Below are 72089 nucleotides of genomic sequence, written 5' to 3'. Positions count from 1 at the left end.
GATTCCACCATAAACACAATTCCTCTAGTAGATTTAACTCGCTATAGCCTCAGCTTTTCCTAGTTTAAGCTATTTAATAAAGCATTCTTGCTTGAAACTTCGTATGGGAGATCAAAAACGGATAAGTGTTTCAAAAGCGAATGCCAGTTTAAGAACATTGGGCAGCAGTAACGTCAGCTTGATGTAGAGTTAATACGGAACATGGATTGGTATGTGGATTCAAAGACGCTTAATGGGGCTTCAAAGTTAGCAGTCCACATAGAGTCCATTTGTTTGATGCCTTATAACGGATGTTCAATTATCTATTGGACTTTAAAGATAGATAATGTAGAATACAAATTAAATATTTTAGTACAAAGCAAGAAAAACTATATAGCTCAACTCTTGAAAGAAATATCAGTTAACTAAAGTACATTTGAGATAGAGAGTTCGAGCGAGCGTGAGATAACTCTATTTTAAGTGAGGAAAAGTTCGACCTTTCAATGCTCTCCAAAAACCAATCAGTTCTTAAGCGACTAATTACTATGACCTAACTAAAAATGCCATTAACATTAGGTGCGAAGAAAGCTTCAGTTACCGGTTAATTCGACCATGGTTAATATCGGAGAAATTATTCAAAATGACAGCAAAGGGTAAAGAAACCGTTAATACAACGAAAGTAATAGACGAGATATTCCAAGTAAAGTTGATACTGTTTGATACGATAAAGTGAATCCGTTCGTTAGAAAATCACGAAACTCATTTGCAGACGGAATTAGTGAAAAAGAAGGCGAATATGAAGGACCCTGACGACAACATTCGAAATGTAAACTTCGGGGATATAATTCTACAAATGCTCGAGAAAAACCCCGAAATGATGAGTGATAAACAAATTCGAGACGAATGCATCACTATCATTGGAGCGGTAATAAACAATAAAGTGCGCTTTAGATGTAAAAAGGTTTTACAAAATTTGCTTTCGCAGGGTTTCGACACTAGCGCTACCGCTGCAACATTTACCCTGTACATGATCGGTCTTTACCCGGAGATTCAAGAAAAGGTTTACGAGGAGTTGATTTCCGTGTGTGGAACGGACATAATTTGCCTTTTCCGAAACATTACTGTTATGTTAGGTTTGGTTTGGTTTGGTTAGGTTAGGTTAGTAATATTTTATAATTCATTTAACAATGTTACGCCTTTTCCAAAATATTGATGTTTTGCTTCATTGACTTCTCAAATAATTTGCCTTTTCCAAAAATTACTGTTATGTTATGTTATGTTAGGGTAGGTTTGGTTTGGTTAGGTTTGGTTAGGTTTGGTTAGGTTAGGTTAGGTTAGGTTAGGTTAGGTTAGACAATTTCCAACAATTAAAATTAACTACTAAAATTTATTGAAGAATGTTATTGGTGAACATAAATAATATTTGCTGCATTATCAAGAAGTTTAATTAGAAAATCAATTGAAAAAAAAGGAATGAAAGGAAAATTCATGATTGGAAAACCGCCCAAATTGCGGTATTCGGTCTAATGGGATTCGGTCGAACAAAACATTCGATCCAATGGGATTCGACCCAATGGTAGACAATCGGTGGAACCCCTTCATCCGGTAACATACGGATTTTATGTAATAACTTATTTCATTTTATTTAAATGGATAGTCACGCCTCCATTTGAAAATCGTAACCTATCAACGTAATAGCTGCCAAGGATGTTTTATTTGTTCCAGCTTAAGTTAGGTCGCAACCCTTACATGATGGTAATGGGCGGTCAGTAGGGAATCAAGAGTGAAATTCAAAATGGCCGTTATTTTTTTAAAAGTTTTTCGATTTTCATTACAGAAGCTTTTTTTAAATCCAAATTGTTTTTCGTCCAAATTCTTTTTGAGTACACTTTTTTAAATCGAACCCAATTATTTTAAAGAGCCTACGTTTTTTTAGATCTGAATACTCTTCTGAAAATCCCACTTATTTTATTAAATTGCAAATATTTTGGGGGTTGTGAGGTCAATAACGACATTTTAAAAATAAAAAAATTCACCGGTCCGCCGACCTCTTTACAGAACCTTTAAATCAAAATTGACTTGATACATCTGATTCTATATTGAGTAAGTACGGCTATGTAGTGGGAGAGTATAATATTTTCGGTCATTTAAATTTTTGGACAAAATACACGCGGACCAATTTCACAAGCTAAAAGCCTACAATAATGGCTACGGTGCATCATTTATTGGACAGGATAGCTTTATTGTTCAGTCTGTATTGATCTCCAGACAATAAAAATTATCAAAAGTGGATGAGAGGAAAAGTATGAAAATGGCCAAAAGTCGCGAGTTATCAGAGTTTCGCCGTAGTTGACCGTTTTATTGGCGTAGCTATACTGGGCCTGTTCACTCCCTTAAAATAGGCCTTGTGTTAATTCGCGGGTACACGGTTACCGTCGTCTGCTATTTTGTATGCTAGAACTTCCTCGATTTGTGTTTGTAGTCAGGACAGAGTAGCTGGTAATGTTTTAAAAGGTATTTGAAGGTATAATATGGATCTAAGTAAGGTTATCGAAGCAATAGAAGAGCGCATAAAACTAGATACGTTTAAAATAAATCTCGGTAATTTAGCTATAGCGCGAGCAGCTTGCATCGTGATTCGCGTGATCGAGTGGGTTATGGTTAAACCAAGGAGCATAAATACCTGAACTACTTTCAGTCGCGAGTTTGCAAGTCCATCAGTCACTAGTAAACTAAATAGTTATTAGCGAAACTTTGATGTCCGCGCTTTTTAACACGGTCTCTATGGCCATTGTCATACTTTCCCTCTCATCCACATTTGAAATTATTTAGGATCGATTAATGTTTGTATGTTTAGTAATAAATTTCAGCACGTGGCTCTACAAAAGTAAACGTGAATTAAGATCTACAGCTTCTTCGGAACCTTGTGCTTGGGTCATATCAGGGATAGATTTATTTTTTACTTTTTAGCGCCATCTATTGATGGCCTAAAATGTTATGCATTTATACCGAAGATTTACTACCCCCACTTTTACCCCTTTCACCCCCACTTTTTCTCCCTTTTCCCCCTCTTTTACCTCCATTTACCCCTTTTTTAGTGCCTTTCCCCCTATATTACCCCCTTTCCCCCCCCATTATAGCCTATGTTACGGCTGGCCGGGAGTTTTAACCCCGCCCTATCCCCGCCCATTTTCGCGTTAATTTATTCAAAATTCATAATTCATAAATAATGCTCTAAAACGCGAACAGATGGACCTAGGGTAGCTAAACTTTATATTATTTTAAATTTCCAAATCCCCGAGGGGACTCGATCGTACCAACGTTAACGCTACGGTTCGGAAAACCATGTATAAGGGAGTTGAGATGGATTGGAAATGATGATGCCTGCACCGTATCTCTCCCAATGTACCTCGCGCACGCCCCTACCCTTCGGCAGGCGATTGGTATGTGCTGCCGCTTAGCGCCATTTTATTGGTATGAGAGCTAGCTTCTATTTTTAAGATAGAGGGAGCGCCCTTTACAATTTCATCCAGTACTACCCTACCTAACCGCTGAGGATGCTGGGAGGACTACGGTGCCGTAGGTGGGGGTACACAGGCAACGCTATAGGTATGGGGGTTTCCACTCCATTCCTCTCTCCTTCAAGGGAAAACCGGCACGCTACGAGCCTACGACTGCGCCACCGTTTCTTATAAAATCCAAATGCTTTTATAACATAAGAGCTGGGAGAGACAAATCCATCTCTAGTCCAGACAAGATTCGCGCTAAGAGAGAAAAGTTAAATAATCGCCCACTGCCACTTTAATATGACATTCAGTCGGCCTCAAAGTCACGTCTGAAGCTTAGGGTTCTTTTCCTAAAACCTTATCAGTCTTGAATGTAGAGAGAAACGAATTAGCAGGCAAAGTTCACCATGAGTTAACCAATGATATCGTCTCTTGAAAACTCGTCTGCTTAAGCGAGCAGTCCACGTTCACAAGTGAGATTAATGATATCTTTTATATGATGTAGTTTAATTAAGTTTAAAATTAACCGATTGAGTGGTCGTACAGTGGGACTGTCTGAGAGACACAGGTGAAGAGGCAGTCTTTGAAGAAGGTCCATGCGTCTTCAATAGGGAGAGCAGCTAGAGGGGACCAGTCTTTGGTAGCGAGTAGTAGGTTAAGCTGTTTGTAGTCACCACGACTGTAGTCGTAGTCGTGATTAAATTTTATTGCTGGAGGAGCAACACTAGCTAAGGGGTACTCCGCACAGATTGTTACATGGTCACTGCCACCAACAGGGGGAAGTGACGTAAGGATCGGACACACATTGGCCATGGTTAAGAATAAGTCAAGTATATTGTGGGACAACGAATTGCATTGGCCAAAACGAGTGGGGAAAGTTACGTGTTGACGTAGAGCTGCAGAGTGAAGAAGACCTATGAATTCACTGTGGGGAGGGGAGGATCCTAACTTGGGAGTGACAACAGTCCAACAGATTCCTGGGAGATTGAAGTCCCCAGTGACGATAAGTTCACTGCGACGGTCAGAGATGAATTTCACATCCTGGAAGAGTTTTGTGGATTCGGTTTGTGTAGTATTCGGTGGGCGATAAACGCAACCGAGTGTCAACCATGAACAAGAGGTTCGACTCCATGAAATACCAACAGCTTCATAGGAGCATTGAGGCACATTCCTATTATAGAGGCCGTTTTCCATAGCGGGAAATGTTTAAGTAGGATAGTAGTAAAAATTGTAGTATTCCCCCTACGCGGAAAAGCAAAACCTATGATGGAGATAATAGTATGAATTGCTACATTGTGCCGACTAACAATAGGTGATTGTGCCCCTGTTTTTAGTTTTTAGCGCCATCTATTGATGGGCTAAAAACTAATCCATTTATACCGAAGATTTACTACCCCCACTTTTACCCCTTTCACCCCCACTTTTTCCCCCTTTCCCCCCATTTCCCCCTTTTTTTAGTGCCTTTCCCCCCTATATTACCACCTTTTTTCCCCCATTATATCCTATGTTACGGCTGGTTGGGCGTCTTAACCCCGCCTTTTCGCGTTAATTTATTCAAATTTATTCATAATTCATAAATAATGCTCTAAAACGCTAACAGATGGACCTAGGGTAGCTAACCTTCATGTTATTTTATTTCGCAAATTTCCAAATCCCCGAGGGGATTCGAACGTGCCAACGTTAACGCTACAGTTCGGAAACCCGGTACGCTAGCACTGAGCCACAGAATGCTTATATTCGCTAGCGAAAACTACGTAGACGCCACCTATCCACACTGCGTGGAAGTATATAGTGTTGATCAGAATAAATCAGTTGTCCCGAATTCGGCATTGCCGGCTCTCTGCGTTATTAATGCACTGAAACTATGGAATCTCAAATAGCTATGCCATCATCAAAGGGAGTGTGAAAAAGAAAATCAAGTGATTTTTCATCGATTCTGCTAATTATAAGACCAATCTGCCTAGTGAAATACATCCGTATGGTTTAAAATCGTGGATAATTTTAAATAAGTCCCTGCCTTCCTTTTTACAAAATTCTTGTGGCACGCTCCATGCCACGATTGTCACAAATTTTATCAAACCTCTCGATAAATTTCTTTCGATATGGAGCGTTCTTGGTTGGAGGAACTTATTTAAAATCTATATCTATTATTATATAAATCAAAGTCCTGACTGACAGACTAAACCGCTTGCCCTAGAAGGCTGAAAATTTTCAGTACATTACTCATACGTAGTAAGCTTGTACTAAGAAGGATTTTTCTAATCCGCCGCCATCTTAATAAATGGCGCCCAGAAATGTAAAAAATCTTCTCTATGCAACAAAGTCCGCGCTTTTCAAACGATTTCGCAAATATTTAGTACACTAGTTTTCTTTAACCTATAGACGGTCTGAATGGTCTTTTGGGTTTGATTTGTTGCCATCTTTCTAAATGGCGGCCAAAAACTTAAAAACCCTTCTTTATGGAATAATGTCCGCGTGAAAAGTAATAAAAAATGTCCCGACGGGCTGACGGGCAACGCCGAGTGCCTTCGATCCTAGGGTGCTACAAAAATATCAGTCGTCAGTAAAATCATAGAGAAAGAAAGATGTTACTGGAGTGGCCGATACAATGCCTACAACACGCGTATGTTGTACCGATGTGTAGCACAGAATCCACCAGAGGCGCTACATGTTACGGTTGGTGCGTACGACTATAGCGTCTTCTATGGCGAAAATAATTTAAAAATATTCAAAGAAACTTTGAAATATTTTAGTACAAATTTTAGTACACAGATGGCAGCACTATATTACGCACCAACCCAAACTTAGGCTGCTCATGGAGCGTCCAATCGGCCACTCCAGTAACATCTTTCTTTCTCTATGGTAAAATTACCAATTCTTTATATCATTTTGATGGACGTTCTTATTACACGTGAGCGACGCCGCGGGTAACAGATAGTTATCCATAAAATTTAAAACTAATTTTAATTTTAAAATCATTCTGTGATACATCTTGGATATTTCACTATGTAGTTTCGTCTTATAATTAGTAGAAGAATCGATTAAAAATCACTTGATTTTCCATTTGACCCTTTTTTTAAAATTATTATTTAATTAATTACTATGTAATTATTTTTTTTCATAATTGTGAATCTCACCATGTTTGAAATTCTAAAATACATAAGAGAAAGTCAGGAGCATTAAAAGAAGGGGAAAGAATCATAAGAATGTTCAGGCAGAACCAGAAAGGATCTCTAAAATTATATTTTTGGCTAACGAAAAAGACGACGTCATTTTAATTAATGTGTGAAATGATAACTCCGACTTTTGTCATTATTATTTTGAGTTCCAGTATTATTAAAAAAAAAAAAAAAAAAAAAAAGAACAGCGCAATTTCTTCCGCCTCTAGTGTTAATACAAGCGGCCATAGCCCATATGTTTTGGTTGGTTTGATCACCACTATACGCAGGAAAACCAAGCTGCAGGGGTAGCGATTGCGGCGCCCCCTATTCCCGTTTCGCTAGCGAATAAACCTATGCTTTCATGAGATATAAGCTGGGATAGAAATCCATCTCGAGTCTAGGCGCGTTTGCGGCGTTTCGCGCTAAGAGAGAGAAATTAAATAATCGCCCACTACCACGTTAATATGACGTTAAGTCGGCCTCAAAGTCACGTCTGAAGCTTAGAGTTCTTTTCCTAAAACCTTATCAGTCTTGAATGTAGAGAGAAACGAATTAGCAGGCAAAGTTCACCATGAGTTAACCAATGATATCGTCTCTTGAAAACTCGTCTGCTACTCTACTTAGTTAAGCGAGCAGTCCACGTTTACAAGTGAGATTAATGATAACTTTATAAATAATGATGTAGTTTAATTAAGTTTAAAATTAACCGATTGAGGAAGTTACAATAGTTCAATATATATTATTCTGTAATTTAATTAAGATTAAAATAAATATATATTCACGAGTGAGATTAATGATAATTATAGATAATGATGTTTCAAGTAAGTTAATTGAGGAATTCACTGTAGATTAATTAATATTATACTTTAATTTAATTAATATTATACTTTAATTTAATTAAAATTGAGGAAGTTACAATAGTTCAATATATATTATTCTGTAATTTAATTAAGATTAAAATAAATATAAATTCACGAGTGAGATTAATGATAATTATAAATAATGATGTTTCAAGTAAGTTAATTGAGGAATTTACTTTAATTTAATTAATATTATACTTTAATTTAATTAATATTATACTTTAATTTAATTAATATTATACTTTAATTTAATTAATATTATACTTTAATTTAATTAATATTATACTTTAATTTAATTAATATTATACTTTAATTTAATTAATATTATACTTTAATTTAATTAATATTATACTTTAATTTAATTAATATTATACTTTAATTTAATTAATATTATACTTTAATTTAATTAATATTATACTTTAATTTAATTAATATTATACTTTAATTTAATTAATATTATACTTTAATTTAATTAATATTATACTTTAATTTAATTAATATTATCATGATACTATAGTTTATGATAACTTTACAAATAATGATGTAGTTTAGTTAAGTTTAAAACTAACCGATTGAGGAAGTTACTATAGGGTTGGTACTGGTAATTAATTAATTATGGACACTTTTTGCAAATATTTGAATAACTTCCGTGGAGCTAACGTTAGACACCAGAAACTTTCAGGATATGAAATATGATTCTTTATACACAATTCGCTATGTTTTCAGCTTTTTAACTCTCTTAAATTTTGCACAATATCCTATTTCCCAATCCCCTCGGAGGACCCCAATTGTGAACAATCACTGGTAAATGTAAACACCCTGACCCTAAATACTGAAGGAGGTAGTGACTGAACACTGGACCCAAATGTGAACAACAATGATAATCAAATGGGAGGAATAAAAAAGGCCCTAGGAAAGGACAGGGTTGCCACAGTACCTGGAAATCCTGGAAAATCTGGAAAAGTCAGGGAATTTAAAAATGGGCCGAAAAGGTCAGGGAAAAGTCAGGGAATTTGATTTAGTGGGTAAAACTTCTGGGAATAAGTCTTTATTGAAAGAGTAATGAAAGTTTCTCCTCATGCTCTCTCAACAAAGAAAACTCTAGATTAATCCTTAAAAATGTCTAGAATTGTTTTAGTAAAGTAAATGCTCTTTTAGACTGTTATTTATAGTTAAAATGTTTCTTATTTGTATTGGTGCAACAAATACATGGGAAAATTTAATGTTGAGAGTTTATTTAATTATAACCACTTAAAACGTGCAGTAAACATTCACTTTTTCGGCCTAAAAGGTCAGGGAAAATCTGAGAAAAAGGTCAGGGAAAACCTGGAAAAGTCAGGGAATTTGGTTCTGAAAATTCCGTGGCAACCCTGAAGGAGCTACCATTACGTAGGGCCTAAATCCATGCACCTAGATTAAAGTTTACGCAGATGTGATAAGTGATAATAGGATAATATAGTTAAATCAATACCCGAGTCAAAATGTTCAATAATTTGTTGAGAAGTCCTATTTATTTCGATACCTCGCATAACAGCTGTCTCATTTTCTCGCTTTCCCGCCCAATAAGTAGTCGTAGCTACCGCCCTCTTACCGCTAAATTGATAAACTTACTAATGGCGCGAAATTTGAGTCTTTTTTGGGTCAATGATGTATTTTAAAGTTAATATTATAACTTTTACTTTTATTTTTTAGTAAAATAGCTTAAAAAGGATTCTAATTAACCTTGAAACAATTGAATTTTTACCTGGTTTTTTCCAACTCTAAAATCGAATTCCGAATCGAAACCACAGATATTAATATCAATTTTATAGTGAAAAACGTGATCTATCTAACGATTAAAGGTTTGTTATCGTGGGATTATTTTAACTCTTCCTAGAGCTTATTCCCCGATGGTATTGTATTAAGCAACACCTAAAATTGGCATCAACTTAAGTTGATTAGTCCGAGTTGGTGTGTATATAGGTTCGTATCTTTCATCCACGTATTCCTACAATGTTCATACCATTTTTATCGTAATCCTCAATATTCAATCTACAAATAGAGCCCTTTAAAAGGAATTTAAGCCGCCCAAAAATTAGCTACAAAATGTTAAAGAAAAAATAGAATCGTTCACATTTACCAGTACCGACCCTAGTTTAAAAAATATTATTCTGTAATTTAATTAAGATAAAGTTCTGTAGGTTAAGTTTAAAATGAACCTAATGAGTAAGTTACTGTAGTTTATTACTAGATTGATTTTATTCATAATAGGAATGTTATTTTACAAACAATGAAAAAAAAACCCGAAATGCTAAATTAGCTGGGGTCATCTTATAATGCATATAGTAATACTAATTCTTGTCACTAGAAGGCGGTAAAAACTAAATGACTGGGTCATCTTGTTGTTATGATCAGCCTCACAAATTGCCGCCTTTTCCAAAATATTGCTATTTTACTGTCTATGTACCGTGAAAAGAGGCGCATACTTAGCCTTTCGTGAATAAACTGGAAAAACGAATGGGGGAGCAATACATTGGCCTTTAAACTAGGCGCTTTAAGTGGCCTAATTGCGAGGCCAGTACAGAATGAACATGCAAAACGAAATGTTGGAGTAATACATTGGTCTTTTAACTAGGGTCCTAAGAGACCTAATTGCGAGTCAAGTACAGATATGTCCTTACGTTCAACTGAGATTAGCCCAGACAGTATCATGAGTTAATAATATGTTAGCTCATTATCAGTTACTCAGGCAATTCATTTTTATACTCCAGCGTTTTCTCCCGCGCCGCCGACTTCCCAATTATATGCGACGCTCTGCGGCCGCCACGTGAACGAAAATCTTATTTACTCTTCTTTCCGGTTTTTCCCCGGAAGCGCGTGTAGTGGAAGCTAGCCAATGATATCGGAGCTATTTAAGCAGCCGAATATTTCGCTTAGTAGCCTCGGTTAAGAAAACAGTTAAGAGATCAGTGGATTGGATTTAGCTCAGTTGTATAATTTTCTGGTTTTAGGACACAATAACAACTCTTATCTTTAGCATTCTTTATCAATATAGGCAAATTGCATTGAGTTCCTGCATTATTTGTCTCAGTACTGACACAAACGCCATAATTTAATGTTAAATTGTTAAAACATAAAAATTCACGACTAAAACACTCCCTTGGTGAAAATGCAGCCGACGACTCGAGGTCGAGGAGCCGTACGAGCGGGATTTTTTTTTTTTTCGACAAGAGGGAGCGCAACATTCGGATTTTTTTCCCGCGCGGGCGAAATGAGAAGAAATCGCTGGATACATTACGCCTATGGAGCAGGCTAGGAAATAAGACAGGTTTACAGGTCAAAAACCAGTTTATTAATAGCTTGGACCACATTTTTTATTCAAAACGTGAGGGTCACTGGTCCCAATGACTAGTTTATTAATTCCTACTTTTATTAAAAATTGATATGGGGACCTCTTTAATTATTTTCATTTTAACATAAATTTCGACTCCATGAGTGCAGTTGTGTATACAACCCTAAGCCGAGAGAGATTTTTTTAGAAGAGAGAACGACCACAAGTCCTGGGACCAGTAGAAAAATAAATAGGGGAAGGGTCACTGGTCCCGGGACCAGTTTCATATTTAAGACATCAGGGGTCACTGGTCCGGAGGACTAGTTTAGAAATAAACCTTATTTCCAAGCCTGCTATGGAGCCTGAGTAACTTATAGGGAGCTAACATATTATTAACTCATGACAGTATATAAAACCTAGGGTACGTTCAGTAACCCTCTTTGATGACAGCGCTTACTAAGCGATGTGAGATTTTCCCTACTGTACGCTTTTTCGTGTTTCCGGTTTTGACGTCATGATGCTCAGCGCTTGCACATCAAAAATCCATCTAATCGATATGGTTTTTTGATGGCGTGACGTAGCGCTTGATTGTTGAACACTTGACAGACGAAAAGTTGGCGCGAGATTTAAAAATTAGATTCCAATAATGCTATTTCTTCAAAGCTACTTCTACCATTCAAATAGACATAATTTTCTTAAACAATTTCATTATTTGCGAGCTCGTTAATAATTGAAAAGAGCCATTTGCGCTTCGTAACGTTTTGAGGGCTGTAAAACGTTTACCCAACTCCATTTTCGAAAACAGAGCTAAAGGCCCGTTCAGACGACACTCTTTTTCTCGCTACGCTCGCTGTGCTGAGCTCATCAGATTTTCTGGCTTCACCAGCCTCTAGAAAATGCACTGTTCACACGGCCAAAATTTTCTCATTCTTGATCTCGGGAAAGCAAGAATAAAAGTTGAAAAAATTCACCTTTTTTTCTCTCTTTGCTCGGCACAGCCAATAGAGTGCTTCCGAAATGACGTCATTCTTTGTTGTGTAGTCTGCTACTCTGTGGAAATGTGTTTTCTTCGGTTTCGCTGGTTCGAATCCCTTGAAATTTTAATGAGATATATATCGAAGGGTTATAAATTATCGTGCAAAGTTTTAAAACGAATAGTTCTTTTCTTAAAAAAAGGTTTTAATTTAATATGCATAAATAAAACTTTAATGAATTTTTTGGAAAACAACTAATCGTTTTAAAACTTTGCACGATAATTTAAAATCCTTCAATATACTTAATACTTATCAGTAAAATTTCAAGGGATTCGGACTAGTGAAACCGAAGAAAACACATTTCTACAGAGTAGCAGACTACACAACAAAGAATGACGTCATTTCGGAAGCACTCTATTGGCTGTGCCGAGCAAAGAGAGAAAAAAAGTTGAATTTTTTCAACTTTTTTTCTCGCTTTGCCGAGATCAAGAATGAGAAAATTTTGGCCATGTGAACAGTGCATTATCTAGAGGCTGGTGAAGCCAGAAAATCTGATGAGCTCAGCACAGCGAGCGTAGCGAGAAAAAGAGTGTCGTCTGAACGGGCCTTAACTTCAAAATGTCACTATTCCGTTCAACAACCTTCTATGTCACTGTGACGTGTCGAGCCCATCAACCAAACATCAAGAAAACAGCGATTTCCTTGAGATTTTCGTTACTGAACGTACTCAATATGTAGAAATATAGTGTGGTCACTGACCAGTTTTACTGGTCCAAAGACTGTTCCCAGCCTTTGTTCTCCTCTACAGGACCAGTAACTCCCACTTCTTGAATTTAAAAACTAGTCCAAGCAAATAATAAACTGGTTTTGGTCCAGAGGAAGTGTGCCGTTTCCCAGACTGCGTGATATGTCCTATAAGAAACTTTTCTTATTTCTCATTTCTGGCCCTGAGCCTTAGTCCCACAGACCAGCGCAGCGTGGGAAATAAGGCGGTGACACAGGGCAAATGACCAGTTTAAAAATTAAATCGGAGGGGGGGGGTCAGTGGTCCACAGGACCACTAAGAAAATTCTAGGGTAACCAGGGTTCAGACATTATCTCAACTATTTTAATCACCCACTTCTTTAATTTAGCAGATGACGCGCCCTGGTCAATGGTCATGCACCAGTTTATTTATTCCAGGCCAGTGGGGGGGGGGATCGCCGGCCCAATGTCCAGATGTAAAAAGATCCTTATTTCCCACCCTGCCACAGACAGACCACAGTTCAAACTTCAAAGTCGTCTGCTTGCTTTTATTAGAAACCCCAAGAAGAGCGGCGAAGTTTCGTACTCCGTTTTTTTTTTGTAATTCTGGGCGTTCTTCAACATTTTAAAAGTTCTCCAAGCAAGGTAATTTTTATAAATTTCGGTATTTTAAACCTGATTCTCAGTTATATACCTTGTAACATATAGCTTTAGACTATGGGTACGTTCAGTAACCCTCTTTGATGGCAGCGCTTACTAAGCGATGTGAGATTTTTCCTACTGTACGCTTTTTCGCGTTTCCGGTTTTGACGTCATGATGCTCAGCGCTTGCCAATCAAAAAAAACCATCTAATCGATATGGTTTTTTTGATGGCGTGACGTAGCGCTTGATTGTTGAACACTTGACAAACGAAAAGTTGGCGCGGGATTTAAAATTTAAATTCCAATATGCTATTCCTACAGTAATTGTATTAGTTTTCTTTACAAAACTACTTCTACCATTCAAATAGGCATAATTTTCTTCAACAATTTCATTATTTGGGAGCTCGTTTATAATTAAAAAGAGCCATTTGCGCTTCGTAACGTTTTGAGGACCAGTAAGACGTTTCCCCGACTCCATTTTCTAAAACAGCGCTAACTTCAAAATGTCACTTTTCCGTTCAACAGCCTTTTACGTCACTGTGACGTCTCGAGCCCATCAACCACACATCAAGAAAACAGCGATTTCCTTGAGATTTTCGTTACTGAACGTACCCTATGTCACAGGCGCAGTATCAAAGGTTGTGGTACTATGCCCTATGGCATATGCCTATAAGCCTTGGCAAAATTTAGTGTATTCAGTTATTGTGTTTTTCTCTGCTTTGAGTTTAATTCGGAGTTTCAGACGTTAAACGTGCACTTAAATACTGCAGAAGAAAACTCGCGTCGAATGTCAGAGTCTGAGGTGGGAAAATTGAAAATAGAGTTGAGGGAACTAAAGTCTATGTTGAACCAAAGGGAAAATGAAAAGCTAATTGCCAATAATAGAGAGATATAGAAATGAAACAAGAGATGGAAGAAGTTAAAAAATGCAATAAGCTATCTAATTTGCAAAAGAGTATTTCATCCATTCAATAACAACAGTTTCACAGGAAAATTGAAAATGAGAATGATATCCCCAAACCATAAGTTTATAATATATGTTCCATAAGTGTGACAATTAAACCGTTTCCCGTGTTAAATCTTTACTTACACAAGGACAAAATATTTTGAGGGACTCCAAGATATGAGCCCGTTATATGTCATTATAAGGTGTTCGGTTTTTCTTTCTTTGGGCCAATCAGAGACGAGTGCCCGAAAGTAGTTTGTAGGCGTTCCTTAATCTCTCTAGATGTAAACAAATGGCGGCCATATGAGATAGCGAGCTAACACTTCTTAAGCGGCAAACGCGTTCCAAAATTAATTTTCGTACGCGAATATTTGATATGAGAGAATCAAAATCAACCCAGTGTAATTTAGCCATGAGAATAGTTGTTAAAATGAAAGAGAAAGCGAGTCAAACTAACAAAGTTTTGACGGGAACACTATTTTCCGATTATGAAGTTGAGCAAAGGCTTAAGATATCGCCTCCGCCAGAACTTATTGAAGATAGTGTAAAAGAATTTAAGCATACTGAATGGCAGGTTGGATGAAATATTACTGTTATTATCAATCAAATTATCGAACCTTTCATGGTATTAATCTGAGCTAATCTTTGACTAAAAATATAACCTAACCAAACTCGGGAAAACTCCGAGCCCGAGTATGGTCCGAGGCAGGCTGGCAGCCAGGCTCCGATGTAACTGAATGCACATACCGTTACTACCGCGCATTGATACATTTCCGCTAGCAGGTTTATTTCAAAATTTGTGACGTCATGGAAACAAGATACTGTGAGACTGGGTCTCAGTAATAATTTTACCTGATTGTCACACTTAATTATGGAACATATATTATAAACCTATGGCCAAACTAAGAGTCGAGCTCCGTAAGAATGAAGAGGTATTGAAGATGCAAATAGCTTCCTTGCAGGCTGATGTGAAGAGCATTAATGACGACCAATTGTTCAATATGCGAAAGTTTCGCGGGCTTTAATTGCAACTGTCTGATTTAAAACAGGCACTGATCTCAGTGCAATCCCAAGATCTGGCAATGACATTCCGTCACAATTAATATATGATCTTCTAAATAAGAACTTGTTTTAATTTTACTTTATATTGATAAGAATTAAATGTACCCAAACATTTTTGAAATAAATTTGTTGTCCTTTGTTTTTTCTTTGGGGCGTCACGTTACATGATAGGCCCTGGTAAGATTCTGTTTATGTTAAGATATGTTTGCAGTCCATCTCTCGAACTAGCTATCAGTAAGTCTCATTGCGAAGTATAGTTAGTGTCATACTTATGGAACATATGAACTTATGATGTTAAATAATGACGAAGATCAGAGCCTAAAATAGGGTCGATAGGGCAGCTTGTTGTTGGACAATTAGGTCTCACAAGATGGTCCCATTATTGGAATTAAAGCTTTTTTTGACAATGGATACTCCAAATAAATAAATATTTACAACTTTCGGACTATAAATACCGTAATTTCCCCGTTTTTGCTAAAATGGGTTTAGGACGACACTAGGCCATTAAAGTCCCACGGTTTCCTTAAAAAGTGCTTAACCATGTAGTCATACGCCGAAAGTGCTAATTAATATTCTTTTTTTTTTTTTCAGGCTGCGATCTCGGCTGCAAGGTACACAAAAATAGTAGAAAATTGAGTCGATTACACGTATACAATGTTTGGTGAAGAATTATTGACGGCTGCTTGTAAGGGGAAAAAAGATGAGGTTGTCCGGTTGTTAAACCGTGGTGCCAATATTAACTGTGCTGATCGGTATCGCCGAACCGCTCTACACTGGGCTTGTTATGAAGGTCATGTCGATGTGGCATTACTGCTCATTGAAAGGGGTGCAGATAGAGATGCGGATGATAAACGGCGTACAACACCGTTAATGGTGGCGTCTTTTCGGGGTCTAGTCGATGTTGTCAAGTCTCTTTTGGATAAAGGTGCCAATATCGACGCCGTTGATGATAAAGAGGAAACGGCATTAAAACTGGCTTGCAGATTTGGACAATCCAATGTGGCATTGCTGCTTATTGAAAAAGGTGCCAATGTTAATGTGGCTTATGCAGATGGAACAACACCGCTAATGAGTGCTTCCAACAGTAATCTACTCGATGTGGTCAAGTCTCTTTTGAGTAAAGGCGCCAATATCGACGCCTTTGATAAAAAGGGTAAAACGGTATTGCGATTAGCTTGCTATTATGAAAGATCCGATGCTGCATTGCTGCTCATTGAAAAAGGTGCCAATGTTAATCTGGCTGATGCAGATGGGACTACACCGTTAATGATTGCTTCCAGCAGTAATCTACTCGATGTGGTCAAGTCTCTTTTGAGTAAAGTCGCCAATATCGACGCCTTTGATAAAAAGGGAAAAACGGCATTGCGATTAGCTTGCTATTATGGAATATCCGATGTTGCATTGCTGCTTATTGAAAAAGGTGCCAATGTTAATCTGGCTGATGCAGATGGGACAACACCGTTAATGATTGCTTCCAGCAGTAGTCTACTCGATGTGGTCAAGTCTCTTTTGAGTAAAGTCGCCAATATCGACGCCTTTGATAAAAAGGGAAAAACGGCATTGCGATTAGCTTGCCATTATGAAACATCCGAAGTTGCATTGCTGCTTATTGAAAAAGGTGCCAATGTTAATCTGGCTGATGCAGATGGGACAACACCGTTAATGATTGCTTCCAGCAGTAATCTACTCGATGTGGTCAAGTCTCTTTTGAGTAAAGGCGCCAATATCGACGCCTTTGATAAAAAGGGTAAAACGGTATTGCGATTAGCTTGCCATTATGAAACATCCGATGTTGCATTGCTGCTTATTGAAAAAGGTGCCAATGTTAATCTGGCTGATGCAGATGGGACAACACCGTTAATGATTGCTTCCAGCAGTAATCTACTCGATGTGGTCAAGTCTCTTTTGAGTAAAGGCGCCAATATCGACGCCTTTGATAAAAAGGGAAAAACGGCATTGCGATTAGCTTGCTATTATGAAAGATCCGATGCGGCATTGCTGCTTATTGATAGAGGTGCCAATGTTAATCTGGCTGATGCAGATGGGACAACACCGTTAATGATTGCTTCCAGCAGTAATCTACTCGATGTGGTCAAGTCTCTCTTGTATAAAGGCGCGAATGTTAATGCTAAGAATGACAAGGGTCTGACTGCATTGCATCGCGCTACTTCATATGAAACAGTCGTTGCTTTGTTTGAAAAAGAAGCGGATATTCACGCTATTGATAAAGAAGGCCGAAATGCTTTGCATCACGCTGCCAAACGTGGCAACGGCGACATCGTAAGTTTCCTTCTGAATAAAGGATCGCATTATAAGACGGTGGACATAAATGGGAAAACGCCTTTGGATTTGGCTGGCGGTAATGATTTCTATAAAGTGATGGAAATCATTAACAACCAAAAGGAGAGTGATAAGAATTCCGACGTGGTTAAAGAATCAGAAAAATTTAAACAAGAGTTGGGGGAACTGAAAGTCACACTGGATGAATTACTGAAGCAAACGGAAAAAGACAAGTTGGAGGCAACCAAGAGAGAAAGTGAATTGAAAGAATTAAGAGAATTGAGAGTAACTTTGGAAACTGACAAATTGGAGGCAACTACGAGGGAACTTGAATTGAAAGAAGAATTAAGAGAACTAAAAGTAAATATGGAAACTGACAAATTGGAGGCAACTACGAAGGAACTTGAATTGAAAGAAGAATTAAGAGAACTAAAAGTAAATTTGGAAACTGACAAATTGGAGGCAACTACGAGGGAACTTGAATTGAAAGAAGAATTAAGAGAACTAAAAGTAAATATGGAAACTGACAAATTGGAGGCAACTACGAAGGAACTTGAATTGAAAGAAGAATTAAGAGAACTAAAAGTAAATATGGAAACTGACAAATTGGAGGCAACTACGAAGGAACTTGAATTGAAAGAAGAATTAAGAGAACTAAAAGTAAATTTGGAAACTGACAAATTGGAGGCAACTACGAGGGAACTTGAATTGAAAGAAGAATTAAGAGAACTAAAAGTAAATATGGAAACTGACAAATTGGAGGCAACTACGAAGGAACTTGAATTGAAAGAAGAATTAAGAGAACTAAAAGTAAATATGGAAACTGACAAATTGGAGGCAACTACGAAGGAACTTGAATTGAAAGAAGAATTAAGAGAACTAAAAGTAAATTTGGAAACTGACAAATTGGAGGCAACTACGAGGGAACTTGAATTGAAAGAAGAATTAAGAGAACTAAAAGTAAATATGGAAACTGACAAATTGGAGGCAACTACGAAGGAACTTGAATTGAAAGAAGAATTAAGAGAACTAAAAGTAAATATGGAAACTGACAAATTGGAGGCAACTACGAAGGAACTTGAATTGAAAGAAGAATTAAGAGAACTAAAAGTAAATTTGGAAACTGACAAATTGGAGGCAACTACGAGGGAACTTGAATTGAAAGAAGAATTAAGAGAACTAAAAGTAAATATGGAAACTGACAAATTGGAGGCAACTACGAGGGAACTTGAATTGAAAGAAGAATTAAGAGAACTAAAAGTAAATATGGAAACTGACAAATTGGAGGCAACTACGAGGGAACTTGAATTGAAAGAAGAATTAAGAGAACTAAAAGTAAATTTGGAAACTGACAAATTGGAGGCAACTACGAGGGAACTTGAATTGAAAGAAGAATTAAGAGAACTAAAAGTAAATTTGGAAACTGACAAATTGGAGGCAACTACGAGGGAACTTGAATTGAAAGAAGAATTAAGAGAACTAAAAGTAAATATGGAAACTGACCAATTGGAGGCAACTACGAGGGAACTTGAATTGAAAGAAGAATTAAGAGAACTAAAAGTAAATATGGAAACTGACAAATTGGAGGCAACTACGAGGGAACTTGAATTGAAAGAAGAATTAAGAGAACTAAAAGTAAATATGGAAACTGACAAATTGGAGGCAACTACGAGGGAACTTGAATTGAAAGAAGAATTAAGAGAACTAAAAGTAAATATGGAAACTGACAAATTGGAGGCAACTACGAAGGAACTTGAATTGAAAGAAGAATTAAGAGAACTAAAAGTAAATTTGGAAACTGACAAATTGGAGGCAACTACGAGGGAACTTGAATTGAAAGAAGAATTAAGAGAACTAAAAGTAAATATGGAAACTGACAAATTGGAGGCAACTACGAGGGAACTTGAATTGAAAGAAGAATTAAGAGAACTAAAAGTAAATATGGAAACTGACAAATTGGAGGCAACTACGAAGGAACTTGAATTGAAAGAAGAATTAAGAGAACTAAAAGTAAATATGGAAACTGACAAATTGGAGGCAACTACGAAGGAACTTGAATTGAAAGAAGAATTAAGAGAACTAAAAGTAAATTTGGAAACTGACAAATTGGAGGCAACTACGAGGGAACTTGAATTGAAAGAAGAATTAAGAGAACTAAAAGTAAATATGGAAACTGACAAATTGGAGGCAACTACGAGGGAACTTGAATTGAAAGAAGAATTAAGAGAACTAAAAGTAAATATGGAAACTGACAAATTGGAGGCAACTACGAAGGAACTTGAATTGAAAGAAGAATTAAGAGAACTAAAAGTAAATTTGGAAACTGACAAATTGGAGGCAACTACGAGGGAACTTGAATTGAAAGAAGAATTAAGAGAACTAAAAGTAAATATGGAAACTGACAAATTGGAGGCAACTACGAAGGAACTTGAATTGAAAGAAGAATTAAGAGAACTAAAAGTAAATATGGAAACTGACAAATTGGAGGCAACTACGAAGGAACTTGAATTGAAAGAAGAATTAAGAGAACTAAAAGTAAATTTGGAAACTGACAAATTGGAGGCAACTACGAGGGAACTTGAATTGAAAGAAGAATTAAGAGAACTAAAAGTAAATATGGAAACTGACAAATTGGAGGCAACTACGAGGGAACTTGAATTGAAAGAAGAATTAAGAGAACTAAAAGTAAATATGGAAACTGACAAATTGGAGGCAACTACGAGGGAACTTGAATTGAAAGAAGAATTAAGAGAACTAAAAGTAAATTTGGAAACTGACAAATTGGAGGCAACTACGAGGGAACTTGAATTGAAAGAAGAATTAAGAGAACTAAAAGTAAATTTGGAAACTGACAAATTGGAGGCAACTACGAGGGAACTTGAATTGAAAGAAGAATTAAGAGAACTAAAAGTAAATATGGAAACTGACCAATTGGAGGCAACTACGAGGGAACTTGAATTGAAAGAAGAATTAAGAGAACTAAAAGTAAATATGGAAACTGACAAATTGGAGGCAACTACGAGGGAACTTGAATTGAAAGAAGAATTAAGAGAACTAAAAGTAAATATGGAAACTGACAAATTGGAGGCAACTACGAAGGAACTTGAATTGAAAGAAGAATTAAGAGAACTAAAAGTAAATTTGGAAACTGACAAATTGGAGGCAACTACGAGGGAACTTGAATTGAAAGAAGAATTAAGAGAACTAAAAGTAAATATGGAAACTGACAAATTGGAGGCAACTACGAGGGAACTTGAATTGAAAGAAGAATTAAGAGAACTAAAAGTAAATATGGAAACTGACAAATTGGAGGCAACTACGAAGGAACTTGAATTGAAAGAAGAATTAAGAGAACTAAAAGTAAATTTGGAAACTGACAAATTGGAGGCAACTACGAGGGAACTTGAATTGAAAGAAGAATTAAGAGAACTAAAAGTAAATATGGAAACTGACAAATTGGAGGCAACTACGAGGGAACTTGAATTGAAAGAAGAATTAAGAGAACTAAAAGTAAATATGGAAACTGACAAATTGGAGGCAACTACGAAGGAACTTGAATTGAAAGAAGAATTAAGAGAACTAAAAGTAAATATGGAAACTGACAAATTGGAGGCAACTACGAAGGAACTTGAATTGAAAGAAGAATTAAGAGAACTAAAAGTAAATTTGGAAACTGACAAATTGGAGGCAACTACGAGGGAACTTGAATTGAAAGAAGAATTAAGAGAACTAAAAGTAAATATGGAAACTGACAAATTGGAGGCAACTACGAGGGAACTTGAATTGAAAGAAGAATTAAGAGAACTAAAAGTAAATATGGAAACTGACAAATTGGAGGCAACTACGAAGGAACTTGAATTGAAAGAAGAATTAAGAGAACTAAAAGTAAATTTGGAAACTGACAAATTGGAGGCAACTACGAGGGAACTTGAATTGAAAGAAGAATTAAGAGAACTAAAAGTAAATTTGGAAACTGACAAATTGGAGGCAACTACGAGGGAACTTGAATTGAAAGAAGAATTAAGAGAACTAAAAGTAAATATGGAAACTGACCAATTGGAGGCAACTACGAAGGAACTTGAATTGAAAGAAGAATTAAGAGAACTAAAAGTAAATTTGGAAACTGACAAATTGGAGGCAACTACGAGGGAACTTGAATTGAAAGAAGAATTAAGAGAACTAAAAGTAAATATGGAAACTGACCAATTGGAGGCAACTACGAGGGAACTTGAATTGAAAGAAGAATTAAGAGAACTAAAAGTAAATATGGAAACTGACAAATTGGAGGCAACTACGAGGGAACTTGAATTGAAAGAAGAATTAAGAGAACTAAAAGTAAATTTGGAAACTGACAAATTGGAGGCAACTACGAGGGAACTTGAATTGAAAGAAGAATTAAGAGAACTAAAAGTAAATTTGGAAACTGACAAATTGGAGGCAACTACGAAGGAACTTGAATTGAAAGAAGAATTAAGAGAACTGAAAGTAAATTTGGAAACTGACAAATTGGAGGCAACTACGAGGGAACTTGAATTGAAAGAAGAATTAAGAGAACTAAAAGTAAATATGGAAACTGACAAATTGGAGGCAACTACGAGGGAACTTGAATTGAAAGAAGAATTAAGAGAACTAAAAGTAAATATGGAAACTGACAAATTGGAGGCAACTACGAGGGAACTTGAATTGAAAGAAGAATTAAGAGAACTGAAAGCAAATATAGAAACTGACAAATTGGAGGCAACTACGAGAGAACTTGAATTGAAAGAAGAATTAAGAGAATTCAAAGCTAATTTGGAAAATGACAAAATGGAGGCAACTACGAGGGAACTGGAAATGAGAGCGCGGATCGACAAATTGAAAGTGGAACCTACCATATTCAATCGCCCATTTTTGGACAATCTTGGTCTGATAGTTTCAAAAGTTATCCTAAATTTGCCTTTAGTTTTGCTATTCGCTATTGTGAATTTTTCTATTCCGCTGTTTTTTATCCTGTATTTCTTGTAATTTAACGTATCGATTCAACTTTCCCTCGGAATTTCAAAATGATTAATCTTATTTTCGACTTGAAATTTACCATTTTCTTTTTACAATAAAACTTTCCCAAATAATTTCCATTGTGACGATGCTAAAATGTCATCGCTAGGTCCCGCTTCAAATGGAAATAAAGAATAACGTAGTGCGCTCGAACTTCTTTTCAATTTTAGAGTTCCTCCGCGAACTTTCGTTTCGCAACAACTTCTTAGTTCCTAATTGCACAAGCAAAAGTCATAAATTGACGCTATAGAATAAAGAATCGCGCTGTGAAGTTTGTATTGTTTTATAATGGAAATTGGACTTGTAAGGTTGAGAATAGGCCTCCGAGATATTTTTTTAAATCACTCTCAACAGTTCCAAGTTAGGGTTGTGAAGTTAGTAGTTCTAAAAATTCCTAAAATATAACATGTTAGTATTTTGCTCTTAAACTTCGAAAATAAAAGAAATTTTACAAAATTACTTTTAAATTTGATACTTTTTGAATTTAAAATTTTGAAAAATTCTTTGATATTTGTACTTACAGCTTTAATACCATAAACCAGATTAGATTTTATTCACATTTTCCTCAAAATATTTCGTGTTAAAGTATTTTTTTTAAACATTCAACTTTTTAAGTCAAAAGTTGAATAATTTTTTATAGTTTTTGTTTAAATGATTTGTCATTTTCTTATTTTTTATTTAACCTCAATATTAGTTACGTTGCCATATTTGTGTTATCCTTGTATTAATACACAATTTGCAAGACTTATTTTATTGCCATTTTTCATTTTTAAGTGAAAATTAATTATTTTTTAAATTGGCAAATTTGCTCAATTTCGATTATCATTTTAATGTACTAAGAATGTTTCAATAAATTGTTTCGCCGATTGATTCGCATTATATTTTCTTTTTTATTATAATTATAATTTTATTTGTATTTTCATTTCACCATGACGAGTGACCCTTCCAAGATGCTCATGAACTAAGCAAGCAACAAAGGTACAATCCGCGCTAAAATATTTTATATCCGATGAATATCGTTTTACATCGTAAAATTACCCTCGCAAAGTCATGTTTTCTTCTACAGTCTTATTCTAACCTAAGAAAAGATTTCTTTTCATTTGCGAAATGAGTTGGTTTTTACACATGGCAGCAGGAAGAAGGCAATAATCAATACAATATTGGATAAATTTTCAACCATTTCTCATTACGTTTCATGGCGCGAACATTGTCACAATTTTATATCGCCATTGTGAAATTTAGGCTTAATATAGCTGCGTTGGAGAGGCTCATTCTACACGGAATGGTGACACAGGATGATAAATCTGCGAACAAACCCTTCCGCGTAGAGTTAACGATTTAGAATTTTTCTCCGCGGTCGTACCCGGTTTATAATTTCCATCAAAACTTGCCGAGGTTACCGTTATTAGTTAGAATTAAAAATATTTTATTCGCAAATACTTATTTTCGCTTTCAACCCTGTAGGCCAGCCTGTTTGCGGCGGTTACCGGGACAAGACCTTACAATACGTAAAAACGATAATAACTAATTTTCATTTGAGCAATTATAGCAAAGGAAATTTTCTAAACTAGACACCATAGTGATGAAAGACTAGTATTTTGACGAACTTTTTTGAATCAATTGGGTTTCCCAAACGTCTTTTAGCTTTAGGCCTATTGTGTTACTTTGATAGCGCAATAGGTTGGCATTTTTGCAACTGTTAGAGAATTTTTCCAATTTCGTCATTTTTTATTTTTAATATCTAATTTGATTTGCAATATTGGGATATGGGTGTAAATGAAAGCAATGATGACTCCAATATTGGCAAGAGTTAAAACTGGCTTATTCAACTTCATTTGTCAATTCCGTGTGGTCCGAGAATGAAGCGACCGTGCCAATTTTCGAAGCCCGCTGGGTCACAAGTGGGAAGGGTTCTAGCTAACTGAAGATGAACAATAGAAATCCTTTTAAATTGATTTCCTCTCGAATTTTTGCTTTTCCCTGAAGGAAATTCTCTATTGTGTATCTTCAGTTCGCTAGAACCACATTGCACGACTTTCAGTTAGCTAGAAGCCTAGAACCCTTCCATCTTTACCCGGGCGGCGATTCGAAAATCGGCACGGTCGCTCCATTGTTAGTCTCGATGCTCGGTTTTCAGTTCGCTAGAACTCTTTTCGATGGAAGTCGGCCTTTAAGACGCTGAACTCTGCAAAGTTTATATAGCTTCCAGAGATACGACGACACTAAAAATATTATATCGTCTTTAACCCTATGGACAGACAAAGGCTTAAGTTGAATGAAACCGAATTTACCGAAAGTCACCCCAGTAACCCAGTTCGACAAGAATGGCGTTTCAAGGTTAGTTTAATAAACCGGGTGCTGTTGAATGTTTTCAATAGCAGAAGTCCATTGAATTAGCCTAGGAAGTAGCCATTCCCGGTCCCTTTACAGATCCAGCGTTCATGGGCTGAAGAAGTCACGCCCCATTCACGTGAAATATTTCAAACAGGGTTAGGAACCGGGGAAGAAACGAACCCCGCCACCTATGGAGTTAGAGGGAGTTCTTAACCTAGCAGAGACGAACGCTATACCAGCTATTGTAATTGTTTACTTCCTGGGTTGATTTGCCAAGAGTTAATAGTCCAAATAGAAAAGTGGTATACATTATAGATAAAATGTGTCGCTAACTCTTTAATTTTATTTCTTATTTGTGTATATTGTTCTATGATTTCTATCAGTGAATCATGGATCAACACAGTGAATCCATGCTGGGAGTAAGAATATCGGTATCGGGTACCATTAAATTAATAATTCTAGAAATATCGAAGGGAGGTGCCAAAAAAAACCTTTTTTCATATTTCGTCCGCCAAACTATGAAAAGTTTAATGCCTGGGGTACTAGTGGTCTCCGTGACCACCAATTAAAATCCCTTGCGCATGGAGAGCGTAGAATAATAAATGGACATTGACCAGTTTAATTAATATAAAAATAAAAACCTTTGGACTTCCCCCGTGACACGATCAACTTGATTGTATACCAAAATCCCCCCAGCCAAAATCCCCCCGGCCAAAATCCCCCCAAATCATAAGTAACGGACAAAATCCCCCCAATGTAGGACAAAATCCCCCCAAATCATTATAACAAGACAAAATCCCCCCAAATCAATATAACAAGACAAAATCCCCCCAAATCATTATAACAGGACAAAATCCCCCCAAATCATTATAACAGGACAAAATCCCCCCAAATCATTATAACAGGACAAAATCCCCCCAAATCATTATAACAGGACAAAATCCCCCCAAATCATTATAACAAGACAAAATCCCCCCTAATAATTATAACAAGACGTAACATTGTTAAATGATTTATAAAATATTACTAGCCTAACCAAACCTAACCTAACATAACAGTAACGTTTTGGAAAAGGCGTAACATTGTTAAATGATTTGTAAAATACTACTAACCTAACATAACAGTAATGTTTTGGAAAAGGCATATTATTTGATAAGTCAATGATGCTAAACATTTATATTTTGGAAAAGGCCTAACATTGTTAAATGATTTATAAAATATTATTTGAGAAGTCGGTAGGATTTCGGTATGAGGTCAAAAATCATTTTAGAGCAAAATCAAGCACACCATTCGATAGAGCGTAAAATTTAGATCTAAAATATTCCCCGCTTTTTTCAAATTTCCAAAAAAAAACCAAAAACATTTTTTGCAGTATAGGTGAACAAGGTCAAAAACAGTGTGGAAAACATCAGAGGGCCAATAATTTGGCACCTTTTCCAACCTAACCTAACCTAACCTGACCTAACCAAACCTAACTAAACCTAACTAAACCTAACCTAACCCAACCCAACGTAACCCAACCTAACCTAACCTAACCTAACCTGACCTAACCTAACCTAGCCTAACCTAACCTAACCTAACCTAACCTATTCGGCCTCTTAAGTGAAAATGAACCCTAACGTTAAACATCAATATTTTGGAAAAGGTGGCAATTCTTATGGGGGATAAGACTTTTTTTTTTGGAAATTTGAAAAAAGCGGCGGCCATTTTAGATCTAAATTTTACGCTCTATCGAATGGTGTGCTTGATTTTGCTCTAAAATGATTTTTGACCTTATTCACTCATACCGAAATTGTACCGAGAACTCAATGAAGCATAACATCAATATTTTGGAAAAGGCGTAACGTTGTTAAATGATTTATAAAATATTACTAACCTAACTTAACCAAACCTAACCTAACCTAACATAACAGTAATGTTTTGGAAAAGGCATATTATTGGGGAAGTCAATGAAGCTAAACATCAATATTTTAGAAAAGGCGTAACATTGTTAAATGATTTATAAAATATTACTAGCCTCACCAAACCTAACCTAACATAACAGTAACGTTTTGGAAAAGGCGTAACATTGTTAAATGATTTTTAAAATATTACTAACCTAACTTAACCAAACCTAACCTAACATAACAGTAATGATTTGGAAAAGGCATATTATTTGAGAAGTCAATGAAGCTAAACATCAAAATTTTGGAAAAGGCGTAACATTGTTAAATGATTTATAAAATATTACTAACCTAACCTAACCAAACCTAACCTATCCTAACCAAACCTAACCGTTAAATATCATTTGGAGGGATTTTGTCTTGTTTTAATTATTTGGGGGGATTTTGTCTTGTTATAATGATTTGGGGGGATTTTGTCTTGTTATAATGATTTGGGGGGATTTTGTCTTGTTATAATGATTTGGGGGGATTTTGTCCTACATTGGGGGGATTTTGTCCGTTACTTATGATTTGGGGGGATTTTGTCCGGGGGGATTTTGGCTGGGGGGATTTTGGGTCACACCCGATCAACTTGTACTAAGTTTCAAAATATTCCTAGCACTGACGCGTAATCGAGTGGGCTATGATGAGCTCACCAACCCAGTACCAGTCTGGGAAATAAGAGTATTTTTTTAAACTAGTCCCTGAGACCAGTGACCCCCCTAGTGTCCTAAATAATAAACTGGTCTCCGGACTGATCCCAGCTATCCAATAGATTTGCAATTAATAAACTGGTCCCGAGGACCAGTAACCCCCACTTCTTGAATTAAAAAACTTGTCCAAGCATTGATAAACTGGTTTTGGACCAGAGGAAGTTTGCTATTTCCCAGACTGCCCAGTACTGGCCAGTTTATTAATTGCAAATCTATAGGCAAACGGAGGGATCAGTCCCGAGACCAGTTTATTATTTTGAACACAAGGAGGTTACTGGTCTAAACGACTAGTTTAAGAAATATTCTTATTTCCCAGAAAGGCGCTGACCCTGCAGTGCTGCGCAGGGCCAGTAATAAGAAAAAAAATTTTATAGGACATGTGTCCAGTGATCCCCCCCCCTATTTGACTGGAAAATTTATTGGACATTGTCAATCTATCAAAACTTATTTATTGGTCAAAAAGTCAAAATGTCCAGTGACCCCCTTAGTTTTTAGAAAAATTATGGGCCATTTTAAAATTTTATTGGACAATGTCCAGTATCCAATGCTTATTTCCGGCTCTGGACTGCTGAGTGCCTGTCTGCCTGACGCTAACAGCCCAGGGCCAGAAATAAGAAAGAAAATTTATAGGACATGTGTCCAGTGACCCTTACTTGTATTATATTTATAGGACATTGTCCACTGGAGTGTGCTTAAATAGTTTCGTATCTTCATAGTCAAGCTATCAAAACTTCGGAAAAATGTATTAGTCAACTGTCCAGTGACCCCCTTAGTTTTAAAAATATTATGGGACCTTTTTAAAATTTTATTGGACAATGTCGAGGGTCCTATGCTTATTTCCGCCCCTGTGACAGCATGAGTCCCACTCCCACTCCCACAGTTCAAACTTCAAAGTTGTCTGCTTGTTTTTGTTAGAAACTCTAAGAAGACCGGCGAAGTTTCGTACTCCGTTCTTTTGTAATTCTGGGCGTTCTTCAACATTTTAAAAGTTCTCCAAGCAAGGTAATTTTTATAAATTTCGGTATTTTATAATTGCATCTTAGTTATTTACCTTGTAACATATAGCTTTAGGCATATATCACAGGCGCAGTATCAAAAGTTGCGGTTCTATGGCATAGCATATGCCTTTAAGCCTTGGCAAAATTTAGTGTATTGTGTTACTGTTTTTTCCCTGCTTGAGTTTAATTCAAAGTTTCAGACGTTAAACGTGCACTTAAATACTGCAGAAGAAAACTCGCGTCGAACTAAAGGGAAAATGAAAAGCTAATGGCCAATAAGAGAGAAATAGAAATGAAACAAGAGATGGAAGAAGTTAAAGAATGCAATAAAAGCATTAACTTACTGCTGTCTAATTTGCAAAAGAGTATGACGTCCATGAAATACCAACACTTCATAGGAGCATTGAGGCTCATTCCTATTATAGAGGCCGTTTTCCATAGCGGGAAATGTTTTAGTAGGATAGTAGTAAAAATTGTAGTATTCCCCCTACGCGGAAAAGCAAAACCTATGATGGAGAAAATAGTATGAATTTCTTCATTGTGCCGACTAACAATAGGTGAATGTGCCCCTGTTTTTGTTATGATCAGCCTCACAAATTGCCGCCTTTTCCAAAATATTGCTATTTTACTGTCCATCTACCTTGAAAAGAGGCGCATACTTAGCCTTTCGTGAATAAACTGGAAAAACAAATGGGGAAGCAATACATTGGCCTTTTAACTAGGCGCTTTAAGTGGCCTAATTGCGAGGCCAGTACAGATATGTCCTTACGTTCAACCAGAAGTGAGATGAGACCAGAAGTACTGAGCTAACCAAATTCTTCACTCGGCGAAAGTGAATATTCTTGATAACACACCAACGGTTGGCCCTCTGGTGGCGGTTTCAGAATTTTCCCTCCAAAACGTGAGACGCTCGCGGTGGTAGACGGCCGAACTAGATTCAAGCACCCGCGTCCGTGTTGCGCGGCTTTAGGTTGAGGGGGGGGGTAGGGGAAGGGGTAGGAAATGTTTTTGGAACTCGACCAATTTTTTTCTCTCTAGTGTAGGCGCGATGGAAGCGGCATAAAATCCTCAAATTTGTTCACTAGTGCCAGGATCTACTATCAATGCTAGAGCACTTTACTTCTAGTCTCATCTCACTTCTGGTTCAACTCAGATTAGACCAGGTTTGGTTAGGTTAGGTTTAGTCTCTGCGGATGAAAAGCTTGCTTTTAAAATTTCATGGCGGGCCTCTCAACAGGGTTCGTGCACGACCTGGAAAACCTGGAAAAGTCAGGGAAAATTAAAATGAGCCTAAAAGGTCAGGGAAATTGAAAAATGTCAGGGAAAATTATGTTGGAGGGAAATTGAAAGTCTGAGTATAAGGGTGACCAGAAAATGTGTTGTCCGAGATCTGACCAAATTCGCGGAGCTCGTTTCGCTTGCTCCGATTATTTATGATTTACTAAGGTAAAGTTAAATTTGAAGGACATAGTTGGCTTATTTTTATAACAATAACAACTCGTGCAAAAATGATTCGAGTGAATTTTCATTGGTTTTAATGTATTTATCAAGTAAATTATTGCAAATGGTCAGGGAAATTTGTGGAATCTAGTCAGGGAAAACCTTGAAAAGGCAGGGAATTTCATTCCAAAAATTTTGTACGGACCCTGTCTCAAGTAGGCTTCGGACGTGGCCTACTTGAGAGGCCAGTAGAGAATGAACATGCAAAACGGAACCGTGGACAATTACACGGGCCTCTGAACTAAGCTTTTGTGGTGGCCTACTTGAGAGGCCAGTAGAGAATGAACATGCAAAATGAAACTAGTGACATTTTCATTTGCTAGGGATAATTACATGGGTCTCTTATCTAGGTGTTTATAGTCGACTACTTGACAGCCAGTACACTATTAAATGAAGACAAAAAGTAGAGCTGTGTAAAAAATTAATTAAGCAATGTATAAAAATAGAATTAATAAAATATATTTAAAATAAGAGGTAAAATTGAAATGGTTACAAAAAGAGATATAAAGGGAAGTATTAAAATAGAGTTTATTAGACACTGGACTATTCACACAGTACTGCGACTATAGACATTTGCTTGAGAGGCCAAGATGTGGGGAAGTTGCTTTTGTGACATAATTTGTATTTATTTTGAGCGAAATGGATTTTTTTTGGAAATATTGTAGAGAAGATAAGGTTAAATGCGGTTCTGGTGCTCGAAAACCTCTTATTGAAAAGCGATTATTAAATTTCACAAAAACGTCTGTATCTACTGCTTGAATATTATGGCCTCCAAAACCGATTTAATACCCCATACATTTGTACAAATTGAAAACTTTCTGCCTTTTCAGAAGTTTTTGAGTTGGTCAAATGACCGACTTTGTATGCACTGCATGTGAGAACTACCCTCGCTTAAACGGGTATAGTTCTGCGTGTAAGAACTGCCCTCGCTTAAACGGGTATAGTTCTGCGTGTAAGAACTGCCCTCGCTACAGGGGATTTCGTTCCCTCAAGGCAAAACCTTGCTATGAATATAGCACTAATAGCTAATAATCAAAAATTATATAAACAGTAAAACAATTCTCGAACTAGCTATCAGTAACGCATGGTTTTCACTTGGCGTAAATCACGACTTTTCGCCCGACGTCAAGCGGCCACCGAAAAAAAAAACATAGTTACTCTGGACAGAAATTACGTTGAGTGTGGCAATATTAGCTTTCTATTAGTTCAGCCGCGTTCCACGTTAACGCTCTGCGGGAGCCAATCAGCAATAAGCTAGAGTCGTGACGTCATTTTCGACCACGCGTGTTCGTAAAAGGACGTCCGCTGTCCGCCATGTTTTTATTTATTTAGTTCCTAATCGAGTCAGTTATTAGTACAAATCCCAGAGAATGCCAAAGTTCAATGCTGAACCATTCATATCTTTATGATATAAGACACAAAGATTACAAAGAGCAAAAAAGAAAGACAATAGATGGGCCGCAATTGGTGCAATGTTCAATTTATCTGTTAAACCTTGGTTCCATTATTTGCGGGAACTACGCTAAGTGAAAACGCTATAACGCTGGGCGACAACGTAAAAAAACAAATGTGACGTTTGACGTCCAGCTGCAAAGTAGTTTTTTTCGGTCAAGTGAAAACCATGCTTAAGTCTCATTGCGAAGTATAGTTAGTGTCATACTTATGGAACATATCTTATAAACTTAGGATGTTAAATAATGACGAAGATCAGAGCCTAAAATAGGGTAGATAGGGTAGCTTGTTGTTGGACAATTAGGTCTCAGAAGATGGTTCCATTATTAGAATTAAAGCGTTTTTTGACAATGGATATTCCAAATGAATAAACATTTTTACAACTTTCGGACTATAAATACCGTAATTTTGCTAAAATGCGTTTAAGACGACACTAACCCATTAAATTCCCAAGGTTTCCTTAAAAAGTACTTAACCATGTATTCAGTACGCCGAAAGTGCTAATTAATATTCTTTTTTTTCAGGCTGCAATCTCGGCTGCAAGTTAGAAAAAGAGTAGAAAATTGAGCCAAGTACACGTATGCAATGTTTGGTAAAGAATTATTGACTGCTGCTTGTAATGGGAAAAAAGATGAGGTTGTCCGGTTGTTAAACCGTGGTGCCAATATCAACTATGCTAATCGGTTTCGCAAAACCGCGTTACACTACGCTTGTTATGGAAGGTATTTTGATCTGGCATTACTCCTTATTGAAAGGGGTGCAGATGTAAATGCGGATGATGAATTCGGTACACCGTTAATGGCGGCGTCTTTATGGGGTCTAGTCGATGTTGTCAAGTCTCTTTTGGATAAAGGTGCGAATGTTAATGCTAGGAATAACGAGGGTCGGACTGCATTGCATTATGCTACTTCATATGAAACAGTCGTTGCTCTGTTCGAAAAAGAACCGGATATTCACGCTATTGATAATGAAGGCCAAAATGCTTTGCATCGCGCTGCCAATCGTGGCAATGTCGACATCGTAAGTTTCCTTCTGACTAAAGGATCGCATTATAACTCGATGGACATAAATGGGAAAACGCCTTTGGATTTGGCTAGAGATAATCATTTCGCTAAAGTGATGGAAATCATTAACAAACATAAGGAGAGTGATAAGAATTCCAACGTGGTTAAAGAATCAGAAAAATTTAAACAAGAGTTGGGAAAACTGAAAGTCACACTGGATGAATTACTGGATCGAACGGAAAAGGACAAGTTGGAAGCAACCAAGAGAGAAAGTGAATTGAAAGAAGAATTAAGAGAATTGAAAGCTAATTTGGAAACTGACAAATTGGAGGCAACTACGAGGGAACTTGAATTGAAAGAACAATTGAGAGAATTGAAAGCAAATTTGGAAAGCGACAAGTTGGAGGCAACTACGAGAGAACTTGAATTGAAAGAACAATTGAGAGAATTGAAAGCAAATTTGGAAACTGACAAATTGGAGTTAACTACGAGGGAACTTGAATTGAAAGAAGAATTGAGAGAATTGAAAGCAAATTTGGAAAGCGACAAGTTGGAGGCAACTACGAGAGAACTTGAATTGAAAGAACAATTGAGAGAATTGAAAGCAAATTTGGAAAGCGACAAGTTGGAGGCAACTACGAGAGAACTTGAATTGAAAGAACAATTGAGAGAATTGAAAGCAAATTTGGAAACTGACAAATTGGAGTTAACTACGAGGGAACTTGAATTGAAAGAAGAATTGAGAGAATTGAAAGCAAATTTGGAAAGCGACAAGTTGGAGGCAACTACGAGAGAACTTGAATTGAAAGAACAATTGAGAGAATTGAAAGCAAATTTGGAAACTGACAAATTGGAGTTAACTACGAGGGAACTTGAATTGAAAGAAGAATTGAGAGAATTGAAAGCAAATTTGGAAAGCGACAAGTTGGAGGCAACTACGAGAGAACTTGAATTGAAAGAACAATTGAGAGAATTGAAAGCAAATTTGGAAAACGACAAGTTGGAGTTAACTACGAGGGAACTTGAATTGAAAGAAGAATTGAGAGAATTGAAAGCAAATTTGGAAAACGACAAGTTGGAGGCAACTACGAGAGAACTCGAATTGAAAGAAGAATTGAGAGAATTGAAAGCAAATTTGGAAAACGACAAGTTGGAGGCAACTACGAGAGAAAGTGAATTGAAAGAAGAATTGAGAGAATTGACAGCAAATTTAGAAAACGACAAGTTGGAGTTAACTACGAGGGAACTTGAATTGAAAGAAGAATTGAGAGAAATGAAAGCAATTTTGGAGGGAACTACGAGAGAACTTGAAATGAGAGCGCGGATCGACAAATTGAAAGTGGAACCTACCATATTCAATCGCCCATTTTTGGACAATCTTGGTCTGATAGTTTCAAAAGTTATCCTAAATTTGCCTTTAGTTTTGCTATTCGCTATTGTGAATTTTTCTATTCCGCTGTTTTTTATCCTGTATTTCTTGTAATTTATCGTATCGATTCAACTTTCCCTCGGAATTTCAAAATGATTAATCCTATTTTCGGCTTGAAATTTACCATTTTCTTTTTACAATAAAACTTTTCCAAATAATTTCCATTGTGACGATGCTAAAATGTCATCGTAAGGTCCCGCTTCAAACGGTAATAAAGAATAACATAGTGCGCTCCAAACTTCTTCTCAATTTTAGAGTTCCTCCGCGAACTTTCGTTTGGCAACCACTTCTTAGTTCCTAATTACACAAGCAAAAGTCATAAATTGACGCTATAGAATAAATAATCGCGCGTTGAAGTTTGTATTGTTTTATAATGGAAATTGGACTTGTAAGGTTGAGAATAGGCCACCGAGATATTTTTTAAATCACTCGCAACAGTTCCAAATTAAGGTTGTGAAGTTAATAACTCTAAGATATAACATGTTATTATTTTGCTCTTAAACTTCGAAAATAAAAGAAATTTTGCAAAATTACTTTTAAATTTGATACTGTTGAAGTTTATTATTTTGAAAAATTACATTTTCATTTGATACTTTTTGAATTTAAAATTTTGAAAAATTTCTTTTCTTTGATATTTGTACTTCCAGCTTTAATATCATAAACCAGACTTAGTTGCAGTTTTGTTTTATTCACATTTCCGTCGAAACATTTCGTGTCAAAGTATTTTTTTTAAAACATTCAACTTTTTTAGTCAAAAGTTTTTAGTCCTGTTTTTACCTCTCCGTGTGACGTAGTCCAGGAGAGGTTCTGTAACGGCCGTGTCTGTGTGTGTGTCTGTCTGTCTGTCCGTTGTTACACCCACGTGACCGCGTTCGCAGTTTGCGTATCGGAGCAAACGTGTTCGCCATTTCCGAACTGCTTTCACAGTCACGGAAATGGCTCCTCTACTTGAGTTCTCACACCACCATCTTCTGGTCTTTGTCCATCCCACACGGACACCAGTCTGTTCTTACTGGCTTCTAACGGAGCCTCCGAGATATCTAGGCCCATGCATGTCGATTTTTACGTGGGGAAATATCCAGTTTCATAGAGGAAATATTTTTACCCTTTGTGTGTACGAGGTGGCGCTTTAATGACCGTTGCGACCGGGGTCTTCCATAAATTATCGATGACATTTTAGGGGCCAATTATAAAACTTTTAAGAAAGAGAAAGGTTTCACCTTTAAATTAACGTAATTTTTAGGGGCTATTCACTTTTTATTGAATCTATTGGTTAGATTGTATGGACAAAAAAGTAATTATGAGATTTTAACATAGTTGTTTTTTTACCCCTTCACAACCTTTCATTTTTTACCCCTTCACAACCTTTAATTTTTTTACCTTTACTTTTTTATCCTTCACTTCTTTGGAATGATTGTTTAATAAAGGTCTTCGGAAATTTTCTAAAACATTTTTTAACTATTCGCGACCTCGGCTTCACCGCTCTACGTCTATACCTTGCCCTAATATTATAGCAGTCGACTGGGGGTCATGAGGCTGAACTTATGTTTATTTTACGGTACTAAAAGCGCCACCAAGCGGGAAAACACGGCAAACTAAATTAGTTAAAAAAATATTCTCGCTTCGCTACACGCATGGGCCTAGATATCTCGGAGGCTCCGCTTCTAATCACCACCATCTTCTGTTCTTTGTCAATCCCACATTGACACCAGTTTGCACTTACACTGCCTTCTAACACCACCATCCACTGGTCTTCCGTCTATTCCACATAGACACCAATCTGTATCATTAGCTTCTACTCCATTATCATCGTTTGGTTTTAGGATATACGCGGCGATCAGCTAGGGTTACGAGAAACGTCTAGCCTCCCTAAGGTGGGATCGCCACCAAAGGTTTTCGCAATTGCGCTTTTTCCTTACTATTATAATGGAAACGAATCGTATATATACCCCAAATTTGAAAAAAGCGGCCAAGAGGGGTACCCTTCACTTTAAACGTCAATATTAGCAAAGTTTGAGAAGATAATAGGTATAACTTTATTTTAAACGATTTAACTATTATTAATGTTAATTATTGAAGATTAAAATAATTAAAAATAATTATATTTATTTAAATATTAAAGATAAACCTCTCGTGCAAAGAGAGAGATTATCATTGCCTCCTATATCTACCAAGGCCCGTGCATGCGATATATTTCCTTCATTGCCTCCTATATCTATCAAGGCCCGTGCATTGTGATATATTTCATTCATTGCCTCCTATGTCTACCAAGGCCCGTGCATGCGACATATTTCCTTCATTGCCTCCTATATCTATCAAGGCCCGTGCATTGTGATATATTTCATTCATTGCCTCCTATATCTATCAAGGCCCGTGCATTGCGATATATTTTTCAAAACAACAACAAAAATGGGAAACCCCAACTCAGAAACATAATAACGTTTTCATTGGATACTTAAGTTTATATAATCTTCTTGACACGGAGAGGTAAATTTTGGTTTTCCCAACTTGTTGACTTTTAGGATGCCAACTTAACATGGTACACCAACAACCCTGATTTTACGCCGTGCTTCCAAAGCACCATCTTAGTCTGGGTGCCATGTGGAGTATTGTGGCTCTTATTTCAATTAGAATTAGCCATAGTTTTTAGAACAAATCAGAAGCCTTTGCCCTATTCCATTCATAACATTACAAAAAAGTAAGTCTATTGATGATACCAGGAATAGATGCAATTTTAGAAGCAGGAATGGAGAACGGTTAGTATTTACTTTAGTCCGACTCATAGCCCAGTATAGAGTCCCTCCCTCCAACACGTAACGCAGGGTGACCACTGAAAATTGTTAATTCCTTTAAAGGAAATATAGGAAATTTATCCTGGAATTATAGGAAAATATAGGAGGAAATTGGCGTAAAATATAGGAAGAAATTACTGAAAAATATAAGATAAATGGGGTGCATTTCTTTTAGAAAAATGATATTCATATATTAAAAAGTAGGAACCGTATATTTATTGCAAACAGAACATATCACCTCACATATATGAACGATAAATTATCACAAACTGTTACTATCACAACTATTTCTTTTTGGTTTTATTAGGAGCTGGTTCAAAACCTTTAGGGCTGGTTAAATTTAGGAGCATATGGTGTTTTTTGTTTTCAATTTTGAGTAGCTGCCTATTAATAGAGTCTAGTTTCGATTGAGCGCTAACATTTTCCTCATGACCACTTTTCAAAAGCATTTGAGTAGACAATGGCCGCGTTCAGTAACCGGCATCAAAAACATCATCGATGACATTGATGGTGGTGTAGGACATCAATGTCATCGATGATGACATTGATGTCCTACACCACCATTATTTCCCTCAGAATACAGAGACAGTTTTGAAGCTTCGCATAGCGTCTGTGGACAGTGCCTCAAAAAAAAAAAATTTATGAAGTTATTCTCCAGTTCCCCAGGCGTCGCTATAGCAGTTACGGAAGGATTGGCCACTCCGCGATATTTCAAACACGGTGAAACGCCGATAGTCTCGTCGTATGCATTAGAATTTTCCAATTATAGGAGAATATAGGAATTATCATAAAATTATAGGAGAAAATAGGAAGGACTTAAAAATATAGGAAAAAATAGGAAGGACTTAAAAAATATAGGAAAAAATAGGAAATATAGGAAGAGTGGTCACCCTGCAGATAACGATTCTATAAGTTAATCTAATAATATTTTTTTAAAAATATAAATTGTTAATTTCATATTTCCTTGGAAAAAATATCATATAACACCCTCAAATTTTTCGACACAAAATCATCAATATTATGTTCTATCTATAACATAGCTGTTGTGTCGCTTGGTTTTTCCTTGAAAGTCAATAGAAAGACCCGTTTTAAATTTAAAATTTTAAGCATAGCAAGCTACTTAAAGGCTTATTTTTTTTAAAAAAAACCGAAAACGGATATTAACACCCACAGACAGAGACAACTCAGGATGTTGTGATTCATTCAAAACAAGTCTTCTTGCGTCGATCCCATGATATGATCCCAAAAAAGGCAAAATTGACTCGGTTATAAAGTCCAATCTTCATCGATAAAGGATCCAGTATACGTGAAAACCGAGCATATAACGTTTGGATCTCATTGATCTAACCTTGAAAGTTAACTAGCCTATAGGGTTAAACACACATGCGAAACCTAGTATTGACCCTTGACCGCGCTCGAAACCGAGCATATAACGTTTGGATCTCAACCTAACCTTAAAGATTATCTAGCCAAGGGTTAAACATACATTCGAAACCTAGTCTTCTTGACCCTTGACCCCGCTCGACCCTTTGTCGTAACACTATTTCCTAATCCCAGTTAACAATGGTATCCTAGATCCTAGAATATCTCGTGCAGAACGCCACGTGAGTGACCACGTCCATTGTTGAGACTAACGTCATGGGCGTAAAAGCTAAGCAAATATGTCTAACATTAGGAATACATACACTTAATGGGAATCATAATGTACCTGCCATTTTCACTCAAACGTATCTAGGCTGATTTCGTAGGAAGAGTATTACCTGGCGAATAAACTATCTCTCTGCGCATGCGCCTCACCTCACGTTCCTACCAACCAATGAAACAACAGTTATTACGGATGGTAAGTTCTTAAGTCCGGCCCACAAAACCGGGAAGCCCTCAGATGAGCGGTTCCCGTATGAGCGGATTCCATAATAGCGGTCCTCATATCAGCAGTTCCCTAAATAGCGGTTTCCCGAAATGGCAGTTTACCCGTTACAACAGTTACCGATACAGCGGTTCTCGTAAAAGCGGCGTACCATTACAGCGGTTCTCGTAAACGCGGCGTACCATTACAGCAGTTCTCTAAAGAGCAGAAAAACAGGAATGCGAAAAACGACTGCTCTTTTTTATGGTGTACGCTGTGTTATATGAACTTAAATTGAACTAGGTCAGATATGGTTAGCTTCGAGTTGATTATTTGAACCCCCAATAGTGTTAGGTTAGGTTTGGTTTGGTTAGGTTTGGTTAGGTTAGGTTAGGTTAGGTTAGGTTAGGTTAGGTTATTTTAGGTTAGGTTTGGTTAGGTTAGGTTAGGTTTGGTTAGGTTAGGTTAGGTTAGGTTAGGTTAGGTTAGGTTAGGTTAGGTTAGGTTAGGTTAGGTTAGGTTATTTTAGGTTAGGTTTGGTTAGGTTAGGTTAGGTTTGGTTAGGTTAGGTTTGGTTAGGCTAGGTTAGGTTTGGTTTGGTTTGGTTTGGTTTGGTTTGGTTAGGTTTGGTTAGGTTAGGTTTGGTTAGGTTAGGTTTGGTTGGGTTAGGTTAGGTTAGGTTAGGTTAGGTTGGGTTCGGTTGGAATTTTTAGGTTTTGTTTTGATTGGTTAGACTTAGGTTGGTAATATTTTGGAAAAGGTGTAACAATTTTACGCCTTTTCCAAAATATTGTTGTTTGTTATATTTCACTTTCCAAATAATAATATGCCTTTTCCAAAAAATTACTCTTTACAATTATCTACTTCCGAAATAAAATAAGCTTTCTTGAAATATTTTCTATTCTGGTATTAGAATTGTAAACTGATAGCGCCTGAAGAATAGTGTAATATTTAAGTGTACTTTAAAAACACGATCCGTTAGTAAGTCACATTACTGACTAAATGATCACAGAAAAAGGTAGTTTTCGAAAACAACGAATATAACTGTATTGTTAAGAAATACTCGAAACTGAAGACAAACACTGCTATTTCCCAAAATAGCAGCCGCTATTTCTAAAACAGCGGCCGCTATTTCTAAAACAGCAGCCGCTATTTCTAAAACAGCAGTTTTGAAGAACGCCGCTGTCTTTTTGGAATCGCGGCTGCTATTTCGAGAACTGCTCTACCGGGAACTGCTCATACGAGGTACACCCACAAAACCAGCGTAGAAATTAGCATTCCTATTAACTGTTATATATTCATGCTAACATAAAAAACCGATTTATGACATCCAGCAAACGAGATTACGTTTGAATGAAAGTAAACAACATAGAAGTATATACATAAAGGTGAACAAATATCTGTTATCCAGTCGCGTGTAAAGAGCCGGGTAGAGTAAACTCACAAATAATGGTCTCTCAACGTGCCTGAGATGCTTGACCCCTAAATAAAAGTATTCGCAAATGAGATGGAGTGATACGCCAACTATAGGCCTATAGTCTATCAAACCAATTATCAACCGTCACATGGTGCTAGGAAACTTGCTAATTGGTTACTAAGAAGACGGTTTATAAATCCAAAAATCGTTCTCTCCACGTTTCAGGAGATAGATCACGTGTTGGAGATGCTTGACCCCTGAATAAAAGTATTGGCAAATGGGATGGAGTGATATGCCAACTATAAACTTTCAAACCAATTAGCAAACGCTGTTAGCGTCACGTGATGTTGCGGAACTTAATAATTGGTTACTACGATGGTTTATAAATCAAAAATTAGTTTTAGGAACCAAGCAGACCTAATTCATTGGTCCGAATGGTTCCTGCCTTTGGCTAAAATAGCCTTTACCATCAAGCTTGGGCACTGTGTAGTAGAAAGGTTAGCTTTAAGGGGCACCAACAGGGCAACCCTTTGCTTTAATGGAACATTTGGTCTATTTCATGAATTTAAATAGATTTAAAATGGTTCTCAAGCCAGATCCAAGCTTAGGGACTCTCGTGCTATCGCTTTTAAAGACTAGAGTCGGTTATTACCGGTTCAACAAAGGTTGGTGGGTGTACGAATCGACGTAACAAATACGAGAATAAATAGAAGAGAGAAAAAGCGTGCGTGGCATGTTGTAATAATGGCCAATTCGCGTGTTTCACTAACTCAATCACCGAAAAAACCCATTTTCTGACCTTATACAACAATATCGTAACGTTAACGGGTGGAACGGTAAATAACGCGGCTAGATAATGTTCGAGAAAAAGAGCTAGGAACAGTTTTATGCCGTGCATGAAGTAGATTCACTCAAAGGCTTCAATAATCTAATTTTGAACAGGGATATATTTAATTTTAGAAGTAGGAATGGAGAACAGAGTAATATCCGGACCCCCTTCCACGGGACGGAGGGGGTATGAAAGAAGAGGCGGGGTCATAGAGGTATTATTATTATTATTGTTGTTGAGGAGGGTACGCGCCCTAGCACCGATGCCAAAGGCATATTGTGCATCCTCATATTCAGGCCTTGAATAGGCCCGTAGCTGCAGCGTAGCGAAGAATTCGCTCCACCGTAATAGAGGAGACCCTTGAGGGCTCCACAGTGTGTGAATCAAAATGTTCTAGTCTAAGCGAGGCGAAGCAGTCGCACTCGCAAAGTACGTGAGCGGAAGTTTCATCCTGCTCCCGGCACGACCTGCAGAGAGGGTCGTCAGCAAAACCCATCAGATGGAGGTGTCTATTAAGCCGGCAGTGTCCGGTTAGAAGACCGGTGGCCAGCCTAATATCCCATCTGCTGAGCGAAATTAGGTCTCTAGCGCGAGACCTGCAAGGACCATTGACTAACTGTTTTGTCTGTCTCTGGCCCTCCATGTTATGCCAGAGCTGGTTTTGTATGACAGTCAACCTGTCATGCAGACTCCGTTTGATGTGCCCGTAGGGGATGGGGACGGCCGGCTCCGGCCCCAAGAGCTTGGCCTCCGCGCCCCTTTTCGCAAAACTATCGGCTTGCTCATTGCCATAATATCCGCTATGCCCTGGCACCCAGTAGTACAACAGAACCCTGTTGCAGGACGCCAGTCGCGCTAGCAGATCAAGGCAGCTGCGCACCAGTTGAGAGGTAATCTCACACTGGTTCAGCGCATTCAAGGCGGCCTGACTGTCAGAGTAAATTCTCACAGTCCGTCCGGTATACCCTTTGTTAATACAGTAATCTGCACAATAACAGATCGCGGCAATTTCCGCCTGGAACACACTAGCAAAGGTGCCCAGGCAAGCAGAAAAACCGACCCTTGTGGTTTGGCAGTAATAGCCGGCGCCAGCGCCGGAGTCAGTCTTGGAACCATCGGTGAACCAAATAGTTTCACCTCCAGTGCCAAGAGGCAGCAGGTTAGTCCACTCGGCCCGACTGGGAAAGTGGATGCTGAATGGCTTAGTGAAGTCAAAACTGGTAACAGTTTTGTCAGAGCACATCGTAAGCGACGGCTCGAGTGCGGCGTACTCCCGGAAGAGCTTCGTATGACTGTAATCCCAGAGTCTTGGGACCCAACAGCCATTAATGTGGAGCCTGTAGGCCCCCATGACAGCCTCCTCCTCAATAAAAAGATGAAGAGGCAGCATGTCAAGGAGCACCTCCAGGGAAGCAGTTGGGGTTGATCTCATGGCCCCCGTACCACCGATGCAGGCAAGACTTTGAAGCTTGCGCAGGGCAGCCTGCACCGTTTTAAGCCGGACCCTTGTCCACCAGACAAGTGCCCCGTAGGACAATATGGGTCTGAGGTAAAAAGGAATTACGTATTTTTCGCCGTCCCCGTCTGCAACGTCATCAAAAACGTAGTTTAAGCGAGCCAAGCCAATAAGATAATTTAAACTTTTCGTTACGTGTTGGAGGGAGGGGCTCTATACTGGGCTATGAGTCGGAATAACTGAAGTAAATACTAACCGTTCTCCATTCCTACTTCTAAAACTAAATCTATCCATGTTTTTAACTAAAGACAAGTGCTTTTTGCTGGATGTCCAAGAGCTGAAAGTTATGTCGAAAGTATTTGGGGAAAAACATGGGCTATCCTTGGGTGAAGACAAAACATAAAACCTTGAAGGAGAGAGAGGGATGGACTAGTAATCCCCATACCTGTAACATTGCCTCGTTAGGAATGTTAAAGGACGCCCCCTGTGTCTTATAAATAGAAGCTAGTTCTCATACAAAATACAATGACGCTACGAGGCAGCACTTAACAAATAACAATCGCCTCCCAATGGGTAGGGGCGTGCGCAAGGTACACTGGGAGAATTTCAGTGCATTCCGTAGGTCGCCCATCGTTATTTCCACTTCAAAGACTTTCAAATTCATATTCTGTTTCATATCCCAAAATTGTAAACTGTTTAACTCTTTCAGTACAAGTAACGCGCAACTCTGAATTACAGCGCTTATGGAAACGATTTGATAGCTTTGAATTAATATACTTTTGCGCGGTTGTCTCCTTACCAATAAAAAACAATTTTTCTCACAATTCTTGCCGCCATTTTATCATTATTATATTTTTATTTGTTTTATTTCGTTTCGATTTTGACGTTGTAGTTGTTTCTATTCCACGTGAAATCGATTCACGTGCAAAGGTTGAACGTGGCTACCTTGACATAACAGGTGCACACACGTAAATGTCACCATCGGAAAAAAGAATTAAAAAAAATCGTTTCAAGCAGATGAAGCTAATCGGATTAATTTTCTCTTTAAAAACATTTTTTCCGAGAAAAATGATTATCTTTTGGGTTTAAACGTATAAGTAACATAACAATAAAAAGTGTGACACTCCAAAAAGGGAGGGTAATTATAGGACCTGAGTACATTAGGTCGGTAAATCAATTTTGAGTCGAAAATGTCACTAACACTGATTTTATCCAAAGGGTCACAGTTTAGAAGTTATGATATAGGGTTGGTACTGGTAATTGGGAACACTTTTTACAAATCTTTGAATAACTTCGGTGGCGCTAACGTTAGACACCTGAAACTTTCAGGACATGAAATATGATTCTTTAGACACAATTCGCTATGATTTCAGCTTTTTAACTCTTTTAAATTTTGCACAATATCCTATTTCCAAAACCCCTTAGAGGAACCCAAATGTGAACAGTCGCTGGTAAATGTAAACACCCTGACCCTAAATAGTGAACGCGGGACCCAATTGGGAACACCAATGTTAATCTAATGGGAGGAATAAAAATAGGCCCTAGGAAAAAGGCTACCAATACGTAGGGCCTAAATTCATGCACCTAGATTAAAGTTTACGCAGATTTCATAAGTAATAATTGGATAATATAGTTGAAAACCATACCTGAGTCAAAATGCTCAATAATACGTTGAGAAGTCACATTTTATTCAGTCCCTAGCATAACAGCTGACTCGGTTTGCCGTTTTCCCGCCCAATAAGTAGGGTTGGTACTGGTAATTGGGAACACTTTTTACAAATCTTTGAATAACTTTCGTGGCGCTAACGTTAGACACCTGAAACTTTCAGGACATGAAATTTGATTCTTTAGACACAATTCGCTATGATTTCAGCTCTTTAACTCTTTTAAATTTTGCACAATATCCTATTTCCTAAACCCCTTAGAGGACCCCAAATGTGAACAATCGCTGGTAAATGGGAACACCCTGACTCTAAATAGTGAACGCGGGACCCAAATGGGAACACCAATGCTAATCAAATGGGAGGAATAAAAAAGGCCCTAGGAAAAAAGCTACCAATACGTAGGGCCTAAATTCATGCACCTGGATTAAAGTTTACGCAGATTTGATAAGTGATAATAGGATAATATAGTTAAAAACAATACCTGAGTCAAAATGCTCACTAATTTGTTGAGAAGTCACATTTTATTCGCCTCTACCTCTAGCATAACAGCTGACTCGGTTTGCCGTTTTCCCGCCCAATACGTAGTGGTAGCTATGGCCCTCTTACGGCTAAATTGAAAACTTTGCTAAAGGCGCGAAATTTGAGTATTTTTTGGGTCAATGATGTATTTTAAAGTTAATATTATCCGAAAGTAGCTTGTTTACACCACTTTTACGTTTAATCTTTTAGTAAAATAGCTTAAAAATGATTCTAATTATCCTCGAAACGTCGTGTTCCCATTTGCAATTTTTACTTGGTTTTTTCCAACTCTATTTTTGAATCGAATTCCGAATCGAAACGAGAGATTTTAATATCAATTTTATAGCTAAAAACGTGATCTATCTAATGGTTAAAGGTTTGTTATCGTGGGATTATTGTAACTCTCGCTAAAGCTTATTCCCCGACGGTATTGTATCAAGAAACACCTAAAATTGGCATCAACTTAAGTTGATGAGTCCGAGTTGGTGCGTATATTGGTCCGTATCTTTCATCCACGTATTCCTACAATATTCGGACCATTTTTATCGTAATCCTCGATATTCAATCTACAAATTGAGCCCTTTTAAAAGGAATTTGAGCCATCCAAAAATTTGTTACAAAATTTTAAAGAAAAAGTGTTCCCAATTAGAATCGTTCCCAATTACCGGTACCAACCCTAGGTTTTTTATACCACTGTTACGTTTTATATTTAAGTAAAATAGCTTAAAAATGATTCTAATTAACATTGATATGTCGTGTTCACATTTGCAATTTTTACTTGGTTTTTTCCAACTCTATTTTTGAATCGAATTCCGAATCGAACTCAGAGATTATAATACCAATTTTATAGCGAAAAACGTGATCTATCTAATGGTTAAAGTTTTGTTATCGTGGGATTATTGTAACTCTTGCTAAAGCTTATTCCCCGATGGTACTGTATTAAGAAACACCTAAAATTGGCATCAACTTAAGTTGATTAGTCCGAGTTGGTGCGTATATTGGTCCGTATCTTTCATCCACGTATTCCTACAATATTCTAACCATTTTTATCGTAATCCTCGATATTCAATCTACAAATTGAGCCCTTTTAAAAGGAGTTTGAGCCGCTCAAAAATTAGTTACAAAATTTTAAAGAAAAAGTGTTCACATTTAGAATCGTTCCCAATTACCGGTACCAACCCTAAGTGAGTTAAGAAGGTATTAAAATGAAGAAATCACTCTACTTGTCCCCTATAGGGAATATAATAAGTTTATAAGATATATTCCCATAAGTATGACACTACCTATACTTCGTAATGCTACTGAGAGACTTACAGCTCGTGCTGGCTCAAGGTTCGTAAAGAGAAAGCACTGGGCTCGAGGGAGAACGACGGAAGCGAGAATTGAAGTCCTACATTCGGTGGTTAATTTTGCAGGACTTCCATCTAGTCCTATTTAGTCTGCCTTACTAAGCCTTTGACAGCGTCTCACCAGGCGTCTTCGCTTTACCCTGAATCTATGACCTACCTCATTCACTTCATGACAAGCTCCAGTTTCTAAGTTACCAGTGACAAACTTATTGAAGGAACATATCTTATGAACTTATCCCAAAGTATTTTTAGCTGATTTTTACATGTTAATTTCGAATTACATTTAATATTTATTTAAGAAACAAAAATAAATAATTAAATAATTATTTAAAATAAAACCTTTTCTATGTCATTCTAATTTGTTGAAAGAAAATTCGAGTAGAAAATTAATTAAGGTTCTTCCTTCCAAGTCATAACTTCTGGAAAGTTTCTGTCAACGATGATGAAGGCTGCGAGTATTTGTTTACTGAACTTTAAAAACGTAATGAGAAAAAGCGAATAAAAAACAACATAACAAAAAACTGTAGTTTGTTGTTCTAAGGACGTTAAGGTCCAGGTTTCAAGTTCGAGGATATTGAACTTGAATCATAATCTAAAGCAACGATATTGCATCTTTTTTAGATCATTTTAATAAAGATACATATTTTAAGCTCCATTATATTTGCAAAGATGAGATTATTAATTTCAACCTAGACGTATGTTGTAGTAATTGTCATAGTAGTAATAGTAGTAGAAGTGCCATAGTTCAATAGAAATAACAGAAAGAGAGCAAGAAGTGCAGTAAGAAGATCGTAGGCGATCATTGGCTCTCAGTTATAAACGAAAACATATTTACTGCCACCTGCAGTATACAAGGAGCAAAAAGGCGTATGAATACTAGACATACGCGAGTACGCATGGGCAAATGGAAAATGTTACATTTACCACCACCAGTAGGTGTTACACTACGAAGCCTAATTTAGGATAATTTCCAAGAAGCCATTTAAATACATCTAACGGATTTTCAGATCAATTACGCTTCAAAATTCAAATGAAACTTGAAATAGAGTTGAATATTTTCTGCGGAGATAAATTAACAAAAGATAAAGGTAATATTAAAGTAGAGCAGTCACTGATTGGTCGACCAATGAAGCTAAGAGATAAAGGATTCCAGACTTGATTGGTATATAGGTCGTAAACCATATTGGGAATACACTACTACTTAAGGCTTTCATTAGCCTCCCCAGTGTCTAGCTCACTTTCTGTTTTTGTTTCTTTCCTATTTGTCTTTGGTAATAGCGTTAAGTAAAAAGTAAATCAATTGCAATAACTGAGATGTGATTAGTAAAATGGATTAACAAACCCTTAGGCCATCTTGTTCATATATTATTTTTCTTTTCCAAGTTTTATAAAAAGTTACTTTATTCAAGACTAGCTGTTGCCCGCGGCGTCGCTCGCGTGTAATAAGAACTTCCATCAAAATTTACTGATGACTAATATTTTTGTAGCACCCTAGGAGCGAAGGCACTCGGTTTTGCCCGTCAGCCCGTCGGGACATTTTTTATTACTTTTCACGCGGACATTATTCCATAAAGAAGGGTTTTTCAGTTTTTGGCCGCCATTTAAAAAGATGGCAACAAATCGAACCCTAAAGACCATTAAGTCCGTCTATAGGTTAAAGGAAACCAGTGTACTAAATATCTGGGAAATCGGTTGAAACGCGCGGACTTTGTTGCGTAGAGAAGAGTTTTTATATTTCTGGGCGCCATTTTTTAAGATGGCGGCGGATTGGAAAAATCTTTCTTAGTACGCGCCTACTACTTATGAGTAACGTTGCTGCAAATTTTCAGCCTTCTAGGGCAAGCGGTTTGGGCTGGGCGTTGATTATCAGTCAGTCTGTCAGTCAGTCAGGACTTTGATTTATATAGATATAGATGTCTTTGACCATACTTTCCAAGGCTTCCGTTATTATAATACCGTAATCAATAATCAAGGCTGTCCTTAAAGGGAGGGTGAATAGGAAAATCAAGTGATTTTTTAATTGATTCTTCTACTAATTATAAGACCAATCTGCATAGTGAAACATCCAGGAAATTATTATTCAGCTCCGAATGATTTTAAAATTCAAATTAGTTAAATTAGATTTCATTATAGATAATTTGAAATTAGCACCTCCGACCAATCACGTAACGCCCTGCCTTCTTGTTAACAAAATTCACGTGGCACCAGTGGCGTAGCCAGTATTTTAGATGCCCAGGCCCCAGCCAGGGCGGTTGCGTCTGATGATGCCCCCCCCCAATCCATAACCCCTTGATAGTCGATGAAAACGGTGAATGAATGACACAAATTTTGTTTTCTCGAAAGTTCCTGCCGCGGGGTGGGGTACGATTTCGCAGCGCCGCGGCCGCAGCTATTGTTGCAAATGTGTGGGAAATATCCCTCATCGTGGGAAATTTTGGTATGGTTTTAGGCTCTGTGGGAAAAAGGTAATTCTATTCCAAAATCGGTCAAATGTGGGAATTTTCCTGTTAAAGGGTTAATAGTGCAGACTGTGCAGTTAAAATTAGTGCATTTTCGAAAATTTTGCTCGGTTAAATAATTTCAAGCGAAATTTTGAAATAAATACGGTTACTCTCTGTTTGGCAATGAAAAAAAAAGAAGCATATTTTGAGAATTATAAAGCTTTATAGCGTTTTGGCGCATTCATTTGTGCATATTGTCTAAGCCATGCGGAGTGATATTCCATATTAAATAGTCCAGATAAATATGACTGAAACTTTTCTTCCATATTTTAGCTGGGGCGGGCCTAAAAGGGGGGTGTGGGAAATGTTGGAAATTTTTCAAATGTAAGTGGGAAAGTCCACTTTCTAACATTGGCAACACGCCAGCTACACCGCGAAAGGGGACTGCATGGCGAAACACGGCACGCATCTCGCGTGCGTTCGGTGAATCAGTACAGTTCTGACAGTTCGTCTGTCATACGTTCTAGGAAATTGTACCAGCTCTATCACACATGAAGCGTGCATTTTTGGCTTGAGAATGGTAATACCAAGAAAGGATTTAAGCTAATAAGAACATAGGGCGATAGCTTTAGCCTCTGGTACCATCCTCGCATACTTGATTGAGAAGATTCGCCTGCTAATATTAGCGGTTAGCAGGGCGCGTATATATATCAGCAGACGATTCTTCTCAACCAAGTATGCTAGGACGGGGAAAATTTGTCCCGGACAAAATATCTTTTGTCCTATTCTTAAATCCACTCTTGATAATACCATTTCTAGCCACATCGTATGATGAACATCTACGATGTGGGTCTTAGTTTGACCCGGCCTTTTGTTGGCGGCTTTGGCGTCGTGAAAGAGAACTGCCTTAGGCAGTATAAAATGTTTCGTTCGTTGTTGTAGGGAGAGTGAATGGGAGAGAATTGGGTTGAGGTGATATTTTTCATTCGTGTAATTTAAAAGGAAGGAAATTATAGTAGTAAGTTTAAGCATCGTGAATTGCGTTTTACGTTTGCTCGATATATTTCAAGCGAGAGAGAGGATTATGGTATTGCATTAATTTAAATGGACGGTTTAATAATCCCTTTAAAATTCCGTTCACCCGTTTGACAGAAAGTGTTTTGAACACGCGTTCATCCCTCTCCTCTGGTGGTGTTTATTATTGGAAGTTACGTGTATTTCTCCACAAATCGAGAAGAATTTGAAAAGAAAGTACAAGCCTGGATGCCCAGATAATACAATTTTAACGTAACTAAATTTATTGAAGTAAAGATTAAGGGTTTTAATTTCTTGCTATGGCATCGAGGGGCTATTCACTCTGATCTTCAGTACTTCTTTTAATGGGCATTTCGTTTTACCACTGTTAAAGGATGCGCATCGTGGGGATACTCACTCACGTTTTCCGTTCGTGTAACACTAGTATAATTATTACAGAAGTAAAAAAGTAATAATTTTAGAACAGTTAAAGGTAGCGTTATTCCCTCAAATTTTTTTAACGCCTGTTAAGTACGTAACGATGTGGCAACTATTACGAGCCCAGCCCTTGTGTCGTCTTGTTATATAAAGTCAAGACAAAAATTGTCGCGTGAAAAACAGAAATGGTTTCCGCAGTTTAGGGCATCACGGCGAAGGGGGCATCATTTTACGGACCGTAGAAAACGGTAGAATGATGCCCCTTTCGCCGTGATGCCCGGGGCGGACCGCCCCTCCCCCCTCTGGCTACGCCACTGCGTGGCACACTCAATATCTTGCGCGCCATTATTGTGCGCACATCGCGTGCAATTTTTATCAAATCTCGCGTGCTAAAGGAATTTTGTTACCAAGAAGGCAGAGCGTTCTGCGATTGGTCGGAGGTACAAATTTCAATTTACCTCTAAATAAATCAATTTTAACTAATTTGAATTTTAAATCATTAAGAGGTAGGTATTTCCTGGATGTTTCCCTATGTCTTATAATTAGTAGAAGAATCCATAAAAAATTATTTGATTTTCCTTTTCACCCTCCCTTTATGTAAAAACATCAATTTAGCTTGGATAACAGAGAAAGAATAAGAATGTTCTTAATCAGGAAGCGATAATGCTTCTACTTTAATTAATAGTAATTGTTGTTTTAAGTAATTAGAGCCTTTATTACGTTTCCTTAAGAGCTAACCATAAAAATCTGAAAAGGTATTGACCCCGGCTAAGAATGGTCAGGAAAAGGATGAACCCGAGAGAAGCTAGACATCGTCGAGGGATAGGTCACTTTCGAGGCGGCATTAACTCACAATAAATATAATTTTTATTTTCATTTGATAAAAATAACCCTAATTAGTGATTTAATGAACCACCTCGTTAATGCCCATTCTGAGTAAAATATTTCGTTTCGGTGATTTCGTCGGTATGTTTATTTCCCCGTTCAGACAGACGCCAGAGCAGACGACGTAAAAACGGAGTCGCGTATATGGTGTGATAATTGTGATTTTTACAACCAAGCGACTTTTTATTACTAAAATATTTTTTTTTTACCACCTACTAACACTAGTGCTTAGCCGTTAGGCCTTTAGCACCAGGAAGAATTGAGCGGGAGACCCTACGCGGCCCAGCACTGACGGGGGCCGCTAGGTCGTATGTGTAGAAGCAGGGAAGGATTGAGGTTTACTTGGCAGGTGACGGAAGGTGGAATTGGAGTAAGTCACCTCCGGCGGACACGGGACAGCCGGCACCTATAGGGTAGGATCGCCAACATGTGTCGTATTCCCTCAAACTTTGCCGCCCAGAAGCTTGGCTTACAGGAGTGCGCCACACTCCCGGCCACTAAAATAGTTGCTCATCCAAAATGAATTTCAAATACCGGACGCCAAGAATCCTTAAACTTTTCATACATATCGTCTGCTAAAGCGTAGCTAACCAGGGCCGGAAATAAGAAAAAATTCTTATAGGACACGCGTCCAGTGACCCCCTGTTTGACTTGAAAATTTATAGGACATTGTCCACTGGAGTGTGCAAAATAGTGTCGAATCTCTTTAGTCAAGCTATCAAAACTTCGGAAAATTTATTGGTCAAACTGTCCAGTGACCCCCTTAGTTTTTAAAAAAATTATGGGACATTTTAAAATTTTATTGGACAATGTCCAGAGTCCTGTGCTTATTTCCGGCCCTGTAGCTAACTCGACGACGCGTCAGTAAGGCGCGATCGAGTGAGCTATGGATTAAGAAAAGGCGGTAACGAGGTGGCGCCATCTCAACAATCACTGCAAGACGAAACTGAAAACTAGTATTCAAACTAAACCCGTGCACGAATCTTTAAATACGTAGTCGTTGACACGTGTGTCTAATTAAGAGAGAAAACCGACGTACTTCACCAACGAGAACGTAACATTTTATTTTAGACTATGGTCTGAATGGGCCTTTGGAGGAATCATCTATTTATACCCCTAACCATTTCTAAAACGATCCTGTAATACGGGCTTATCCTTGGATTTATGAATTTTTCTTAGGAAAAATGTCTATGCCCTAAAAGCTTCGTTTTACCAAGGAAATTGTACGAGACAGAAAAAAATATAGAAATCCATCAGACAAGGAAGCCCTGGAAATAAACTTTTCTTGGTACGTGCAAAAACATGGATATGGCACTCTATAATAACTCCCTATACGTTATAAAGCGCAGAAGGTAAGGAACCTGTCACTACTCTAATGACGGGGGCGAATTCCTCCAGACAAAAAACTTCAATGCATAGTTGCTAAGCCTACGTGCGATTCAGAGATTCAATTCTGAGAGAGCGGTAGCTCTCTTAGATAAGACTTCATACTGCTTTTAATGTATAAGGAGGGTTTTTTGTTTGGATGTAGTTTTTTTTGTATTGTATTAATTCATTCGAAAAAAATCCACAGAACTACAATTCGGGCCCTTAATATGTGGTTAAAATTTCAAAGAGATCCATAAATTAGTTTATTTTATAAAAAATAAAGTTGCTAAGGGTGGTTTTCATTTCCATAAAATTAATCACACCTTTTGATGCAAAACAGAAATTTTTCCCATAGAAATAACATGGGAAATTTTTCGAAAAAAACAAATCGGTTATTCGTGATTTAGGAAAACTATACGTTGGTTAGTTTTGGGAACGGTCTTAAATTAAACTTTAAACTATAATCTAGGATCATTTTTCTTGTTATTAAGAAAAATTAATTTTAAGTATGTTTAACTTAAATTTTAAAAACTACCCCAATCTGCGATATTTTAGCATTTATCCACTGTTTTATTAGGAAATATCAGCGAGACCAATGTTGTCCTTTTTTAACGTATAGTTGCCTCATAATAATCCGATTGTTCCTTCTTAATGCCTTTCGGTTGGAATGGCCTATCGATAGTGAGATAAGACGGCTTTAATATTGCTGCAGTGACGTTGACGCGGCCGCTACAGCGACGCCTTCAAAACACACGGGTCTAAATTGTCGCGGATATAGTCAAATTCAGACTAGCTTAATAAACATTTTAACTTTTCCCTGCTAATTATTCTGGATTATCAATAAGAGATAATTAAACTAGACTCCCAATTAAAGATAAATAAACTAGATTACGAATTTAAGTAATTAAAGTAGTTTACCAATTAAACGTTCTTAAAATAAATTATCAATTAGAGGTAATTAAACTAGATAACGAATTAAGGGTTACTAATTAAATAACCAATTAAGGGTAATTAATCTAGATTACCAATTAAGGGTAATTAATCTAGATTACCAATTAAGGGTAATTAATCTAGATTATCAATTAAGGGTAATTAATATTATCAATTAAGGGTAATTAATCTAGATTATCAATTTAGGGTAATTAATTTAGATTACCAATTAAGGGTAATTAATATTATCAATTAAGGGTAATTAATCTAGATTATCAATTAAGGGTAATTAATTTAGATTACCAATTAAGGGTAATTAATCTAGATTATCAATTAAGGGTAATTAATCTAGATAATCAATTAAGGGTAATTAATCTAGATTACCAATTAAGGGGTAATTAATCTAGATTACCAATTAAGGGGTAATTAATCTAGATTACCAATTAAGGGTAATTAATCTAGATTACCAATTAAGGGTTACCGACGACTGGTAAATAAGCTAGATTACCGACGACCGGTAATTAAGCTAGATTACCGACGACCGGTAATTAAGCTAGATTACCGACGACCGGTAATTAAGCTAGATTACCGACGACCGGTAATTAAGCTAGATTACCGACGACCCGTAATTAAGCTAGATTACCGACGACCCGTAATTAAGCTAGATTACCGACGACCCGTAATTAAGCTAGATTACCGACGACCCGTAATTAAGCTAGATTACCGACGACCCGTAATTAAGCTAGATTACCGACGACCGGTAATTAAGCTAGATTACCGACGACCGGTAATTAAGCTAGATTACCGACGACCGGTAATTAAGCTAGATTACCGACGACCGGTAATTAAGCTAGATTACCGACGACCGGTAATTAAGCTAGATTACCGACGACCGGTAATTAAGCTAGATTACCGACGACCGGTAATTAAGCTAGATTACCGACGACCGGTAATTAAGCTAGATTACCGACGACCCGTAATTAAGCTAGATTACCGACGACCCGTAATTAAGCTAGATTACCGACGACCCGTAATTAAGCTAGATTACCGACGACCCGTAATTAAGCTAGATTACCGACGACCGGTAATTAAGCTAGATTACCGACGACCGGTAATTAAGCTAGATTACCGACGACCGGTGATTAAGCTAGATTACCGACGACCGGTGATTTAGTCGCATTACCGACGACTGGTAATTTAGTCGCATTACCGACGACTGGTAATTTAGTCGCATTACCGACGACTGGTAATTAAGCTAGATTACCGATGAACGCGCAACGCCCTAAGACTTTTTCTCCCATATTTTCTAAACAATTTTAATTAATATGAAGACTGAAGTGACAGATATTAATAAAAACTGTCATTGTAGACAAAGACTGGAAAGTGTAAAAGATAAGGTTTGAAAATGAACTGCCTGAAGTAACAGATATTAAAATTTTCACTTTTGAAGACATCATTATAAAACATCAATTATTTTAAAAAATTCTTATCTTACTTTTTTTCACCAAAATTTCATTTTCGCAAAATATTTTTCAGCAATATTTACCCAAGTATTTTGTCCTCAATAGTAGTTGTCACCTAGAAGGGTTTGAGGGATACTAGCTTGGTACTGGTTTTACTTACAACTAACATTTGATTCTAGGAGATTCAAATGCTTGGATATCTGAAAAGATTTCTCTTGAAGAGTTTAAATTTTTATACTTTAAAATTGAAAATATTGCGAAGCGGAAAATAATATAGGCCTTTTCTTTGTGATTTAGTTATTAGTGTCGAAAAGATCTGTAGATTGATCGTGATCTTTGAGAGCAACACAGCACGTTAATATTTAATACTTTGAAAGCTTTACAATTTAAGAAAACGTTTTGTAAAGTTTTAATACGGTTTATATTTTGTAAGCTCTCAACGATTTTCTCACGTTATAGGGTCGAATTTTCTACCTAATTTTAAATTTTTGATAAAAAATAAAATGTAAAGCCGTAGTATTTTCACAATAACGCGCATGTTCCTTTTTAAAATACTTTCCCGAAGTAATTTTGGTGAAAAAAAGTAAGATAAGAATTTTTTAAAATAATTGATGTTTTATAATGATGTCTTCAAAAGTGAAAATTTTAATATCTGTTACTTCAGGCAGTTCATTTTCAAACCTTATCTTTTACACTTTCCAGTCTTTGTCTACAATGACAGTTTTTATTAATAAGGATATGGCATCAGACATATTTTTTTTACCCCTTGTGTTTAATGCGGTTAAAGGTGGAGAACTGCCATTATAGAACTATACGGTGAAGCCCCAACTGAAGGCTATGTAATGTTGCTTTTTCGCTTTTTTTCATAATTTAGTTCCGACGACAGTTTCCACGTTTACTTCCGGTGAATTTTCAAACGCGTCTCAAGTATTCGTGGTGTTTTTCCAAATGTAATATTAGTTAGTTCGGGAACGACAACTCGGTGGTTAATTTTGCACGACTTCCATCTTCCTATTTAGACTGAACTACTAAACCTCCAACTGCTGTCGGTACTAATTTATTACAGTAAACCGATTAAAACACTTGACGACTGTTTTTATTACAGCCTGGAACCGATGTTCGAAACGCAAGCATTGAATTATCTGAATCTTGAGAAGCTTCACTACATTGAACAGGTCAGGTGGAAGAGACCGCTGAAAAGCGCGACTGATTTGGACTTGAGTAGCGTCGGCGTTCCTTTCTACTTGCTCTTCATTCTGCTGACAGCAACAGTACCCCCCGTCATCACCGAAATAATCCTCTACCGATTAACTTAAAAGATGCAAATCAAATACGTCAACACAAGAAGACAAATTTTGCGAAAACACAAAATGTACATAGCAGGATCAAATTGTAAAACACTTCTAACAAAACTTATAATCCACCCTAACTTATGGGGTGTAGTAATGCATTTATGATGTCAAACATTTGCATTCTATTTTGAACTTAAAATTGTCAAAGATATAATAGTTATGGTTTTCGTTTCATCAAAAAACTTAACAGACCAGTTTGACTCGTACAGCAAAATTGCGGTTGAAATTACCGCTTGCAACTTGGAAAATGTCACGAACTAATAGCGATTTCCACTCAGGGCCGGAAATAAGCACAGGACACTGGACATTGTCCAATAAAATTTTAAAATGTCCCATAATTTTTTTAAAAACTAAGGGGGTCACTGGACAGTTTGACCAATAAATTTTCCGAAGTTTTGATAGCTTGACTAAAGAGATTCGACACTATTTTGCACACTCCAGTGGACAATGTCCTATAAATTTTCAAGTCAAACAGGGGGTCACTGGACGCGTGTCCTATAAGAATTTTTTCTTATTTCCGGCCCTGTTTCCACTGACTGCTCGCGGAGCGCTCCCATGGAGCCATATAAATGGGAGAAGTAGTTCTCGGCTTCGTTAAAGACTGTTTTTGCTAAATCAGGGTCTCCTATATTTATTGCTCCATGGGAGCGCTCCGAGAGCAGTAAGTGGAATTCGCTATAAATTTGAAATACTTAATTGTTAACAATAGATACAAACAAAATTTGCATTTTCAAATCATAAATGTTACTAAATTATTCAAGATCTTGGAAATTAAAATGTACCAAAGTCTAAAATGCAATACTTAAAACCTGTCTCCCAATTATTTTTTCCAAATCAATACATAACGCTCAGACACGCATATGTATTACTGCCATGTTCCAGTAATTCCCACGCTCTACCATTACATTCAACTCCCAAGCGCTTGCTTGTTTCCAACCTTAGAAGGTGCAATTATTCCCATAAAAAAACCCGTTCTTTCCTATTTTAAATTCTACTTCTTCTAACGTTGTGGTAGGTTACAGTTATTATCCACAACACTGCTAACAATATTGACCAGACCTTTTGGGGGCAAGGCATCAAATGAAAAACAAAGTATTCAGAAGAATTTAGTCTTTCGTACGTTAATACCTCGAAATTTATTGTAAATCTTGTGACTATAACTTTATTTCATTCCGTACCCTTTCTGTAAAGAACTTTAATTGGAATCATATACAAACTCTGTACCGCACCAGAATTGAAATACCCCAGGCCAAAATGGTACTCAAAGGAGAGTACTAAATTTTCTTAATATTCTATTCTATTTGAGACACTTGACGTTTTAAAGGATTAATGTACATTTCGTCTTCTTCTTTCGGATTGTACAAGCTGCGGTTTAAGTGGAGCCTAAAATGGCGCTGAACGAAATGGAATTTCTGGGAAATAATCGATATTTTAAATACAGGTATAATTTACATTTTCAAATCGTAAATGTAATTGTCGATTTGAAGTTGAATTAAAATTGAAGGTACGCCCAAGAGACTCCTGTAAACGTGACGACACTGGAGGTGAGTTTACCACGGTTAAGTGGCGTGTATTTCAGAGTTATTTCCTTATGGTAATTCAACTTTTAAATATTTCTTGTCAGGAGTCGTGGGTGATGGAGAGCCAAGTGTTAAAATACAATGCCATGGCGGATTATTTGAAAAGATCCCTTAACATAAAGTATTTTTCGTATTCCTTGAAATTAGAATCGTGTAAAAGGGTGAAGTTTTCACATTAAACCAAATGCATTTAATAATATTATGTTATATGTTATACGATTTTGTCGGTGGTGTTTAGAGTAATTTACGAAGGGATTCAAGGGAATAAAATGGATTTTGATGACGTGACCAAATTTGTTACTACGTCTGATGCTTTCAGCGTAAGTGAAAGAGAAACGAGACCAAAATTTATGCCTAATTATGAAAAAAATTCTGATAATCCTTAATCTTGCTTTAGAATGCTACTTTTATTCTGCTTCCCGTACCACTTTCATTATTCTATGGCCGACAGGAATATTTCACTCCGTCTCCAGTGTACGAAACGGCCAGGACGATTATCGTGTCCGGCGCCCCGAAGAGAGTCTTGTTCACTTCCTTGTCCTTCTTAAATATGGACACTCCAGTAAATGTTGCTCAATTACAACCCACAACCTCAACCCCCTTTTCATTAATTTCCATTATCGGCTGAATTAGGTGCTGATTTTAACGGGGTTAACCTTATTCATTCTGTCACTTTTGCTCGTCATTTACTCCATCGTAACCAACAAATACAAATCGGTGCCCACCAAGAAAGTTGTCAAAAAACTGGCCCGAGAAACTCTGGAAAATGTTTGGGAGAACGCGTCGCTCTTGTGCGCCGAACGTAAGCAATTGAGTACTCGCTTAGATTTGAAAAGAATATTTTCCATTATGACGTAGCGAGAGACAGTTTTGTATGGGGGGGGGGGGAAATCCTATCACCAAAATCGCGTTCTCATAACAAGAGAGATAGTTAAAGCTTTAAATAATCGGATATAATTATGTTCCCTACAGCGATTCCCTCTGTTTTGCCCCACATTACTTGTCGTCTGCTCGCTTCGTCGTGGCTGATCGGAGTGACTTTCATTCTGTTTTTCTTGGGTTGTTATTTGCGGACGGAGTTCACGACGGAAATCTACAATCGCATCGACACCCTCTCGGACTTGATCAAATCGGGAACTCCGCCTTTAGTTGCGAAAAATGGCGGAGCTTTCGACAGCCTGAAATATTTGGTGAATAGGCGTTGTTTAAGTGTTAAGTTCCTCTGTTCTTCTGACGTCACTGGTTTCGTATCTACAGGCAGCACAGAACCCAAATGTTAAGAAATGGTTTGACGCACTCGATCAGGAGAATATGTTCACTGGTGTTTGGGATTATCTGACACGTGATGGATACCTGCCTGTTCTTTTTGGGGAGAAAGCTACGATCGTAGAGGACACGTATCTGATTTGGATAATGGGAGAATTCCTCAAATTAGATCCCGAGAGCAAAAAGTTCTTTTCGGACAATAAAGGATTTGACATTTCGGAACACATAATTAGCTTCGAGTATTTACACTTCGTTTTCCAAAATTCATGGCTAAGAAGCAGTCCGCAATTACGAGAAAACCTCCAACTGCTGTCGGTATTAATTTATTACAGTAAACCGATTAAAAAACTTGACGACTGTTTTTAATACAGTGTGGAACCAATGTTCGAAACGCAAGCATTGAATTATCTGGATTTTGAGAAGCTTCACTACATTGAACAGGTCAGGTGGAAGAGACCACTGAAAAGCACGACTGAATTGGACCTGAGTAGCGTCAGCGTTCCTTTCTACTTTCTCTTCTTGATGTTGTCAGGAACAGTAGCCGCCGTCATCACCGAAAGAATTTTCAACCACTTCGCTTAAAGGCTCAAAATCTAGCATTCCACCACAGGATATCGAATTTTACGAAAACAGAAAAACATTTTGAGCATCAAATTGTAATACACGTCTTACATAACTTATAATCCACCCTAACTTATAGGCGGTAGTAATGCACTTATGATGTCAAACATTAGCACTATATTGTGAACTTAATTAGCACTCGAAATAAGACTGAGTTAATTGAATTGCTTTAAATAAAATTGTCAAAGATGTAGTTATGGTTTTCGTTTCATCAACATAATAATAATAATAATAGTTTGTAGAGACGGGCCGATACCGATATGGCATGGGTATCGGCACCGATATTTGGCTAAACCGATATATCGGTATCGGTTTAAACTGGTATCGGCCCATCTCTAATAGTTTGACTCGTAGGCCTACTGCAAAATTGCCGTTGTAGTTACGGCTTGCAACTTGGAAAATGGCACAAAGTAAATTTGAATCACTTGGTAATGATATATACAAACGAAATTAGCATTTTCAAATCTAAAATTTTATCGTTCAGTCAATAATACAGTTTTCTAAATAGATAGTGCAACATTGCATCGAAGTTACTAACACCACTTTCCTTCTTGTTAAATGGAGGTCCAGAAAAGTCAATAAAAAGGTAGAGACTGCAAAGCGTTTCCCGAAAATTATTAGGTCTAAGTACATGTTTGTTAAAATGCCGAAACACCATAATGCCCTTATCTTTGTTTACGAAACTGGTTATAGGAGAATACAATCTTAGAAAGGGTAAAATTCCTACATAAAACTGATTCTAGTTCATAGTAAAAGTTTCCATTTCCAACTCTTCAAATCTTAGTTTTATTTATTATAAAAGTATTGATTAGATTGTACGGGTCGTTTACTAAAATATGTTACAAAATCTTCACTTCAGTTACCCTGGCAACTGAAACATTAGAGTGAGTTTGTGGTTAACAAAAATAGCTGTTAAAATGTTATTATTGACTTATTACCCGAACTCTGTATCGCACCAGACTTGAAATAGACGAGCCCAAAACGGTACTCGAAGGAGAGTACTTAATTTTCTTAATATTCTATTACATTAAGATGGCACAAAAAATTGAGACACTCGACATTTTAATGGATTAATCTACACTTCGTCTTCGCTTTTAGCATTGGAAAAACTAGGGTTTAAGTGGAGCCCAAAATGGCGCTGAACGAAATGGAATTTCTGGGAAATAATCGATATTTAAAATACAGGTACAATTTGCATTCTGAAATCTTAAATGTAATTGTCGATTTGAAATGTAATTAACATTGAAGGTACGCCCAAGAAACTCCCGTAAATGTGACGACACTGGAGGTGAGTTTATCAAGGTTTGAGAATTAATTATTTGTGTCATTGAGAATTTTTTTCATTTTGGTAATTCGACTTTTAATATTTCTTGCCATCAGGAGTCGTGGGTGATGGAGAAACAAGTGTTACGATACACCGTCATGGCGAACTATATGAAACGAACCCTTAACACGAAGTACTATTTTTTGCATTCCTTGAAATTACATTCGAGTAGTTGAGTGAAACGGGAAAGACTTACGCTCGTCGGTCAAATGATTGAGCGAATATTCGAGAATTTAAATATTATTCGCGGGTTTATACTAGTGACTAGTTTCGTTTGAAAAGTAAACAAGATGGCCCAAGGACAGGGCTCATAATAGTAGCCACATCGTAGCGTACGTAACAGGCGTACAGGCAATTCGCGTGAATAGCCCCTCGATGCGCTACCTTTAACTTTGCTACAATGAATACCCGCAATCCTAACTTCAATGTATTTACTTCTGTTATAATTATAATAGAAAAGTTGAGGGAGTAGTCCCTCGTTTGAGAAGCCTTTAACAGCGCAATCCTTACTTCAAAAATTTACTTTCGTTATAATTGTAATAGTGGGACAAAAACTTGGAAAGTAACCACAAGCTAGTATATATATGTTATAATTGTAATATCCCCGGGTCACACGATATACTTTCTTTTGCTTTTATAATCCCCCTCGATTTCTTTGAGTATTGAAATAGGGGAGCGGGATTGAAAGCGTGAAATCCTTATTGGCTACGGGTGAGAGGAATTTTAAAGGTAGCATTACACCTTCCGCTTAAATTAAGGCAATACTATAATCCTCTCTCTCTCTCTCTCGCTTTAAATATATCGAGCAAACGTAAATCGCGATTCACAATGCCAAACCTTACTAGTACAATTAAGGCTAAGCTTAAACTTACTATTATAATCCCCTTCCTTTTGAAATACACGAGTGAAAAATATCACCTCAATTCTCTCCCATTCACTCTCCCTTCTATGACGAACGAAAACTTTTATACTGCTCTGGCACGCCACATACGACGACGACGACGACAACAGGGCCACATCATACGATTATTCGAAATTTCTAATCATTAATCGATGAGTTTTGGTTTTTTTTTTGTTAAACATTCGAATAATTAAATCTATTTTTTAATGAGGATCATTTATAATATCTTAATTGTAATATAATTTTCCCGATGGCGTTTAGGGTAATTTACGAAGGGAATAAAATGGACTTTGATGACTTCTTCAAATTTATTGCTGGGGCTGATGTTTTCAACGTAGGTGAAAGAAAAATGAGACCAAAATTTAAGTCTACGGATGTTACATTCACTAATAATCCTTAATCTTGTTTAAGAATGCTACTTTTTATCTGTTTCCCGTACCACGTTCATTATTCTATGACCGACAGGAATATTTCAGTCCGTCTCCAGTGTACGAAGCTGCCAGGACGATTATCGTGACCGGCCCCCCGAGGAGAGTCACGTCCACTTCCTTGTCCTTCTTAAATATGGACACTACAGTACATTTCGCTCAAATACATTCTACTCACTATTACCCAATTCATGGAATTATATTCTCGGTTCAATTAGGTGCTGATCCACTGTGGTCATTCTGTCACTTTTGCTCGTCGTTCACTCCATCGTAACCAACAAATACAAATCATTGCCCACCAAGAAAGAAAGTTGTAAAGAAAATGGCCCGAGAAACCCTGGAAAATGTTTGGGACAACGCGTCGCTCTTGTGCGCCGAACGTAAGCAATTAAGTACTCGGTTTACATTTGTAAAGAATATTTCCCCATTATGACGTCAGTTCGTAGCGAGAGAAGATTTCGTATGGGGATCCAATTAACTAAGATTGTATTCTCATAACAAGAGATGGCTATAGCTTTAAATAATTGGACATAATTTTATTCCCCACAGCGATTCCCTTCGTTTTGCCCCACATTACTTGTCGTCTGCTCGCTTCGTCGTGGCTGATCGGAGTGACTTTCATTCTGTTCTCCTTGGGTTGTTATTTGTGGACGGAGTTCACAACAGAAAGTTACAATCTCATCGACACTCTCTCAGACTTGATCAAATCGGGAATTCCACCAACAATTGTGAAAAATGGCGGAGCTTAGGGCTTTCTGAAATATTTGGTGAATATTCGTTTCTGTGTTAAGTTCCTCTGTTATTCTGACGTCACTGGTTTCGTATCTACAGGCAGCCCAGGACCCAAATGTTAAGAAATGGCTAGACGCACTAGATCAGGAAAGTAATATTTGGGATTACATGACTCGTGACGGATACCTGCCTATTCTTTATGGGGGGAAAGCCGCGATCATAGAGGACATCTATATGATTTGGCTAGTGGGAGAACTCTTCAAATTAGATCCCGAGAGTAAAAAGTTCTTTTCGGACAATGAAGGATTTTACGTTTCTGAGCAAATGATTAGCTTCGAGTATTTACACTTTGTTTTCAAAGCATCTTGGCTCAGAAGCAGTCCGCAATTACGAGAAAACCTCCAACTGCTGTCGGTATTAATTTATTACAGTAAACCGATTAAAAGACTTGACGACTGTTTTTAATACAGTGTGGCACCGATGTTCGAAACGCAAGCATTGAAATATCTGGAGCTTGAGAAGCTTCACTTCATTGAACAGATCAGGTGGAAGATACCGTTGAAAAGCGCGACTGATTTGGACTTGAGTAGCGTCGGCGTTCCTTTCTACTTGCTCTTCTTGATGTTGTCAGCAACAGTAGCCGCCGTCATCACCGAAATAATCTTCAACCTCTTTGCTTAAAGGCTAAATATCTAGCATTACACCACACAGGGGCGCCGATCATGTGGGGGAAGTGGGGGCCCGAGCCCCCACGGGGAAAAATCAGAGGGGGCTCAGCCCCCTCTGGGAAGCCTCGTTTAATTTGGGTGACACTGTGAGTTGGCCGAGACTGGTCCCCCACCCTCCCTTTTTTGACAGTATAAGGAAAATAATAATGGCCTTTTCTTGTTGAAATAATAGAGCTATTTTAGTCTGTTTCACTATTTACGATTCCTAATAAACATTTTCTACTTATGCAAGATTATATTCAGAACGTAGGTGCTCAGTGTTTTCAGGCAACTCGAATGAACGCGTTCATATTTAAATTCAACGCGTCAAAAATTTTCGGTCGTGTTAAAATTTTAAACCAATCAAATCCACGGATATTTCCGCTAAAAATGTTTCAGCGAATCATATATCGGAAATCTGGAGGGCGTGTCTTTAAATATTAACGCGACAAAATAATAATATAATAATAATATTTGTTGAAAATATTTTAACGCGATTTTTTTTTGTCGCGTTGAATTTCATTTTTAACGCGTTAAGATCGCCAATCGTGCCACATGCTACACAAATTAACGCGACAAAAATCTTCATTTTGTCGAGTTGATTCTTATTTTGACGCGACGATAATTTCGACCAATGATATACTAGATTTTATGTCGTGAAACTGGTAATGGACCAATTATGTTAGTGATGATCACTAAACAACTCCATTTGGTCAAATGTTTGTTGTTATTTGACAAAGGTTGAGCCAATAGAAAACCAACGAAAATGAACGACACGATTTTGTCGTGTTAAAATGAAAATCAACGCGACGAGACGATTTCAACGCGTTAAAATATTTTCAACACACTAAAATTACTTTGTCGCGTTAAAATTTAAAGACACGCCCTTCAGATGTTTAATATGTGATTCGTTGAAATATTTATAGCGAAAATATCCGTGAATTTGGTTGGTTTAAAATTTTAACGCGACAGAAAATGTTTTTTGTGTTGACTTTAAATTTGAACCCGTTGATTTGTGTTGCATGTGACAAAGAGGAGAGAAAGACGGAGAGAGAATCAGTATAGGCAACCGTGTTCCATGCGTGGTCAAAACGGGGGTACACCGCGGCGCCTGAGTGCAGCTTTCTCGTGCATAGTTGACGTAGGGGATGAAAGAGATAAGGGGAGGAGTTCAATCCCCCCATGCGCAAAGGATGTGCGTCCTAAAACTAAACGTTCCGAAAATTGTTTTTACTACCCCCTTATTTTCCCATTTTTCGGCGGATTCTATAAAGCGCGTTTCTCTCTCCTCTTTGCATGTGACACGAATGGCTTTCCATAGAGTCATGGGGCTGGTAATACCAAACGGACTCTTTGGGTGTTTCAGGGAGCCCAGCGGTCCTATAATTACTGTAAAATGCTACATATTTGAACCTGTCCTATATTATCTTATAATTCCATGAATGGTTCTAATACAATCTATACTCTCGACTTAGTCGAAGTTTTCGTATAGTTAAGGGCCAAGTTTATCAAAATTAAGCACTTTCATCGAGATCAAATTTATAGGCAGCGAAATTGCGGAGCTCGCTTCGCTCGCTCTGGATTTTTAATCCATACTAATTTTATTATTTTTTTCTTTTCAAAGTAAAATCCGACCATTTTTTTTTTTTTGAGATTTTTCTACATAGTTTAAGCTAAACCAGAAGCCGATTAGGCTTTACACATGAAGTACGTAACATGTGCCTTGGGGAGCTACACGATATTCTCTAAGCTCCTAGGAAAGAACCTCCCCTTACGCGGAGGGAAATAGTTCAGTAACGCGGCTCCTTCGGATCCATCGGATCCTTCCACCTAAAGAACCGAATTACCACGTACCTAAATTCGAGAACTACTATAAAGACTGAGTAGGGTATCTAAAATATTCTTTAGATAAAACTGTTCACAATACCAAAGAGTAAGGCCTTAAAATGTTATCAATCTGGGTAGCTTTTGCTTGGACTATTTAAGACGCCGTGCATCTGTTTTTTACGAGGAATGTTTTCTGTTCTCGCGGTTACGGCGAGCTCAGCCGCCGGCGGCTCGGGAATCGGGATACCGCTGTTACCTAGACAAGGCCTAGTGTAGTTTTAGAGTCTATTATTATTCGCAGAGCTATTTTTCTGTTGAAATTAGGGAACTAGTATAAATATTGAGTTTAGTGTCTGAAATATTCTTTATTTAAAACTATTCACAATACGAAAGATTATTTGGGAGTAAGGCACGAAGATCCTATCAATCTGGGTAGTTTTTGCTTGGCCTATTTAAGACGCCGTGCATCTGTTTTTTAACGAGGTATTTTTCTGTTCTCGCCATTACGGCAAGCCCGGCCGCCGGCAGCTCGAGGTGCGCCGCTCGGCCTCAGCCGCTGATATCTAGCCAAGGCTTAGTGTAGTTTTGTGTCTAATTTTATTCGCAGAGCTATTTTAAAGAAAATCTTATCATAATTAGTTGAAGACTAAGTAAATGTCTCAAAACATTTCGAAACTCGAGCTTTAAAACGTTGAATATTTTATAACGACTACGGAACGGTACCGCAAATTCGCCTTCCGGGCCTCCCGGTTATGTCGACGGCGAGGTCGAGTCGAGGTCCCATGCAAGAAAATAGTAATAGCCGTCGCCTATTGGTCTGGCATTAAAGAGGTTATCAATGGTTAGGGGCTCATAATTGGTTAAAAGCTTTTTTGTTCGTCTGCTTAGTTTTTACTTCGGGAATATCATGAAATCCATGGCCAAAGCTATGGAAAAGTGGGACTTACGTACTTTATGTGTGAAGCATAATCCGCTTTTGGCTAAACCAGGATAATTTTAGTACTATATTTAGTATGAAAACACAATTTTTCTCCTATAAAATCATAATTCATAGGGAATTAAAAATTTTGGCTGAGCTTCCTGGTGTTGCCTCGGGCCCCAGCCCCCCCCTGGGAAAAATAGTGATCGGCGCCCCTGACACCACACGAAATCGAATTTTGAGAAAACACAAAACACACATAGCAGCATCAAATTGTAAAACACAAAACACACATAGCAGCATCAAATTGTAAAACACATCTTACATAACTAATAATCCACCCTAACTTATAGGGTGTAGTAATGCACTTATGTCAAACATTTGCATTCTATTTTGAACTTAAAATTGTCAAAGATATAAAAGTTATGGTTTTCGTTTCACCAAAAAACGTAACTCGATCAGCAAAATTACGGTTACCATTACCGCTTGTAATTAGGAAAATGACACAAACTAAATTTGAAGTACTTGTTAACAAAATTTGAATTTTCAAATCTTAAATGTTATTAAATTATTCAAGTTCTTAGAGATTAAAATGTACCAAAGTCAAAAATGCAATACTCAAAACCTGTCTCCCAATTATTTTTTCCAAATCAATACACAACCCTTAGACGCGCATATGCATTACAGCCATGTGCCAGTAATTCCCACGTTCTACCATTACATTCAAAGAAGAAAAACTCCCAAACACTTGCTCGTTTCAAACCTTAGAAGGGGCAAATATACCCATAGAAAACCCGTTCTTTCCTATATTAAAACTCCACTTCTACTAACGTTGTACTTCTATATCGAGTCAAGCCTAAAGATTTCTCCGAATTCGGTCATTTTGATTAACACTCCAGACGCAGTTTAATGTTCGGAAAGAGAGTGGTCAACGAGAAGCGCGGTTAACACGGTGATAATGGCGGATTACTCAAATCCTGAGAGATAATTACAAAATATTACTTACGAAGAAATACACGATTCCAACCTTTCAAAGGCAAGTATACAATTCTTACGATTCTCTTCGATTATTACCGTATCAGGCTTGTTTGTTTCTCTCAACCTCTAATCGATGAAAATTCCAACTTTTGCATAAGGTTAAACTTTTACTCAGGGTGGGTTCATAATTATGTATCACCAGAAGTAGATGAGACTAGAAGTGAAGGGCTATAGCATTGATAGTAGATCCTGGCACTAGTGAACAAATTTGAGGATTTTATGCCGCTTCCATCGCGCCTACACTAGAGAGAAAAAAATTGGCCGAGTTCCAAAAGCATTTCCTACCCCCTTCCCCTCAACCTAAAGCCGCGTAACACGGACGCGGGTGCTTGAATCTAGTTTGGCCGTCTACCACCGCGAGCGTCTCACGTTTTGGAGGGGAAATTCTGAAAGCGCCACCAGAGGGCCAACCGTGTTGTGTTGTCAAGAATATTCACTTTCGCCGAGTGAAGAATTTGATTAGCTCAGTACTTCTGGTCTCATCTCACTTCTGGTATCAAATGATAGACGTTTTCGATGTAAAAAGGGCAACCTTGAGTATCGGGTCGTACATGGGGGTTGAATGGTTCATTGATACATCGCCAATCGTCTCTGAGCATGCACTTTCATGATACAAAAAGACTACAGCGCATGCACCTAAAAGCGAGATGGAAGGAAAAGTCTGACCTCCCGTATCTTTCGCACTTAGTTACTGTGATATATTTCCTAATGTTACTTTATGTAAGTTCCCCCCCTGAACTTTATACATGTTCCCTTGCTTCTCAGAACTGAATACAACCCTCAATAAAGAATCATTCCGTACCTAGCGTTCTAGAGTGAGAGTCGTTCCTTTATTTACTTAGCTAAAGAATGTAACATGGTGTCAGAATCGCGCTATCGAACTCGCGCTTTCTCTTAGTTTTTCGGGTTCCCTGATTTTCTCTCGTGTTTTCGTTATTGTTTTCATTGTTTTACGAGTAGGCCTTAACCTATCGGACCCCTAGTTTCCCGATCGCTATTCACTATGGCTTCAAATCTCCCTGCGATTAAGCCTTTTGTGGCGGGAAATAACCCTGCTGAATCATGGCGTTACTGGCGTCAAGATTTTGAAGATTACGTCCAAGCTTTGAAATACAGTACTGAAACTGAGGAGACCCGCACTGCTTTTTTTCGTCATATTTGTGGGGAAGAACTTAAGACCCAATACCGATCGTTTACGCTACAACCGATAGCTCCTGCAACGGCGGTAACTCTGAAACAAATCCTAGACGAATTTGATAAACATTTTAAAGATTATCAAAATGAAATATATGCTGCTTTTATCTTCTTGGAAATACATCAGAAACAAGGTGAGACTTTTCAAGAATTTTCTACACGCTTGCGACAAGCAATTGTGGACTGTAATTATGGCGCCTTGGAAGATCGCATGCTCCGCGACAAATTAATTCAAGGTTTGAGAGATAACGCTTTACGAGAACGGCTACTCCGTGACCACAGTAGAAAGGCTATAACTCTTCAAGATGTCATAACAGCATGCAAAGCTGCTGAACACTAGCGCGTACAGGCTGACGCAATGTGCGAAACCCCCTCCTCCGTAAATGCACTCTCCCGTCGAAAGAACGGACCACAATTCCACAAGAAGGACTCAACTGTTTTGCAACCCGTTTTCGGGGGTAAGAACGCTTCGCATAAAGGGGCAAAGCCAAGAGAAAAGCCAAGAGACTGTAAATTCTGCGGCCGTACTCATGTATTCGGTAGAAATGTCTGTCCCGCCTTTGGACAAATTTGTACTACATGTGGCTTCAAGAATCATTGGGCGAGTCAGTGTAACACGCAGGCACAGGCTAACCCTAAATTCAAAAACAAACTGCCCCTACGTCGGATTCATGAACTAAACACTATAAATGACCCAAACGAGGAAACAGTGGATGATAAAACGGAAGAAACTCTTTATATTGGTGCTCTCCATGTACCTACAAATTTGAAGGATTTAGAAGCTGACTGGTTTCAAGACATATCTCTCGATGGTACTACAGTACGCTTGAAGGTTGATACTGGTGCGCAGGTAAATGTACTACCGGCACGTGAGTTACAGAAATGGCGTCCTCAGCCACAGCTCAGCGTAACCACACAAGATGTACAACTGAACTAAATTACCGATACTTGGATCCTGCGTATTTCAAGCTCAAATACCTTCCTCTGAAGCTCCGCCCATTCCGCTCCAATTCTTGGTCACGTCCTTGAACGCTGTACCAATTTTAGGACTGCATGCTAGTTTGCAACTGCATCTACTCTCCAGAAACAATCCCTCTCCACCTCAAGAACAGACCGTTACTGGTATCATGTCTGTTACTAACTCAACACACGGTGCACGACCCCAGCCGTCTAATGACACGCCTGAGTCTGTCGTGGATGAATTTAAAGATGTTTTTACTGGGCAAGGTCGCCTAAATCGTCTGGTTAAAATTCATTTAAAGGATGATGCTGTACCACACGTCTCAGCACCCCGCGAAATACCCTTCAGGGGCGCCGATCACTATTTTTCCCAGGGGGGGCTGGGGCCCGAGGCAACACCAGGAAGCTCAGCCAAAATTTTTAATTCCCTATGAATTATGATTTTATAGGAGAAAAATTGTGTTTTCATACTAAATATAGTACTAAAATTATCCTGGTTTAGCCAAAAGCGGATTATGCTTCACACATAAAGTACGTAAGTCCCACTTTTCCATAGCTTTGGCCATGGATTTCATGATATTCCCGAAGTAAAAACTAAGCAGACGAACAAAAAAGCTTTTAACCAATTATGAGCCCCTAACCATAGATAACCTCTTTAATGCCAGACCAATAGGCGACGGCTATTACTATTTTCTTGCATGGGACCCATAGATATATTAAAAGGGTAGATACACAATTCAATGGGAGGTCGACGTGGAAGGGGCAACGAGCAGACAGCCGCCATTTTCTGGGGGTAGCCGTATAAAACGCCATCTATCGGGAACTTTTGAAACTAAATTAAAGGATGAGCTTCGAGTAGTGGCACTCTATGTTAACCCCCTATAGGGCATAATAAGTCAAACCCTCGGAGATGCCATTACTCCATTTTATACGAGCTAAGAGCAGAAAAACGTATTTTATAAATTTTACACCTGTAAAATCGTTTAAAAAACACTTGGAACTTGTATTTCTACTTACTTTCGAGGAAATACCACCGTTTTCTGAAGGTAAGAGTCTTTTTTTATACATTTATTAGTAATAAAAACATTTAAGGCGAGCTAAGCCTTGGTCTTGTAAAACACGGCAGATTAGTGATTAGCGTTGTTTTCAGCGTTGAACAACGTTATTTTATCATGTTAAAAAAACGTTAGCAACGTTTTAAGGTACTGATATTTAAATATCCGGACATTAAACTGTTACATATTCTTAAAATAAGAGTCGATAATGGTGCCCACCATAACAAACTTTGTTAAGTGTGTCTCTCTATATTTAAAGTCATAAAACAAAATATAACATAAACGTTTTTATTTACTTATTTATGTAACAATCATGGCTTCAACTCATGTTTGCTGCGTTCAAACTGTAGGTGTAAAGAACGTTTTCTTTCTTACCACAACTTTCCGAAAGAGACTGCCACTAGAAAGAAGTGGATTAATCAGGGCCGGATCAAGCGATTTTGCACCCGGGGGCCGAGATGGTGTGCGCCCCCTTAAGTCGGAAAAAACGGAACAGCAAATGTCCCTAAGGGGGAATAGTTAAACTCAATGCGCCCCCAACAAGCCTTGCGCCCGGGGGCCAGTGCCCCCCTGGCCCCCCCCCTTAATCCGGCCCTGGGATTAATTCTATAACAACAGCTGTAGGACCTCTGTCCACTGATATCTCCAGTTTACGGATTTGTTCAAAACATTTTACAAAATCAGATTTCTTTCCCACCACTAGAAAGAGACTACGTAGAGCGCTCAAACCGTACGGTTCGCGATTCCATCCTAATTTGGAGATCAAATTAATGTAACCGATGAAATTATCCCTAAACTGACTCTCCGTAATTTGACTCTCGAGCAACAATCTGAAGCATTAGAAGAAATGGGAGCGTTGTCCTTTGATCATGGATTGAAGCATGAACCCGCTGCTTTTTCAAATATTCAGGCAACACATCAATACCCAGTGTCACACCTCTGTGGGTTTGATTGTTAATCCACAATTTTGCTTCCTTGGGGCAAGCACCGAATTACAGGACCAGCTGTACTTAGTGGAGATCAAATGCCCTTACACTATTTTCAAGAATAAAGAAACTATCAGAGGAAAAGCAGCTTCGGGTAACTTTTACCTTTACATTGACGAAGAAACGGATGAACTGGAACGTCTATCATCAGATTCAGGGTCAGCTTTTCGTGTGTAACGTACCCGTATGCTTTTGGGCAGTATTTGTGCCACCCGATAACATCGAAATCTTGATGATAGTGAAAGACAACCAATTCATCAATGATACCTTGCTTCCAAAATTATCCTCTAAATATTTCATTAGTCTCCTAGGCCTACCTCATTTTGCCATAGAAATGTTCGAAAAACCTAAAAAATAAATTTTCCAAGTCACAAAAGTACAGCCTCTTTTCTCTATGTGCAAATCAAATCTACATTATGGCCATGACCAAGGCTTAGCTCGCCTTAAATGTTTTTATTACTAATAAATGTATAAAAAAAAGACTCTTACCTTCAGAAAACGGTGGTATTTCCTCGAAAGTAAGTAGAAATAAAAGTTCCAAGTGTTTTTTAAACGATTTTACAGGTGTAAAATTTAAAAAATACGTTTTTCTGCTCTTAGCTCGTATAAAATGGAGTAATGGCATCTCCGAGGGTTTGACTTATTATGCCCTATAGGGGGTTAACATAGAGTGCCACTACTCTAAGCTCATCCCTTAATTTAGTTTCGAAAGTTCCCGATAGATGGCGTTTTATACGGCTACCCCCAGAAAATAGCGGCTGTCTGCTCGTTGCCCCTTCCACGTTTTTTTCGTTAAGCCTAAGCCAGCGAAGTGGATCTAGACCCTTTATAGTTTTACTATATCTATGATGGGACCTCGACTCGACCTCGCCGTCGACATAACCGGGAGGCCCGGAAGGCGAATTTGCGGTACCGTTCCGTAGTCGTTATAAAATATT

The 72089-nt window shown here is 37.7% G+C and overlaps 5 protein-coding genes across 7 annotated transcripts in view; 4 read left to right on the top strand and 1 right to left on the bottom strand.

Annotated features, from left to right (window-relative positions):
- Positions 1-3639, top strand: part of LOC149718652 (cytochrome P450 4C1-like) — a 4053-nt gene extending 414 nt beyond the window's left edge. The window contains exons 3-5 of the mRNA XM_089850881.1: positions 556-679; positions 749-904; positions 965-3639. Of these exons, the coding sequence (XP_089707007.1) occupies positions 556-679; positions 749-904; positions 965-1132 (448 nt within the window). The 3' untranslated portion in view covers positions 1133-3639. The remainder of the gene's footprint in view (positions 1-555; positions 680-748; positions 905-964) is intronic.
- A 24710-nt stretch (positions 3640-28349) lies between these two features.
- LOC149718651 (uncharacterized) lies at positions 28350-34396 on the top strand. The gene is made up of 2 exons (XM_089850879.1): positions 28350-28469; positions 31942-34396. Exon 2 carries the CDS (start codon positions 32003-32005, stop codon positions 33902-33904), a length of 1902 nt encoding a protein of 633 aa, XP_089707005.1. The 5' UTR covers positions 28350-28469; positions 31942-32002; the 3' UTR covers positions 33905-34396.
- Positions 34397-40955: 6559 nt separating this feature from the next.
- LOC149718650 (uncharacterized) lies at positions 40956-42060 on the bottom strand. The gene is made up of 3 exons (XM_089860629.1): positions 42006-42060; positions 41352-41541; positions 40956-41201 (listed from the first exon to the last, which is right to left on the bottom strand). Exons 1-3 carry the CDS (start codon positions 42058-42060, stop codon positions 41027-41029), a joined length of 420 nt encoding a protein of 139 aa, XP_089716755.1. The 3' UTR covers positions 40956-41026.
- Positions 42061-57011: 14951 nt separating this feature from the next.
- Positions 57012-63439, top strand: LOC149718649 (uncharacterized). Of its 2 annotated transcripts, none has more exons than XM_089850878.1 (9): positions 57012-57054; positions 60329-60368; positions 60461-60537; positions 61567-61639; positions 61717-61881; positions 61952-62113; positions 62283-62500; positions 62565-62875; positions 62936-63439. In XM_089850878.1, exons 1-6 carry the CDS (start codon positions 57017-57019, stop codon positions 62048-62050), a joined length of 492 nt encoding a protein of 163 aa, XP_089707004.1. In that variant the 5' UTR covers positions 57012-57016; the 3' UTR covers positions 62051-62113; positions 62283-62500; positions 62565-62875; positions 62936-63439. The 2 variants fall into 2 exon arrangements, with proteins under 2 accessions (XP_089707004.1, XP_089707003.1); XM_089850877.1 differs by lacking the exon at positions 57012-57054 and adding an exon at positions 59960-60265 and having other exon boundaries at positions 62936-63437.
- A 4325-nt stretch (positions 63440-67764) lies between these two features.
- On the top strand, positions 67765-71887 carry LOC149718648 (uncharacterized). 2 transcript variants are annotated; one of them, XR_016372379.1, is made up of 3 exons: positions 70271-70402; positions 70516-71669; positions 71752-71887. XR_016372379.1 is itself a non-coding variant. In XM_089850876.1 (2 exons), exon 1 carries the CDS (start codon positions 68509-68511, stop codon positions 69085-69087), a length of 579 nt encoding a protein of 192 aa, XP_089707002.1. In that variant the 5' UTR covers positions 67765-68508; the 3' UTR covers positions 69088-70156; positions 70516-71527. The 2 variants fall into 2 exon arrangements, 1 of the variants encoding a protein (XP_089707002.1); XM_089850876.1 differs by lacking the exons at positions 70271-70402; positions 71752-71887 and adding an exon at positions 67765-70156 and having other exon boundaries at positions 70516-71527.
- Positions 71888-72089: the final 202 nt, after the last annotated feature.

The sequence above is a fragment of the Phalangium opilio genome, unplaced genomic scaffold (assembly GCF_054372755.1).
Source record: "Phalangium opilio isolate 3A_F unplaced genomic scaffold, DU_Popi_V2 ptg000002l_1, whole genome shotgun sequence".
NCBI classification, from domain to species: domain Eukaryota; kingdom Metazoa; phylum Arthropoda; class Arachnida; order Opiliones; family Phalangiidae; genus Phalangium; species Phalangium opilio.
Note: the sequence above shows the minus strand (reverse complement) of the source record. Positions and strands in the feature narration are given on the sequence as shown.

Bases quoted from the DNA above. Each gene is read 5' to 3' on its own strand.
- LOC149718651 (XM_089850879.1), top strand. From the start codon at position 32,003: ATGTTTGGTAAAGAATTATTGACTGCTGCTTGTAATGGGAAAAAAGAT.
- LOC149718650 (XM_089860629.1), bottom strand. From the start codon at position 42,060: ATGGCTGTTGGGTCCCAAGACTCTGGGATTACAGTCATACGAAGCTCT. The intron at 41,542-42,005 runs GTACGCCGCACT...ACTGGGTGCCAG, and splicing joins CATACGAAGCTCTTCCGGGA to GGCATAGCGGATATTATGGC. The intron at 41,202-41,351 runs GTTAGTCAATGG...CCCTCTCTGCAG, and splicing joins GGCCAGAGACAGACAAAACA to GTCGTGCCGGGAGCAGGATG.
- LOC149718649 (XM_089850877.1), top strand. From the start codon at position 60,213: ATGGCGCTGAACGAAATGGAATTTCTGGGAAATAATCGATATTTAAAA. The intron at 60,369-60,460 runs GTGAGTTTATCA...TCTTGCCATCAG, and splicing joins TAAATGTGACGACACTGGAG to GAGTCGTGGGTGATGGAGAA. The intron at 61,640-61,716 runs GTAGGTGAAAGA...ATCTTGTTTAAG, and splicing joins CTGGGGCTGATGTTTTCAAC to AATGCTACTTTTTATCTGTT.
- LOC149718648 (XM_089850876.1), top strand. From the start codon at position 68,509: ATGTGCGAAACCCCCTCCTCCGTAAATGCACTCTCCCGTCGAAAGAAC.